Source organism: Vigna umbellata, chromosome 7 (assembly GCF_029865625.1).
Source record: "Vigna umbellata cultivar VRB3 chromosome 7, Vumbellata_1.0, whole genome shotgun sequence".
NCBI lineage: Eukaryota > Viridiplantae > Streptophyta > Magnoliopsida > Fabales > Fabaceae > Vigna > Vigna umbellata.
The window spans coordinates 28,526,842-28,598,930 of NC_142171.1; the positions used below are offsets into that span (position 1 = coordinate 28,526,842).

The 72,089-nt window shown below is 33.5% G+C and overlaps 4 protein-coding genes across 6 annotated transcripts; 2 read left to right on the forward strand and 2 right to left on the reverse strand.

The window, feature by feature from the left end:
* Positions 1-1,625: 1,625 nt before the first annotated feature.
* Positions 1,626-6,148, reverse strand: LOC148195655 (uncharacterized). The gene is made up of 2 exons (XM_088094872.1): positions 3,502-6,148; positions 1,626-2,256 (listed from the first exon to the last, which is right to left on the reverse strand). Exons 1-2 carry the CDS (start codon positions 6,131-6,133, stop codon positions 1,919-1,921), a joined length of 2,970 nt encoding a protein of 989 aa, XP_087950998.1. The 5' UTR covers positions 6,134-6,148; the 3' UTR covers positions 1,626-1,918.
* Positions 6,149-28,723: 22,575 nt separating this feature from the next.
* LOC124831712 (DEAD-box ATP-dependent RNA helicase 53, mitochondrial-like) lies at positions 28,724-37,959 on the forward strand. Of its 3 annotated transcripts, none has more exons than XR_007028292.2 (8): positions 28,724-29,180; positions 30,073-30,200; positions 30,347-30,758; positions 32,399-32,497; positions 32,684-32,908; positions 33,327-33,488; positions 36,947-37,454; positions 37,638-37,959. XR_007028292.2 is itself a non-coding variant. In XM_047305788.2 (7 exons), exons 1-7 carry the CDS (start codon positions 28,827-28,829, stop codon positions 37,355-37,357), a joined length of 1,791 nt encoding a protein of 596 aa, XP_047161744.2. In that variant the 5' UTR covers positions 28,724-28,826; the 3' UTR covers positions 37,358-37,959. The 3 variants fall into 3 exon arrangements, 1 of the variants encoding a protein (XP_047161744.2); XR_007028293.2 differs by having other exon boundaries at positions 37,645-37,959; XM_047305788.2 differs by having other exon boundaries at positions 36,947-37,959.
* Positions 37,960-41,301: 3,342 nt separating this feature from the next.
* Positions 41,302-42,258, forward strand: LOC124831710 (uncharacterized). The gene has a single exon (XM_047305786.2). It carries the CDS (start codon positions 41,427-41,429, stop codon positions 41,958-41,960), a length of 534 nt encoding a protein of 177 aa, XP_047161742.1. The 5' UTR covers positions 41,302-41,426; the 3' UTR covers positions 41,961-42,258.
* A 1,442-nt stretch (positions 42,259-43,700) lies between these two features.
* On the reverse strand, positions 43,701-50,934 carry LOC124831709 (putative polygalacturonase). The gene is made up of 5 exons (XM_047305785.2): positions 50,497-50,934; positions 45,324-45,444; positions 45,033-45,207; positions 44,815-44,885; positions 43,701-44,502 (listed from the first exon to the last, which is right to left on the reverse strand). Exons 1-5 carry the CDS (start codon positions 50,824-50,826, stop codon positions 43,868-43,870), a joined length of 1,332 nt encoding a protein of 443 aa, XP_047161741.1. The 5' UTR covers positions 50,827-50,934; the 3' UTR covers positions 43,701-43,867.
* Between the last annotated feature and the right edge of the window lie 21,155 nt (positions 50,935-72,089).

Below are 72,089 nucleotides of genomic sequence, written 5' to 3' on the forward strand. Positions count from 1 at the left end.
CTCTTATTCACACAACTTAACAGAAAAACATGATTCCAAACAAGTTTCTAAACAGAAAAAGATGTATTTAGTGTCAAAATTAAATCACAGATAACATTATTTTTAACCATTATCATGGTGGAAGACATCCAAAACTGTGGTTCTTGGTAATCTTATATGAAGAAGTGGTAGTTCCGGTGGTTTATTGTTTATTACTTTTTAAGAGGTTAAATATAATGATAATTGTTACTTAATTTAATTTTGTATGTTGATAAATATCACTTAATTCTTAATAAAATATTTATTAATTATATATTATTATTTTTTAGTTAATAAATAGTTACGGTGTTAATCATGGAGGTTTGTATGGTAATTATTTATTACTTATATATGTGATTTTAGTAAATACTTGTGTGATAATTATTTATTAGTTATATATAATACTTATATATTGTTTAATTAGGTTATATTAATTTTAGTTGGATATAATTCATTAAATTTAAATAATGTAGTAATTTATTATATAAAATTTGACAGACGTATTTTATATCATTTAATTTAAATTAATTGAAATATAAAAAACATATAAATCAAATTTTTAAATAAGAGAAAATTGGTAATTATTTATTTTTATCAATTAAAACATTTTTTTATTTATAAGTATGAGAAACTTACCTTTCAAATCTTTTCGTTATCTTTTCAAATCCTTTAATCCTAACAATACTATAATCTTCTTTCCATCACTTTAAGTCCATCTACATCTATTTCCCAATCCAAATACCTTATAATCCAATTTGCTTATGAAACTTCACATCGCTCATGTCTCATATTTTCATTCATTGCCTTGAGAGCAGGTGATTTTGGCTGGAAAACAGAACACAACGTACGTACACTTAAAGTTTAGTAGCTATCTACAAAAATATTTGCATTTTTATATTTAATTAAAAAAACATTATTTATTTATAAAAATTTATGATTTTTAGTTTAATGTAAAATCTTTTTAGTATTTTTGTTAAAAAAAATGGTTAAATATGTTTTTAGTCCCTAAACTATTGGTCGTTTCTAGTTTTCGTCCCTCTTTCGTACAATTTGGTCCTCATTCTTTTCGAAACGTTCGTTTTAGTCCTCGAAAACTAACACCGTTAAAATTTGGTTCTCATTTAGTCAACAAAATGAGGACTAAAACCAAAGTTTCGAGCACTAAAACGAACGTTTTGAAAAGAATGAGGACCAGATTGTATCTTATTTTAAAAGAGGGATGAAAACCAGAAACGGCCAATAGTTTAGGGACTAAAAACATATTTAACCCAAAAAAAATCATTAGCCGATAATTTATTTTAGTGACTCAACGAACATGATACAAAATTGGTAAAACATTCTAAAAGTTTTAAGATTTTTTTCTTTTGTATAAAAGATCTTTTCTTTGAGAAAAATATGTCCCATTGTAAAATAGTGGCATAAAAAAAAATCACCACTAGAATAGTTATAATTAAAAAATATTTCTTTCCAAAGAAACTCTCTGACATGAAAGAGATTCGCACTGTAATCTGTCAGGCATTATTTTTAATTCCTTTATTCATATATATATATATATATATATATATATATATATATATATATCAATATATATCAACAAATAACTGTAATTAAGTAAAAATATAAATGTTTACTCATTCCAAACAAAATCCCTATGTATTATACAAACTTTTAACAAGCTATGGACAGTTTAACATTAATTCTAGCTTTCCCATGCATAACCATATAAACTATAGTGACTCTCTTGCACCCATTGAAGAGATGCCAGTAAAGTAAAAGGGAAAAGAAAAATAACATTAAAATTTCATTTAACAAACTAGTTTGGAAACCAATACAAAGGATATATGTATCAAGGAAGAAGTCATTCTTTTCTTTGGAAGTTGTTCTCTTTTACTGTTCTAGATCACTGCATCTGAAATGTATTTGGTTGTTTTGCTTGTGCAAGCATTTCAACCACTTCTCTCATGGTTGGTCTTTCCACACTGTGTTCATGAACACACAACTTTGCCACAAAAAACACCTGCTTTGCTTCAGTCAAAGGAATGTGATGTAGCCTCTCATCAAGGATCTTCATCACCATCTCTTTGTTCCCATTTGTTTGCATCATGATCCATTGAACAATGTCTAATCCATCTTCCCCAAAGTTTCCCACTGGTCTTCTCCCTGTTATGAGCTCTAGCAGCACCACTCCAAAGCTGTAAACATCACTTTTCTCATCCACTTTCAATGTGTATGCATATTCTGTAACAAATAAAAACCACTAAAAAAATGCAATATTTCAACAGTAAAGTAGCCCTACTAGACTTGATATCACACACATATATGATGATGTTAAATTTTCACACAAACATGTATAAAATAATGTTAGATGGTCATTATCCATGTCACTGGTTTTAGGAATTAAATGTTGCAATAGAATGGTATAAGGTAAAAGGATGAAATTATTAATTTAACATTGAGGAAAAAGTGGGTAAGTTAAAGGAAGACTAGTCCAACATTATTTTACAGATAAAGGGAAAAGCTTCGTTTTGATTTTCCAAAGTAACAAGTGAAATTTCTAAAAGATAACCAACTTGTGTCTTGTGCCTAAATTCTTCAGGTTTCTTTTTCATCTGGGGTTTTGAGAAAGTGAATCATAGATCTCGATCTGAAACTTTGTGGGGGGTAAAATATATGCATTTGGTTAATGTGCATTCAGTGACTGTCACTGATATGAAGATGGTCAAAAAGGGAGGGCTGTGATTTGTTCTGGATTAAGGGTTTGTAGTTTCAAGGCATGCAAAAAAGCAAGCACACACCCAGTTAGCGTGAAAAATAAAAGTGAAAAGAATTTCCTCTGTGTTAGTGGAGCCTTTACTGGTCAGTCTAGGAATCCACGTACATGGTGTTGGACATTGTGGTCCCATAAAAAAGACCAAGTACATGCTACAGTGGCTACGGAGGGGAAAAACCATTTCTGTACCCAAAAAATCAATCACAAGTGTATTTAACACATGAAAATTTTTATTTTATCCTTCAAAAAAAGAGCCTCTATAATCATTCTTCTTGTTGCATGCTAGCATTTTCACTCATTTCATTTGGCCAAACATACTTACTGAACAGCTATGTCCTCCAAATATTTTGGAGGGAAAAGCTCTTACAAGGTCACATATTTATCTGTCAGTATGGTACTGTAATTTGAGGACTAAACAAGTAATTATATATATTTTTTATTAATTAAAATGACATGTTAATGAGAACCAAAAGTAGATTTAAGACTAAAGATTTTCAGTTTAAAAGAAGAGCTCAAACTTTTCACCTTCAGGTAAAAATTGTTCGGACCATGTGTGCTGACACTATAGTATGCAATATTTTTTATTAGGTGTTAGGTAATAATGTCTTCAACTTGAAGTTAGTGATGCTAGAAAATTGAACTGAGCCAGAAGATATAACCTGAAGTTACCAATCATGATTCTCCAATTATATGTAGTTGAATATTTAAAGTACCTGGAGCAATATAGCCATAGGAACCAGCAATGGAAGACATGCACTCTGATGCACCATTATCTTGCATGAACTTGGCAAGCCCAAAATCAGCAACATGAGCCTCAAAATCAGAGTTGAGGAGTATGTTGTTTGACTTGACATCTCTATGGATTATCAAAGGGGAACAATCATGGTGCAGATAACAAAGTCCTTTTGCAGCTTCTATAGCTATTTTGAGCCTAGTGTCCCACTTGAGAAACTCACCTCTTTTCCCATGCAACACTTCCCCCAAGCTTCCATTTGGCATGTAATCATAGACAAGCAAATTGGTCTCTCTGTTTGAGCAAAATGCTAACAACCTCACAATGTACCTATGTCTGATTCTCCCTAATGTTCTTATCTCTGCAGAGAGGCCATTGTCATGAGAAGATCCTTTGTTGATTCCTAAGAGCTTCTTCACTGCCACTTCCTCTCCATTTGGCATGGTTCCTCTGTACACAACCCCAGATCCTCCTCTTCCTATGACATTGCTTTCCTTTATGCAACTTATGATGTCCTCACTCCCATACTCCAGCTTCTGGAATGCTGTTAACTTCCATGAATTGGAGTGCCTCCTAGTCTTTCTACTTTTGATTATGGCCAAGGTTACAAACACCAATGAGCACCCCAACAATGCCAATGCAAAAAGGAACTTGAACTTCCCAGGCACCCCATGTTTTGCACTCTTTTTTTCTTGAGACTCCAGAGCAGATGTTGAAGAAAGGTTGCATGGCTTGGAGTCATAACCACATAGATGAGGATTACCCACAAAGGATGTAGAATTAAAGATTGAGAATTGCCCCCCCTCCGGTATTGAACCTGAGAAGTTGTTGTGAGAGAAATCTGCTGTAGTTAAGCCCTTCATGGTCCTAAGTTCCTTGGGAAGGCTTTGGTTTAGGTGGTTCCATGAGACATTGAGATAGTTTAATATGTGGATTTGAGCAATTTGAACAGGAATGGGACCTGATAGCTGGTTTTGGCTGAAATCTAAATAGGTGAGTAAGACACAATTACCTAGCTCGGGTGGAATAGTACCTGAAAAGTTGTTGACACTTATATCAAACTTGAGGATGCTTTTCAACCTCCCTATAACTGGTGGAATTTCTCCAGAGAGTCTGTTTTCACTAAGCAGAAGAATTTGCAAGTTTGGAAAATTTGAAATTGAGGCTGGAAGAAACCCTGAGAAGCGGTTGTTAGATAGGTTCAACTGTGCTAGTTTGGAGGGTGTGCTGCTTGTTGATTGTGGTAAGCCACCACTAAGATAATTGTTCTGAAGCTCCACAAGTAAAAGTTCAGGCAAATAGAGAAACCCATGTGGCAATGGCCCGGTTAAGTAGTTCTGACCCAAACGGACTCTTTGGAGTGTGTGGCATTGACCAAGATCCTCAGGCAAAGATCCAAACAGAAAGTTCTTGAGCAGGATCAAAATTTTCAGCCTCTTTCCAAGGCACAGAGATTTTGGCACCAAACCAGTGAGCTTATTTGTTGACAAATCAAGCTCAACCAACCTGCCATTCTGGCCAAGATTAGAAGGAATCACTCCAGTGAAGTTGTTCTGCCAAAGCTTGAGAGTCTCCAAGTTTGGTAGCTCAGAAATGAAGTGAGGAATTTCTCCATGCAGCTTGTTTATGAACAAGTTCAAGAGGGTAAGCTCTTGAAGGGCTGAGAACTCATCAGGGATGCCTCCTGTGAGCATGTTGAATGATAGATCAAGAGCTTTTAATCCAGTCAAGTTTCCCAGCTGGGGAGGGATCGAACCACTCAGCTGATTTGTTTGCAAGAAGAGAGTGTCTAACTTCTTCAGGTTTCCCAACTCAACAGGAATCGGACCTGTCAAGCTACAGTTTGCAATGTCTAGATGAACCAAATTGGTGAGCTTACCAAACTCTGGAGGGATTCCACCATCAAACTGATTATAGTATCCCAAGAAAAGATGAGTCAAGTTGGTGAGATTCCCAAGCTCACTTGGTATGAATCCTCTCAAATCATTCCCTGCAAGGGACAGATACTTGAGCTGCCACATGTTTCCATAGCTTGGAGGGATTTCCCCAGAGAAGTAGTTCCCTCCAAAGTTCAAGTGCTTGATCTTTGGGAGATCAGTGACACCCAGAGGAAGTGACCCATTGAAAGCATTGTCATAAGCATCCACCACTTGGAGCTCCTTTAGCTGGGAGAATTTCCAACTCAAATTCCCACTGAACACGTTTGCAGACATGTTGAGGAACCTCAGCCTTGGTAGCTTGTGAATGTCATTTGGAAACTCCCCAGAGAAGCCATTTCCCTGGAGTGACACACTCACAAGGCTCAAGAGTCCTGTGATGACAGGTGAAACTGACCCTGAAACATTCAAATCTGATATGTCAATTGACACCACAGACCTGTTGTCATGGTCACACTGAATGCCATACCAACTGCAAAGGGACAAGTAGTTTGACATGTCCCAGCTTCTGAGAGAAGAGTTAGCAGCTCCAAAATCTTGCTTCATGGAAACAAGGATTGAAGCTTGCCTTCTCAAGGAAAGTTGAAGTGAAGAAACACAAGCAGGACTAGTGAGACACACAAGGAACAAGAGCATGCAAAAGGGTACAAAACTGAACGAAGAAAGGGTAGCCATTTTGTGAGAGAGAAGTGGCTTAGAGGAGTAGAATATGAATGAAAGAAACCAAGTACACTATGAGAGGGAAACAGAAATTACAACATTTCATAGACCTTAAAAGGTTTATCTGGTTATACACTAACAGAATGATAAGATTAATTGTCTAATGAAGAGCATAGAAAGCTAAAACAAACAACACTAGCAGCATCCAATGTTGTTCTCTTTCTTTCCCTTAACACTTTTTCTTCTTCACATTCACAGCACACACTTACACACACTGCTTTGGTGTCATCTTTAGCTTTTAAAAAGCAAAAGCAAAAGCAAGTGTTGTTGGAGTGGAAAAAAAAATTGTATATGGATAACCATTAACCACAGACAGATTCATCACCCAATTAATGTTTAGTGTTCCACTTTGTGTCGGTTTTTGAAACCAGATTCAGCAGTTTCCTTTGCTTTTTCATTTCACATAATTTTCCTCTCTCTGATTTGTGAATGAGAGGGTCCAACATGGCAGCTGATTCAGATTTGGAATCTTCTTTCATGCAGCTCTAGTGACATGAACCATCCATGGACATCTTTAAGTACCCGTCATGGTCTAGAATACAACTTTTACATCAAATTTAAGCGTTTTTTGTTTCTGCTGAAGGTGTGTGTCTGGAAGCACACTACAACCTTTTCGTCGAAAAGCAAAAGGAAGAACATTGAGAAGAAATTGAAAGGGGTTCAATCATAACAAACCACTGTTGTCTTTGTCCCAAAATCAAATGAGTTAGTTAATGCAAAAGGTCGACACATTATGATATGTTTGTTTTCACTTATCTATAACAAAAAGCACTTATTTTTATTAAAACAAAAGTGCTTATTACCATTTTTTATATATTTATTAAAGTAAGCAGAAATTAAAACTTGCTTATTCTGATAAGTTATTTAAACAGTTTATCTAAATAAGTAGATACATAAACAAAATAAACATAAAACAATTTCTACTTTTATAAAAATCACTTTTTTTGAAAGCACTTGTTTTCTGTCTAAACAAACTACCCCTTATATATATATATATATATATATATATATATATATATATATATATATATATATGCTTTTAACTTGCTCACAGTTGTTTAGTTTTCTATTATGGAAGTCATAATTGCCCTCTATAAATTAAAGTGCATGAGGAATCAAATGGTTGGATCTTGCACATGATTAGCATCATAATTAATAATTAGATGTTAACTATAAAAAGGTAAAAATCGATTATATTGGAGTATAAATGGATAGATTTTGTGGGATTTTGCTTCTGAAATGGGGGATGTGTAAAATAAAATAAAAAGTGACGTGTATTTTATTGTTGAGTAAAGGTAAATTAGATTTCCGACTTACTTTAATAAAATAAACACTACATGTAGTTTTACTTTCTCAATTTTCAAAATTTATTATAAGTTAATTACATTTTTCTTTGAAACGTACGATAAATTTGGTTTTAGCTTCACAAGTTTTAAAATAAAAATTCTAGTTCCTCAAATTAAAAAAAAAAGTACATATTGCAGTCTCTATATATTAAAATTAGAAAACAACAATAATTTTCTAAAATACTTTTTAATCTCTTAAGTTTGGTGTTTAGTTATCAAAATCACTTTTTTTTCAAAACCAGATCCAATGTAATCAAATAGTTTACTGCTACAGACGAATCAAGGCTCATTTAATAATAAGGAAAATGACACTTGAACAACCATTTTTGACAACATTTAGACACGCGTACACGTGTCAAAATCTGAGTGGTCCATTTTCATTTAATTTTTCCAACTGGACCACTCAGATTTTGACACGTGTGCGCGTGTCTAAATGTTGTCAAAAATGGTTGTTCAAGTATCATTTTCCTAATAATAAAGTGTAAAGAAAAAAATCATTAACATGAGTGATCTAAAATCACGTTGAAATATAAACTAACGTAATTTTAAACAAAACATTAACTAAGGCAATCACTTTTTTAAAATTGATGTCTTTTAATGTGATACTATGACTTTTTATTTTGATTCCTATACACTGATCTTTTCCAAATAATTTTCTTAACACTTTTCTCTTTTTCATTCCCTATGTGCTTTTTTACTTTAGTTTAAAAGTTACTACATTACCAACAATTAAAAAATGGCTAGAATGAAAAATTAGTGATGTTATTTACTTACCCCAATGTCCATGTTAAAAGATATAAACTTAGAGATTTCAAAATTTGGAAAAATAAAAAGTACACAAAAATACTTTATATAAATTAAACTAAAATTTGCATGTGTTTATGAAAACTTAAAAAACAATTATTCACACTTCTAGAGCGATCAAAAACAAAGAATATCTTTTATAAAAACACACTAATTTTATAAAATTTATGAACGTATTTATATATAAAGTATTAAACACATAATAAGAAGAATTAAATAATAACATAAAAGTCCAATATATATGGAGGTTTCAAAATTCTAATGTGGAATACAATTTTCACTCACCAAACATTATTTTAACATTTCATAAATCAAATCAACTCCTTTTTGTATTTCATACCATTACGAATTGCAAATTTTGGATTATCTTATTCTATAATAATGTGTTTGATAACATTTAAGAGGATATAAATTAAAATTCATTAGAGAATTTGAAATTTGTGTGACAAAATATTTTGTTTGGATAAAGAATTTTAAAAGAATATAAAATTCTAAAATTTTATTAGTAATTGAATTATTTAAAATTAAAGAATTTTACCTAAAAAAATAAGAATTTTGAAATTTTTCATTCTTAAAGTTATATTTTGATTTTCATAATTTGGATCAACTTGAGTTTAAGTTCATTCAACTAGACTTGGATTCGATAGACTTATTTGACTTAAAAGGAAATTAATTGAACTTAGTTTGAAAACACTCTAACTTTACGTATTGACCCGACATATCAAGTTAAATTCAACTTGGCCAAACTTGACTCAAATTGTCTTAATCTTGTTTGGGCTCAACCTAACTTATTCCTCGTTTCAGCTAAAACTAGACCGAACTTGACAAAGACATGAACATATTCCAACTTGGTTAAAGATGATATTGACTCAACTTGACCTAGGTCAAGACCATCTCAGCTTGCCTTGGTTTTGATCAGATTATGCCTGACGTGGTCTTGATTGGACTAGAACCAACTTGGCCCTATCCCAACTAAACATGGGTCGGCTTGACTTGATTGAATGTTGACCCATCCAAACTTGACTAAATGTGTGCTTGCCCTGACTTGGCTCAACCTAAGTTTGAAAGACTTAGCTCAACTTGGGCTTGAACCAACTTGACTTCACTTAGGTTTGGGATGACTCATTTTGACATGGGCTTAGCCAACTTAACTCAACTAAAGTTTTTGTCAACTTCGCCTAACTTAGTCGAGACTGACATGACTCAACTTGAGCTCGAGTCAACTTGACTTTACTCTCCACTCAAGTGAAAAGTTAACAAAGGTTCTTATATTATACTAATATAATAGTATGTATGATCAACTATACTAAATTGTAAATATCCTATCGTGTTTTATATATTATTCATTCATATTTCAAAATCACAAAATTATAAATATAGTTATAGTTTATTCAATTATAAGAGACTTTTATGTTTAATTAAGAATTGGATTAATAGACATATATTGGTGTGATGTTGTATACAAATTGATAGAGATTTGTAACAAGGTGGAAGTTTATATATATTTGAGTTTAAACTCAATATATTTCTTGTTTTACATTACTATAATTTATTATATGCACGCTATATGCTTTTTAAATGTGAAGATAATAGCTTAACACATTATTAGAAATAAGTTATGGTGAATCAGCAAAGGATTTTATGTTGTGGGTAGGGGTGGGCAAACTGCAATATCTGTACTATATTATAACCAAACTATAATTAACTATATAATAATTCAAAGAAACTGAATTGAACTAAAAAGTAGTTAAGAAAAACTGATCTGAACTTAATTTTAGTTCACTTAGTGCAGTACAATCCAGTAAACTGCTTAAGTTCAAAGCCACACTTTTCATCACACGCAATGCCTTCCTGGATTGTCCTCCTCTGGATCCTCTCCTGTTTCCCTGTGGTCTCCCAGCGCCTCCCCTTCTCCGACCACCTCCTCCTCCCCCGCCTCGCCTGCCTCCCTACGATCCTCGCCACCTCCCTACGCTCCTCGCCGCCAAAACCATCTTCGTCACTGACAACTCCCCTACCAACTTCTCCCTCGACCACACCTCCTTCACCCACCCCGACCTCTTCTCCGCCTCCTCCCTCGCCGGCGTCCAGTCGTTCCTCGACTACTCCCTCTTCGGCAACGGCCTCCCGCCCTCACCCTCTCCCCCCGCCGGCAACTCCATCGACTCCTTCTGGAACTCAGGTGCGTCCTCCTTCGACTCCCGTCTCAACGACATCGTTTTGCTCCCCCTCTTCTCCTTCGTTCTTCCACTGCTACCATGCCAAGGTTTTTCAATCTCTTTTGAAAGGGAAAGGGGAAAACGTGGGTTTGCATATTTGCTTCTCTTTCCAACGAGAAGTGTTCTCAGAACCCGAGTCTTCGACAACAATGGCGGCAGCAGAAAATTGTGATGGAAAACGGAAATAGAAAAACCTACGATTGAGAAAGGAAACAGGAAAACTGAAACCATAGTTAACTGTACTCAAAATGAAACAGTTCAATATGTTAACCAGTATGATTAGTTTTTAGTAAAAGTAGTTTTAAGTTTTTTAAGTTTAAAATAGTACAGATAAATTATAATTTAAGTTTATGAAAATTTATATTCAGAAAATTTATATTCTGAAAATTTTCTGGCTGTAAGAATTGGTCTTTAACAAGCCATATGTATGAGTATTATGTATATTTCTTTCTTATAACCTAAAGATTTTTCTGTATTAATTCTAAAATGAATGAGTGATGAATATCAAATAATTCTTGAGTTAACCTAATGATTAGATGTTATATATATACTAAAAAAATCATTAAATAATAAGTATTTATTTGTTTAGATGCTTATTTTATAGACTAAAAATTATTAATATCTAAATAACTTCTAATATCATTAATAAAATATAAAGATTAATTTGTGAATGAGAGTCTAATAATTGGTCTTTAATATTAGTTATCAAGATTTTAACTACTATTATTATTATATTTAAATAGCTAAAATTTTGATAGTTAATAGATTCACAAACTGGTTATATATTTTTATTAATAATAAAAATTGTTTTAGATATTAATAATTTTTTAATTTATAAAATAAAGGTTAACTTAGTTAATATAATAATTGATATTTTTTTTGTGTTAGATTATTATTTAATGATTTTTATAGTGATACTCGAAATCCTCTATTTTTGACAAAAAAAAAAGAATATATTTATGTTCCAATGTTTTAAATTTGTTAAATAGGCAAGAATTTGAATATTACCATTATCAAAGATCATAACATTATACAATAAAAAAAAAGACATGAAATAATTGTTTTAATATATTAATATTTTAATATTTTAAAGTTGATCTCATATCTTGATCCATAGAGTTGGGAGTAGCAACCAACAAGGACAAAGGCAGGAAGTGTAATAATGTGGATATAAGTATACATGAAATCAACCTAGGTCATCCCATAAACTTCACAGATTTTAATATTTTCTTTTGAGGTTGATTCATATGGCCCCTTTGGACCCTATTTCCTTCTTATTCACCAGCTTGCACATGAATAAAGGACACTGTGTCCTATACAACAACAATAATAATGAACACACTCCATCCATCTCTTAATTACCCTCTCACTTTTCACCAAGTAAAGTCAAACAAATAAAGCAATCACTTTTTTTTTCATCTCAATGTTCATTAAATATATTTTTCCTCTTAGTTGAATAAACTAATTTAGTTTGGTTTAATGTAATAGTTTTAAAATTTGAGAATTAATTCATCAATATATATAGAGAGAGAGAGATTGAGAAAAAAAAAACATATATTCCATAGAAATAAATGTTATTTATTTATTTTGAATATTAGGGTTAAAATTATGGTTTCGAATTTGAAAGGAATGAAAACTATATTAAAATAGTTCATAATATGAATAGACATTTATTTGAAATATTAGAAGAACAAAAAAAAGAAATTTTAGATTCAAATTAAAATTCACTCATTTTAATTACATTTTACAAGTATTAACGGCATGTTTAAGTTTAATTTATTTGTTTAATTGTCAATGTAAAGTATTTATACTTTTGTTCACACATCATTGAACATAATTTAACTCAGACATTATGCATAATTAGATAATAATGTCCAAAATGGACAATAATAATACATTAAAATTACCCTTTTTCTTTATTTTTACCAGAATTGTTTCTCCATCATTATTACCTGCTAAAACTGGTGAATGCCACCATGGCTGTAACCTGAGCTTGGCATGATCTATGCTTGAAGACAAAGCATAATAGTTGGAAGGGTCCCACTCTGTAAATTCTTTGTTTTGTTTTGGATGGTGGATATTATGGCCCATTTCTGCCATCTGCCACTCAACACAAGTACTTTAGGTACAATGTCTCTTTTCTTAAGAAAAATACACTTTCTCTTCACTTCAAGAATAGAAAATAACAACAACAATAATAATAAATTTATTTTTCTTTTGGCAAAAGGCAAAAACTAATGAATAAAGTTGTGTGTGTGCAATAGAACAATGCATTGCATGGATCAAGTTTAGGTAGCACCCTATATAGGTGTGTTTGTACATTGAAAATTGCATAATGGAGCTTCCCTTTACCAACCTCATGTTATTGTGAATGGGAGAAATATCATGGTGGTGGCACAGAGAATAAAATTATTGAAGTGTTTGAAATTCAAATGCATAGAAATCATGTTTGTCCTAACCTACAATAATCCTAGTTTATAGGTCTTTTTTTTTCTTTTATATATATATATATATTCATGGAAATGGGATCACCTTAATTATTAGTTAGACAACTTTCTATGTAAATTAGGGTTTGATTATTAGTTATTTTGTTGTAAAAAAACATCTTTTTAAGTGGGTTGATATGTTTTGTTAGTTAGTTCAAAATCAAATTAGGGAATCATAGGTAACGATAAGAGAAACTATATGTGCATAAAGTTTTAATCATATTTGGTTGGCATGCGCATGTTCTTTCAACATGTTTTTGTTTACAAATGTTTTGGTGCCTTTTTTTCCCATAAAAATATGGTCCATTGAGTGCACAACAAAGGATAACACATAGGAGCAACTTTTTGTTGGTCTTTTTCTAGGGTTTTACACTCTCCGAGTTTGCACACATTATTCTCTTCCCTCCTTTATTTTTCCCTTGCAAACTTAAAAAGTAGAGAGTAAAAACACTTCATCATTTGTTTTAGAAATGAAAAAAAAAATCTACGTTTGGTAAAGGAGTAAGCAAAATGGGGTGATGATTAGGTTTGGATGACTTGTTTTTGTTAGGATTTATAGAAGAAAAATAAAATAATTTTTTAAGTTAAAAATTATATATGTATATATTAAAAAATGAAAATTTAGATAAATTGTATGATGTATTTTTTTTTATGAATTAGTTAATGTATAAGATTAATTTATGAAAAAAACTAATACTAATTTTTTTATTTTGTTTCTTCTATAACTTTTTGTAACATCCCATATTATATAGAAATATAATATAGTAAGTTCACATTTTAATATAAGAGAACAATTAGAAGTAGACTGTAAGTAAAGTATTAAAGTTACAGTCATTCCAAAATAAGTCATAATTTAAAACTTCAAACACATTAGAGTATTTCAAAATAATAAGGACAACCAAGTGTCCTAACTAAACTAAGCAGGCACCTCATCTGCCTCTGCTCACATCCAAGTGGATGATCATTGCAAAAGAAAAACATACCCAAACAAAACACAAACACACAAGCAAGGGTGAGCTAGATATAAAAATCATGTTATAGCAGTCACAGACAACATGCAAGTAAGACAGATACACTACACTACACTACACAAACATGACATGTTACACTTAAACTTGACTCGTCCGGACCTAGAATGATTGCCGAGCTATGACGGGTCGTGCACTCGTTGTGGCTTCTACTGCTTTGCAAAGCCATTGCCAATGGATTTCACCCTACCACACTCACGAGGTTAGTCCGTTATCACTCACCTTGGGCCATACTGGAAGCACCCAAGACTAGGACCTCCTACTACTACTCACGACATGGTTCAATCCTCTCTACTTGAGAATGATCGACCATTGTAGTTCCAAGATAACCCCCAAGACTGAGCTACCATGCAAATCAATCTAAAAACTAAGGGCACTACCATGAATATTTTCCTTGAAGATCATGGAATTACGTCCAATATTACTATAGAGCACCACCATGTAACCTCCTTAGAGATCCATGGAATTACGTCCATCAACCATACTTGATACATTCAACCACCAAACATGTTTCATACCAATACATACTATCAGTTCAATAACATTACTACCATCATGTTATGCATTTCAATCATTCCACACACTTGGTTCACCCAAAGCAAGAGCAAAAGAGAAGACTGGACCCAAAAGGTTCGCACAGTGCACCCTATTCGCAACGCGAGACAAGATGGTCTCGCACAGCACACCCCCTAGTTCGCCATGCGAATTAACTCGCAACATGCATCAGACTTTCAACCTCTTGCATAACGCACCTAGGCCTCTATGCGAGAGCCTAGACAGAGACGAACCCCCTAGAACTCTTGCTATGCACCATTTTCACTATTCTATTTATTTGGCTAATTTCCTAGGCTAGCAACAGTCGCAAAGCGACTACATTCGCTACGCGACTCACCAAACAGAGAGCAACCCTCTGTTATAATTCGCATCGCGTACAGAGTCGCTATGTGAATGCCCTGACAAAGAGCACCTCGCCAGGGCGACTCGCTGAGCGAAAGGCTTCGCTCTACGAGTCTGCAAAATCTGCATAATGAAATTCTGCAGATTTGCACAACTTAACCACTCAAAACTCATTCTAACCTTTTTGATGAACTTCTAACACCCCCAACTCGAAGTATATATTGACTTAAACATGTTTAACTGATTTTAACCCTTCCTAACATCTTTTTAAAGTCTTTATGCATTGATTTATACTTGAAAACTGAAAATCTCTCAACCTAGAAGCCCAAATCTAATTCTACCACCTTGAGTTTGATTTTGACCATTTTAGGGGTCCAATTAGGTCCTAATTTACTTGCCTAAGCCACCTAAACTGACCAGAATAATCTGTAATACCCAATTCTCAATTTGACCACTTTAGTTCCTCTAATAAGACCCTAAACACTCTAATTAACTTAAGTATTGTTCTAATCACCTATTTAACAGACTTCACTTCATTCAACCATTCAATATCAGCCTCAAACCTTATCCATCCCAATTCCACAGTTTCACTATTAGATAAGCATTTGAGCAATCGAGTTCACATACAAAATTTCCAATTCCAATACAAACAACACCCATACATAAAAATCCATACATACGTTATTTCCCCACTTCAAACAACAATTTATCTCGTGCACACCCTAATTTATATAACAGAAAGCAAGATCCAGCTCCCCTTACCTTAGAATGACTTGACTGAACAGCACAGCCTGCTGGAAATCCCTAATATATAGTATCTCACAGCAAGGACCTAAACAGTGCCCTACAACCACCAAAATGGTGATGGAAACAGTTCTTAGAGCTAGGATGAACAGAGGAAATGGAAGGGAATATTTCTAGCTACATGCAACCAGTAAAGATGCATGCCCTAGGTTCCAAAATCACGGAGGAGAAAGGAAAACGACTTACCCGCTGAAGAACGAAAATCTAATTGGATGGTTGCAAATCTCTCTGCGCCGCGGTCACTTGAGCACCACCTAATCAAACATGCAATGGCTGAATGTGAGGGAATGGTAGAGAGAAGGCAGAGAGAAGAAGACTGAGTTCTAGAGAGAGAATGGAGTTGGGTTAAATGCATCAGAATGTGTTTAAAAATGGCTTTTAAAGGAACAATTTCTAGTTTTATTAACTTAATACCTCATTAAGTTTTCTAATTAATTTCCAGGTTATTATAGTTTTTATGGAAAAATAGTTTAAATATACCTAGTATTTTTGTGATTTGTCTGGTGTTTCTTTAAAATTATTTTTAGGAAAGAAAAAATAGCAACAAAAACCTTTTTAATAAGCTAAAATCAATATCTACCTAAGTTTAAAATAAGAATTTAACAACATTATATGAATTTAATCTTATAAAATAATTCATTTTATTTTTTATTTTAATTTTCTAATGTATTTATAGTAAAACTTACCAACTTAGTTTGTCTTGTTTTACGCAACCTACACAGATCAATAAGAAAAGAATCAACATAATTCAATCTGACAACATGCTTTTTTACTAAGATTTATTGGTTAATGGTGTGTATTAATAGTAATTATATGATTCTTTTTATCATGTTTAAATCTTAGCTTTTACATAATGTTTGAGTTTTTACTTTTTTTTTAGTTACCAACTTGCGAATTAGCTAACTCACTGTCGAATTGTTATAAAATGGGATGAATTAAAATTTTCTTTGCTACTTTTATGAGTGAATAACTAAAACTAAAGAATATAATGTATTGTTAACAAGGGTTAAATATGTTTTTAGTCCCTAAACTATTGACCGTTTCTGGTTTTCGTCCCTCTTCCAAAGTAAGGTACAATTTAGTCCTCAATCTTTAAAAAACGTTCGTTTTAGTCGAAAAAACGAACGTTTTGAGGACTAAAACGAGGACTAAAAACAAAATTTTGAGGACTAAAACGAACGTTTTTCTAAAGAATGAGGACCAAATTGTACCTTACTTTGGAAGAGGGACGAAAACCAGAAACGGCCAATAGTTTAGGGACTAAAAACATATTTAACCCTGTTAACAAAGAAAACAAAAACTTATATTTAATTAGGTTATTATTTGGCTCACTCCATATTTCTTTTAATTCATTCCCATCATATGAATAATATCAACAACGTATAACCGTCATGATAAATTTGTATTATATTCTAAAATATATAATTCGTGAACTCCGAGTTTGGAGATTTATGTACGACCGTGTTACCAATAAACACCCAACTAATAATAATATATAATATGTTGACATAATAACCCATAAATACAATATCAAGTCAAATAATATAATATATTCACCAAATCTGCTGCTAACCCCATTAATCAGGGAATTATTCACACACTTATAATGATAATTAAATGGTAAAAATTATATTGTGATAAAAAATATCTCTTTTTTTTATATATATTATAGTAAGGTTTAGAAAAGTCTATAAATATGTCACAATATACTCATCTTTCTATCATAATCTTATAATTTCTATTTAAAACAATTTGAAATGTAATTCTAAATTATACAATTAAAGAAATCTATAATTTAGGTTCCAAATTATGTGATTTAAAATAACATTTTAATTTTTATAATTTGATGTAATTATAAAATATTAAATAAGATTATATAATTTAAAATATAGTTTTAAATTAGGTAATATGAACAATATTTTAAATTATAAAGGAATATTTGTTAAATAAGAAACTTATTCATAAATAAAAGTGAGAATATTCTAGCCTAAGTTATTCAACTTTTATTTAATTTTTAACTAGTTTCCTAAACTAAAAAAAAAATAGAACGAATGTTCTTTCTTTTAATATTTCCAAAACTGTTTCAATTTTTTTAATAGTTTTAACCATTTGTTTTATAGCCTTTTCTTTACGAAAGTTGCTCCCTCCACGTCCACATGTACCACCTCATTCCATAATTGTCCTTCAGTAAAAATTGAACTACAGTTAAAACGTTAAAAAAATGGAAATGGAATATCCGTTCAGACATCGGTCTAACAGATATTCATGTCCGTTGAAGTTACACATTATGCTCAGCAAGCTCTCTATCTGGCTCACGGAGTCTTTGCTCCTCTAATTGGTATTTCTCAAGTTTAAATGACCAGTCATTTGACCTCTTATCCAATTCCTTCTCCAGTACTAATTGCATCTCATTCTTTTCTTTTTCTAGTCTTTGAGTTCGATAATCAAGTTCTGTTTTGACATGGCTAAGTTTTTCTCTCACGAATACTCTGTAAGAAATTTGAGACCTTAAATGGGTTGAAACTTCCAGAGCCAAACTTATTTTCTCCTCTAGTAGATGTCTGATTGTCTAAATCAGTACTGACACATCATAACCACCATCAGGAAAAACGTTTTCTCGTTCCAGTTTCTTTGAAAGAAGAATAACCTTCTCCTCAACCTCCTTTGATCTTTCTTATTAGGTCTGCATCTGCATCCTCTTCAAGTTCATCACAACTTAAACCCTCAAAATTGCCATCGATGTCATGATAGCCATTTGTCATTATGTAGGGCTCCTCCAACAAATTATTTTTAGGCCGAGTATCATCAAAATCAGAGTCATAGTGTCCATTAACAGATCTAGAATATATATCTTCAATTGTGATTGGATTATTAGTGTTAACATTCTGCGGACATGTCTTGGGGATATCACAGGACTGAGAAAATCTCTCCATCACATTTTTTGCAAGACTCCTCGGTGGTGGGTGTGAGGGTAATGGAAATGGAAAAAAGAAGGAGAAGAGGAGGGGGGATGTGTGTGAGGGTGGGTGATGGAAATGGGAAAGAGAAGGAGAAGAGAAGGGGGTGTGTGGTTTGTACTGGAATGAGGGTATAGAATAGGAAAAGGTTTCTTTAACAACTATATTTTGCCAACTTTTTGACAACGCCACGTGGCGTTGTTTCATTGGTTGGTTTTAAAAAGTTTTTTAAAAAAGGTGAAATTTGTTCAGAAGGGCAATTTTGGAATGAATTTGGATAGAAACTCCTTTTGGCAGTTTATTTTTTCAGATTCACTCTTTTTTGCAGTTTGGTTTTCTCAACTCTCTCTCTCCACCATTGAAGCTTCCATCTCTCTCCACCATTGAAGCATTCATCTCTCTCCACCGTTTTGGTTCTCTTCGTTCCTCGCTTTTCTTTACTTTCTGTCCACCATTGAAATGTTGTTTCTCTCTCCCCTTTGAGTTTGAGTTCGACTTTTCTTACTTCGTTTCTTGGGTCATTTGGTCACTGTTGAGGATTTTGTCTCTCTTTTTATCCATTTCCCCATTTTTTGATGGTGTGACTGTGGGCTCGTTTTAAGGTATATATCTGTCGTTTTGGAATTTTGTTGATTTTGGCGTGCATTGTCGTTGGCGACATTTTCGTGGTTGTGTAAGTCTTTGGCTTTTGTCTCCCATTGCGGTTGGCGGTATTTCTCCCAAGGTTTAGGTTTTTTCGCACACACCGTTGAGGTTGGTATCACCAAGGTTTGGGCTTTTTCGCACACATCATTGATTCATTACCAAACTTTACATTAGAAGTTGTAGAAACCATCAACCATGACCAACAGGGTCCTTCATTCATAAAATCTTAAAAACACTCATAACAAACAAAAAAACAATCATGGGGAGCGCGACTGTCACACTTGGGTAGCACAGATCAACTTTCAGTACAAAACTGCAAATTTAACCTGGTAATCGATTACAGCCATTCTGTAAGTGATTACAAGTGCATGTCTCCAGTGTGTATGGTGCAGGACTTAACCTGCGTTGCTAAGACCACTCAGGATGGGTCTTCCCTACACAGAAGACTTACTAAACTTCACACTACAAGTTGTGAAAACCATCAACCATGACCAACAAGGATCCTCCATTAACAATATCTTTAAAAGACACTCACAACAAAAAAAAACAATCATGGGGAGCGCAATTGTCACATTTGGGTAGCGCATATCAACTTTCAGTACAAAACTGCAATTTTAACCTGGTAATCGATTACAACTTCTCTGTAAGTGATTACAAGTACATGTGTCTAGTGTGTATGGTGTCGGAACATGTTAAGTCATTGAATTGTTGAAAAAAAATGTCATTTAGGTGCTTTCATGTAAGTTAGATGAGCTCCATAAGCATTTTTGGCCAATTTCTGCCCTGGTAATCGATTACAGGGGTCTTGTAATCGATTACCATAGGAAAAAAGGTAATTTATACAAAAACTTTAACTGTACTCCCCAGCTAGATGAACACTGCTCCCCAACTCTATTTTTCTGACCTTTGCTACTTGTTTTGTTCTTAACTTTCTCCACCGAACTCCAAATGACTTGATACTTGTTTTGTTGGAATCTAGACTCAAAGAGCTTTCCAACAAAACAAGAATTAACTCATTTGAAGTTCCGTGGAGAAAGTTATGAGCAAAATAACCAGCAAAGGTCAGAGGTGGTAGAAATATATAAAATGTTAACTTTAAGGAATTAACTGCACCTACTCAGATGTCCAAAAATTATAAATTAGTAGTCATTGGTAAGGTCCAGTAGCATCTATAAACCATTGCCTCTTGTCCAGTTTAATGATCCAAGATCCAAGGTAACTTAACTATCTCCTATCTGGCTTATAATCCCCCCTTATTACGTGCAAGACTACTAATCTACCTACTGGTTTTGTCACAAGCTCAGTACACCTATTTCCTTTAGCGATTCTGCAGTAAAACAACAGGGAATTCTCGTTCCCGAACCATAAAACCTCTCTCCCCTTACCATACCTCTCCAAACCAGATTAACCTAGGTTTCCTGTTACCAAATCTGCACTAAGTCAGCCACGGCTCACCCACTCTGACTCGGAAAGAATCAAATGACACCAAGTTACTGTAACCTCCCAATTAATCAGGGGATCCTAATATATTATGCTAGCTGCAAAGTTGCTTACCGGAGGGGTGATAAGGAACCCAAATTACGTTCAGCAAAAGTGGGCAACAGCAGTTGGTGGTGGGTCTCTCCACCTGGAAGTGCTCCAGCCACCACCAGGAAACCTCCATCATCATCTCCTTAAGTGGGCTTGGCACTGAGAAATGGAAGGGGATGAAAATGGGGTTTCTGGTTTCTGGAAAAATCTGATGTGATTCTGCAAAATTCTGCAGAACGCGCGTACGTCCAATTTTGGTTAGTCAAAATTGGACGTTCGTCCAATTTGCTCGACCAATTAGTGGTCGGCCAAAATAGCATGAGCGTTCGGTTTTGTGTTCTAAGGTAACGAGCGTTCGCGTTCGTCCTTAGGTAAAGTTAGTAATATATTAGACATTCGTCCAAACAATATCCAGTGAATTAGTGATTTTAGGCATTCGTCCTTAATTTAGTATTCTCATGAAGCAATCCTAAGCGTTTGGTCTTCACGTGGTATTCTTAGCTTGCAATCATGAGCGTTCGGTATTAATCTGATATTCTTAGGTTTGAATCTTGAACGTTCGGTTTTGATGTATTAGTGTGCGTTCGGTCTTAAATTAATATTCGTAAATTTAGATCTTGAACGTTCGGTTATAAATTGATATTCTTAAGGTTGGATCATGAACGTTTGGTTTTAGTGTATTAGAAATTTTAGCTCTCAGATAAAATTAGTACTACCGAACGGTCAAAATGGATTTAGTACCGTTCGGTCAGATTTTGATTTAATATTGTTTGGTTAAGTCGAGATCATTCGGCCAGGGTTCTAGATGTTCAGTCTGTACTCTATGTGTTCGGTTAAGTGATCTAGGTATTCGACGCAGACTCTAAACGTTCGTCCTAATAGTTTCCGTCATAGGCAGCGTTCGGTCTCGAGGAGGCTTTATCTTTGAGCGTTCGTCCAAACAGTTTCGAGTTAATAGTATTCGGTTTAATAATGTTTGGTGTTTTAGTGTCGAGCCTAAGAGATTGATCTTAACGTTCGTCCAGCCAGTATCCGATTTTAGTGAGGAGTTTAGTTTTAGTGTTCGGCCTATCAATATTCAATCCAGGTGTTCGGTTTTAGCGTTCGGCCGAATAGTGTTGAATCCAATATGATGTTCGTTTTAGCGTTCGTTTTAGCGCTTGAGTCTACTTTCTAATAAAAAAAGAATCACATCATTTGGAGGTCTGTGGAAAAAGTTATGATTAAAATAGTCACCAAAGGTCAAAGTTGACAGCATGAGTTATGCACCTCACCTCAATTGGAGAAAACCACCTAAATGAACATTTTATTTTGAAGAAATCAATTACCTAACCTCATTATTGGTGCAGAGAGCACACCCAATAACATTGAACTCACTCACCCATCTCAAAAAAGGAAAAATTCAACAAAAATAAAGAATGGGGAGCAATGTTCATCTAGCTAGGGAGTACAGTTGAAGTTTCTGTACAAATTACCCTTTTTCCTCTGGTAATCGATTACAATCTTTCTGTAAGCGATTACAAGTGCATGTCTCCAGTGTGTATGGTGCAGGACCTGACCTGTGTTGCTAAGACCACCCAGGATGGATCTTCCCTACACAGAAGACTTACCAACTTCACGCTACAAGTTGTGGAAATCATCAACCATGACCAACAAGGGTCCTCCATTGACAATATCTTTAAAAGACACTCACAACAAACAAAAGACAATCATGGGGAGCGCAGTTGCCACATTTGGATAGCGTAGATCAACTTTCAGTACAAAACTGTAATTTTAACCTGGTAATCGATTGTAGGAGTCTTGTACTCGATTACAAGAGGAAAAATGGTCATTTGTACAAAAACTTCAACTGTACTCCCCACTTGGATGAACAACACTCCCTAACTTTATTTTTCTGACCTTTGCTACTTGTTTTGTTCTTAACTTTCTCCACTAAACTCCAAATGACTTGATTCTTGTTTTGTTGGAATCTATACTCAAAGAGCTTTCGAATGACTGCTAACTCCTAATTTTTAGACCACTGTACTAGGTGAAATTAATTTCCCCAAAATAACGTTTTTCTAAGCTTCATAAATGAGTTTCATTTCAAGGTATTGTTTCATGTTTGTTATTTTAGATGACTGAGTGAGTTTAATGGTCATGAGTTGTTTAGTGCAGCAATGTATGATGAACTGTTATGTACGTTTTCTAATACTGTTGTGTACTTTTTAATTTCAAAACTTATGGTTTGATGAACTGTTGTTACGTTTTCCTATTAATCTATGTGGTTTTTTATTGTTATAATTTTTCATTACTCAATACCCTTTATTTTTCCTTTTTTATTTGTTTAATATTGAAGTATTCCAACTTGAAGTATTCTAATAATGATCCATCCAAAAAACCTTCAAAACACAGTCAAAAGGACTCCAAAATAACCCTGGGAGTGCTTAAGTCAAGCCTGGGTAGTTCTTCTCAACTTTCAGCACAAAAGGGGAGTTTTTTCCTGGTAAGCGATTACACGGTCCCAATAATCGATTACAAGTGCATCTATCCTATGTCAATGGTGCAGGACCTCACTTGTAAACCTATAAACAACCTGTAAACTCCTCCTTCACATTCAAAGTTATTGTAAAAATCATGTTGGTTACAACGTGTATTGTAACCACCTTCATCTTTATTCTTCTCTTCAAGCAGCTTAGCCTGCAATGCAGATAACTCTTCTTCAAATTCTTCAATTACAGCATCTTGGTCCTCTAAAGCATCATTAATAACTTTTATGCGTTTTCTATTGATTGTTGATTTTTCTTGTTTCTTCAAATCATCTAAATTGACAACCAACAAACAATCCATGTAACAAATTTACCTGCAACACATATACACAAACAACTGCAAAAAACAATTGTTTTTTGGTACAAATAACCAACGTAAGTCACAACCCAAAAGCAAAAAACATCAAAAAAATGACGAACAGATGCAAGACCAAAAACCCAACCCCAAAATACGAATACGGAAACATGAAAAAGTTCATACCTTGTTCGAAGAACCATTGTCACCGGACGAACCCATTGCACAAAAAAGGTAACAACTTCGATAAAATCGACACCGAACGAGACAAGCGTAATCTCCAACTCAAAGAGACAAACCCAACGTCCAGAGAGGTTGAAAGGAAAACGATGGTGACAAGGAAGCAGGAGAGATAGATGTTCAAAACAAAATGAAACCCTAAAAATGGAGGAGGGAGAACACTGCTATGAAGAGAGAAGTTGAAATGAAATTCAAATCCCTAAAATGGAGAGAGAAGACAGTGATAAGGAGAGAAGATAGAGTTCAAAAATGAAGAGGGCAATTTCGGAATTCAAACTTCAACCCATTCCAAACTAGATTTTAAATTAAAAAAAATATTCAAATTGGACCAATTAAAACCTGACACGTGGTGTTGTCAAATTTTTGTCAAATTGGCGTTGTTAGAATATCGGGATCCTATAGAATAGGGTTTTAATTAAAAATATAAAAAGTTAACAGTAAAAGTGAAAAAAATTAATCTAAGGATAGTTTTTGAAAAAAAATTAGATTGGGGAGGTGGAGGAAGAAGACGGTGGAGGTGAGGGAGCAACTTTCTTTCTTTATATAAAAGAGAAATTGAGCCTTTTACATGTATAACTTGTAGGTTTCTTTCTACATCTCCAAGTTTTCTTTGTGCACCTCTAAACCTTTTTAAATTCTTAAACTAACTTGTGAATAGGGTAAAATAAAAATTTATTTCTCCTTATATTTACTCCACACACTACTTTTATTCACTCACACTTCCTCTTAACCTTAGCATAGCACCAACCAAGAATTCTTCTTCCTCTCCCTCGCATCCCTTATCACTTCATCTCTCACCACCGTAGCTTTTTTCACATGCTACCTTCAACCCTTAAGCATATCATGTCACAAGATACACATTTTTTACAATATTTAATTTATAAATGTTTAGTTTAGTTAAAATTCATTTGTAAATATTTAGTTTAGTTCAAATGTTTAATTTTTAAACGTAGGTATGAAAGAATTTAGAGATTTAAAAAAATATTGAATTTTAGTTGATTATCAAATTTAGAAATTCAGTAAGTTTTTTAATCAATTTTCAAAATATAATTAAAAAATTTACCAAATTTCAAAATTAGATTCTATCTTAATTGTTATTTTAACTTTTTTTTTCTAATTGGTATTTAAATTTCCGAATCCGGTAACCATTAGTTTTTTCTAATTGTTATTTTAATTTTTTTCTTTGATTTTAATTTAATTTATTTTTAATGACTTTTATTTATTGTTTTTATTTTTTAGGATTTATGGTTTTTAATTTGTTTTATAATTTTTTTATTTAATCTTTATTTTAACTTTTTTGTTTTTGATATATATATATAATTGTTACTTGAATTTCCTTTTAATTTATTTTTAATTTCTTATGGTTTTGTTAATTTTATTTATTTTGTGTGGTATTGTTTAGAGGAGTTTACGAGTTAGAATTTAGGGTATATATAACATTAACAAGGTGTTTGATATAAGATGCGATTTTCTCAACCCCTCCACACCCCAACTCTCCTCTCTCCCATCTTATTTTATTTTTTATTTATTTTTAAATAAAATCTAACTTTCTTTCTTCATGTATCATTTATTTTTAAATGTGATTACACCTCATAGTAGTTAATAGTTGAGGATTTAAGTATTTCTAACGGATTAGATTTGTAAGGAAGTTTCTATTTGTTTTATAACATTTTCTTATAATTTTGTCATTAATATCGGTGGAATTATTTGACAAAATTGGTTCTCTAAACTTGTTTATATCACATACTAAAATTATGTTACGTTTAAATACATTGTTATAGGTCATAATTAAATCACTTAGGTTTTTAAAAAGTTAGCTTTGAGAATAACCATTGCAACTAAAGAAATTTGACTTAATTCCTACTAATCTGATCAAAATAATTATCTGTTGTTGAATATTGATGTTGATTGATGTGTTGTTGAATCTTATTTTTTATAGTAAGCGTAATATTGTATGGGTATTATTATTTTTGAGATATATTAATTGAGGGAATTGATTCTATTTGATGTCATATTTAAACTAAATGTAAACTTTTTGAGATAAGTAATGACTTAAAAACACTAATATCAGAGTTGAGATAATGTCTCTTCCTTTGTTTTGAATACATTCTATAATAGATGAGTTGTCTCCATAATACAAGAAAATTATTTTACATCCAAAACAACATACCCTTTTGTACCAATTTCATATTCCAAGAAAATTCCTTTGCAGGATCGAGTCTCAAATTTGTGATGTCAAGTATGGTGTGTGTAAACAATCAAAGACTTTGAGCATGGAAAAATCAGCTGTTTTGCTGTATAAAAGCTCAAAGGGTGTTTTGTTTAAAATAACGGAAGAGAGAACATGGTTAATTAAAAAAACCAACATGTTTGATACCATATGACAAAAAATTGCTAAGTATTTTTAATTGAAACATAAGAACCCTAACAACATTAAGATATGTTGATGTTTCTGTTCAACTTTCTTATTTTGTTTGAGGATAATAAACCCAACTTGTTTGGTGAATTATTTCTTTGGAAGAAGAAAAAATTCTCCTAATACAAACTCTGGCCATTATGAGATTTGGTGTAGTCGTTTCAAATTGGTTTTCTACTAAAGCTACAAAATTTGTTTAAATAATTTTACTTCAGTTTTGAATTTTAATAGATTAAAATATGTTTATAGTTTTTCAATTTTCATATAAAATTGAAATTCGTTATTTTTTAAATTATAGTCATTAAACTTTAGATTTAATGTTAATTTGTTTGACGGTGTTTTAAAATGAAATTTGAGTTAAGATATACCAAAACGGATAACTCAAACGTCATCCAAAAATGTGTTTTACATGTTAACGTAATTATGAATTAGAAAAATTATATTTATTTATTTTTAAAATTTGAGAATTAAAATATATCTAAATTTAAGAGAAATCAAATTCTAATTTTATATCACAATTTAAAAATTAAAAACATATTTAATTCGATTTTAATCAACTATAATAATTCAGTATTGTTAAAAAATATCAGAAACCATAATGGAATTTTTGAAAGAGGTACCAAATATCCATGTGTATTGTCTCAAAAATTATAGAACTACGGAGTGTACTAAATACTAATTAGACATAAACCGCCAGGAATTATATAATAGAAAATCAGTTCTCTGATCACATAATTAATTTTGCTGTCAATATTTTATTATGTTTTAATTTTTTTATATGATTTTCCTATTATGAGAAGAAAATTAATAATAAAATATTAGTCTCTTTTTTATTTTTAATTATTTTTTATTCGTCAAATTTCATGTTTTTTTTTCTTATTTGATTCCTTCCATCTCTTTATACAAATTCATCGTTTAAAACAAGTAGATCCTAAATGCATTGTACTAAATGTATAAAATAAATTATATTTAGGTGAATAAACTCAAATTACACAAATTCTAACTTATAAAAAAAATTAATTAAGAATAAGTTGATTTATTTTTACTTTACCTATGAAATAACCGGTACCACGTTTATCCACGTGAATGAACCCCCTTATTCTTACCTTTTATTTCCTATGGGTGCAAGTACGATTAATGGATACAAGGAAAAACCTAATCTAAAATGATTTAATATATCATTTACATAAATCTAATCACAGTAATACATTCTTTTCAAAATATATTTTAAAATATGAATTAATTTTCATGTTTGTATTCTTTAGAAATAACACATAAAAAGGACAAACCAATTTATCCTTTAGAATTGTATTAATATCTCCGGGTTATGTTAATATCTAAAATTAAAAAAACTAAAATAAATCTTTCTTTAAGATTTTATTTATGTAATTAATTGTTATTATTTATTTTAGTTTTCACATATGTCATTACTTGATGTTATTTGGGAAAATATTATATATATTTACACTTTCGATTATTCCAAATATTAGTATCATTCTTACCAACTTTTCTCATATCTAAAAACCTAAATAAAGAAAATGGTATAAAACATAATAAATCCATACCGTTGCGGTAATAAAATATAGTACTGTACAGTAAATTTGTTCATAATTTGATGTTTAATCTCTAAATATAAAACAAATTCAAATTCGTTAATACTAGAGTATTCTTAACTTACTGTTTCTTTTATCATCATTCTTAACTTACTGTGAAATAACTTACGTTAAATATTTTTTTATAATGTTTTTAAAAACTATGTTTCAGTTAAATTATATATAATTTATTTTGTCTTTAAAATCAGAACACGAAGATTATATTATAATCTATTACGAATTACGAATTACGAATTATATTATAATCTATTACGAATTACGAAAGTCCCATTCTCATCTAACAAACATGTAAATGTTGTTTGTTCTGCATAACTTTCCCTTATTAGATAAAGAAAATTGTTATATTTTTAAATATTTACTTTAAAATGAAATATTTTTTTTAAATTATATAAAATAAGTATTTAACATTTAAACTTTTTATCAATAAATAATCCTAAAAAGTTTAACAATAAAATATAATGACAAGATTTATTTGTATATTAATATAAACATTTTATTCTTTTAAAAGTTAAATTAACATAAATCAAATTATTCATTTATCCATAGACTAATAATTTTTAACATATGTGAATCTTTCTTCCTTTGTAATCTTTTTCTTACAAAGTAATTATCTGTTATATACTAATATTAAATTTAATATTGAGGTTTTTCTGTAGTGTTCTGGTGAAGCATAAGCTGTGTAGACTCGTCCGCACAGGATTTCCACCCTAAAACCCTGAAACATAAAACCCTTTTTCTCAAAAACTTTCAGGGTTTATCACAGTCGCATTCTCAAAACCTTTCTCAATCGGAAGAACAAAACCCTAAACCTCAATATCTTCACCAGTCAGTGTCATCAACATGGCGACTTTGATCCTCAGAAGATCCTCCTCTGTAATCTCGCGCCGCTTCTTCGCCACTCTCGCCACCGTCGAATCGCTTCCGCGCCACAGCGGGCTCGCAGCTGTCCGGCACGGTGGCTCCAACGACGGAGTTGGAATCAGATCCTTGCATGCGATGTCCGGACCGTTGAACTTCCGCTCGTCGCCGGTTTCTTGCACGGCGCAGCTCGCCGTGGAACGCGACTACTCCAACGAAGAGGTAGGTTCCGGCACGAACTGCGACGAAGGACTCGAGATCGCGAAGCTCGGGATCTCGACGGAGATCGTGGATGCCTTGGCCAAGAAAGGGATCGCAAAGCTGTTTCCTATCCAGGTAAACGTCGATTACTGTTGTTTTCAGTTTTCTTTACAATTTGTTTTTTTTCGGGTTTTAGGTTTTTTGCTTCGTTAATTAATGTTGTGAGGTTCGTATTTGGTTTGTAGTTAGGTGAAGGGAAATGGTAAATAACTTCAAACCGGTTGTCTGAAAATTTTACGAAATCAGTTTACTAGTTTAGTTGTATTGTAGCAACTAGAAGTTTTTCGTATATTGTAAGGACATTTTAAAATTTGAATATTTAAAAAAAATGTAAAACAAAATATCATTTACTAAATAGGGGTGAAATTAAGCACGTAACAGAAGTTATTATTTTTTTATTATTATAAATAGTGAATCTTCTATTAAAACAGAAGACTCATGGTCATGTGTTGATAAAAGGAACAGTCATTCATGGAGTTGTTGGCACTTGCATTTTATGCTACGAAACTATCTAATAATGAGTTATTTATTAGATCTAATAAAATTTAGAGAGATAAAACTTTTGATATCGAGGAGGACATTATGTAATAAATTATTTAGATGAAGACATTTTATTTCTGGATATATGAATTTGATATAGAGACAAATATATTTAATTTGTTATGAACATACACTTGTTGTACAATGAACACTCAAATTTATAATAATTATTATTATTACTTTTGCCATTATACATGGAGAAATAATTTGACTTACATTCAGGTAATTTGTTTGAATTTTACATAGTTTGGTTGAAACAGAAGACAAATGTGTGTGTTCATAGGGGGTGAGCTCATGTATTATTATTAGAAACCTGTGGTGCAAGGAACTGATTTGAGTTCGGATAATATATTTTATATTTAAATACATGTTGACAAAATTTATTATATTTGATCTTGAGGTGCTCAATTATTTATTGTTGTTGTAGAGAGCTGTGCTGGAACCTGCAATGCAGGGACGTGATATGATTGGTCGAGCTAGGACAGGAACTGGGAAAACTCTTGCATTTGGGATACCCATCTTAGACAGGATTATTCAGCTAAATGCTAAGCATGGGTACTTTATATTAGTTACACTTACATTTTACTTCTACTTGAATCTGTAGCCTTGTTTTTCTGCTGGAAGGAGGATTAGGTAATGGTCCTGTGTCTAATCTTATTCGTTTCTTCAAATAAACAAAGTTTTGTCTTTGATCATTGCAGGCGAGGAAAAGATCCTTTGGCTATGGTTTTGGCTCCTACTAGAGAACTTGCACGGCAGGTTGAGAAGGAATTCAATGAGGCTGCACCTAACCTGGACACGATCTGTCTTTATGGGGGTATGCCCATCCAACAACAAATGAGGCAGCTTAATTATGGTGTAGATATTGTAGTAGGCACACCTGGTCGAATTATTGATCTTCTCAATAGGAGGGCACTGAATTTAAAGGATGTGAAATTTGTTGTTCTTGATGAAGCTGATCAGATGCTTCAAGTAGGGTTTCAAGAAGCTGTGGAGAACATCTTGGAGAATTTGTCTCCAAATCGTCAGACTCTTATGTTCTCAGCAACAATGCCATCTTGGATAAAGAGTATTACCCGCAATTACCTAAACAACCCCCTTACCATTGATCTCGTAAGTATACACATCTATTTTAGGCACCAGTAAGAAATGTTAATCAAGTTTTTAAATGTCATTTCTGTTGAAATTATGCAAAGTCAGGCTAACGAATTTTTCAAATTTCATGTCTGTTGGAATTATGCCTAATCTAGTATGACATGGGCCAAAGAGAGTTTTGAGGAGAAATTAGAAGATACCTACAAATTTAATCAATGGAATCTTCTAAAGCTGAGGATTTTATGATCTATGAGGAAATAAATTTCAATACGTAAAAATCTTCTCGCACAAAACTAGGGTTGGAGTGATTTCTGATAGAACAACTGGCTGTAGAAGAGGGAGGGTTGAATAGAGCCTTAGACTCTTTTCACACAGTTCTAGACTAGACTATCTAGTAAACATAAATCAAGTGCACAAAATATTTTATACTAGTTCATCCCAACTCACGGACTATGTTCAGTTCTGTCTTAAATACATTGTTTAAGAGGTTTAACTAATCAATTAAATGTCCAGTTCTGTCTTAAATACATTGTTTAAGAGGTTTCACTAATCAATTAAATGATTACAACGACTACACAAACATCTTTGGTTACACCTTCTTAATCTGCTTAAGAACTTTCAAGCATAAAGAAAAACACTCTTAGAGATTGTACATTTTAAACTCACTTGGGAAAACATCATAGTGTGAAGAATTTACAAGATTTCTTGTAGGTTGTGAGAAATCTTGTAAATTCTTTAGCGGGAACAAAACACGTTAGAAGGTTTATATAATACAATTTCATAACACCTACACTGTTTGTTATTATCAAATGGTCTATATGTATTAGACTATCCGACATAGGATTCAAGGTAAAATTATCGTATGCAGAAAACTCATGAAAAGAGCTACAACTTGTCGTGTCTAATTGTGATAGTGATGAAATACAAAGACATGATATAATCTTTAAGGGCTAGCTGCCATTAATAGCCTTTGAGTTACAGAACTAAGAATCTCTCTATCCTAGGAATTTGCAGAACAGAAAGGCCCTAAAATTATTTTGGAAAATCGAAACAAGTCAATTTTTGAGGGAACTAAGGCTGTTTATATCCCATATGAACAATCATTCTAGCATGGCTATTTATTGTGGATATACCCAACACATTAAACAATAGTTTTTTCAATGCAACTGGGATAAATACATGTACTGGTCTCCACAAGTTGGACTGTAGACTGTTCTGTATCCCTAAAATTGAAGTGCAGAGTCAGGCCTGTAGTAAAAGTTGTAGATTAACTAGGGTAATTTTTGAGCAAGAAATTTTATGCATATAGATGCCATAAATATTATGTGTATAAGCAGGTGCAAGTAGATGTGTTCTCAACCTTCAGAAGAAATTGTAGCTTTCTATATTTGTGCCTGTATAACTATTTTTCTATGACATGTTTATATAAATTAAACAGTGGTTCTATATAAGTTGAAACCTTAAATATGATTGTAGAAGGTATTATATAGAATTTTGGAATTCATACCACAGCATGAGATCTTTGTTCAGTTTTGCACATTTTTTTCATGAATTTTACTTTGTAAGGAGGAAGAAGAAATAAGAACGTTTGAGATTAACTTGCAGAATCCTTATTGCTGATTTGTAATTCTCTACTTGGGAACTTATTGGTGCTGTAGGTTGGAGATTCTGATCAGAAGTTGGCAGATGGAATTTCACTGTACTCTATTGCGTCTGATGTGCGCACTAAAGCAGGGATTCTTGCACCCCTGATAACAGTATGACTTCAGATTCAATCTTTTCTCCCTAAGTTTGTATCAGCTGTAATTAGTGATATCATTGATATTTTATTATAAGAATCTGTTTTACAATTTTATATATTTTACTAAAATGATTGCAACTCAGTATGTTTGGTTCTTAGGCAGGCTTCTGTATGCCTTTCCTAATTGTATATACTTTGGTAGGAACATGCCAATGGAGGAAAGTGTATTGTTTTCACTCAAACCAAACGTGATGCTGATAGATTATCATATGTAATGGCTAAAAGCCTTAAATGTGAGGCTTTGCATGGAGATATTTCACAAACTCAGAGGGAAAGAACTCTTGCTGGTTTCAGAAACAACCATTTCAATGTTTTAGTGGCAACCGATGTTGCATCACGGGGCCTTGACGTTCCAAATGTAGATCTTGTAAGTTTTATTTTACTAAACATTATGTTTGAAATTGTTGTATTATCCTTGGTTTTTGGTAGTTGATTAAGGTTCAAGAAAAGCTCATACATTCTATGTGGTAGTTCTTCCTTTATTGTTGTTGAATAAATTGGGGGAGGGGGGACATGATCATGTTTATCATATTATAATTGTTTGATTCCCTAAATTTTGAGTTTGAGGGGAAATTACTGTGTGATGTTTCCTTTCTAAATGTTTGTCTTCACTATTACCTGTCTGTATTGTATTACTTTTTCTTTTTCACTATTGATTGCTTGTCTGTGTATCTTATTCACTCTTATCTTTTATGCCTTACTGTAATATATGTGTATATGCCAACACATTTACATACACTGTTATTCAATCTATTTATACATTTTGACTTGGTTTTCTCATACAGGTGATACATTATGATCTTCCCAGTTCATCAGAGATATTTGTTCACAGATCTGGACGAACAGGCCGTGCTGGGAAGAAAGGAGCTGCCATTCTTATTTACTCAGAAGATCAATTCAGGACTGTAAGGACTATTGAGCGTGATGTTGGATGCAAATTTACTGAGGTGATTTGCTTCTTCTTTTTTCCATATTGTAGCTTTCTTTGTTTATATTATTCTAGTCCTTGCGGCACCAAGAAGGGTAGCCTATTCTCTTTCCATAGATCCAATCCAGTTCACCATAAAGGTCATTGGAATGTGGTACCTCTCTAAGTTAGGGAGCTTTGTGGTGATATCTTCCTAGTTTGTGACTGAGTTGTGAAAGACTGTCTTTAACGTACCTAGGTTTTCCACTATCACTGGGTCTTAAGTACTAAAGCTCGAGTTGGTGCAAAACTATGTTCAGCAAGCAAACTACTGTCCCTGCACACAGCAAGTGTGGAGTGCTACCCGTTAATCTATGGTAGCTTATACGGGATGTTATCTTGATGCACCCAAAGGATTATAAATTATAATATATATGATAGGTTTCTGAATTGGAAACCTATCTAATTCGCACTATCACACACAACAAACAGAAAAAGAGTATGAACTGTATATTTTTGTATAACTGCACAGCCACACCCACCAAGAGAGCCAAGTTTCTCTCTCCACAGGATAGGAATAATCCTGTCTATACACGAATACAATTCAAAAGGTGTCCAATATCAGAATACAATAGCTCTTTTATAGGAGCTTTATTTCCCGCCCAAAAACTAATACAGTTATAACTACCTAACGCTTCTCCCCCGCTTTATTCCCTTTTCTCTTTCTTTCATAAACTATCCATTTCCTATCATTACCCACAGCCTGATGTGCAACCTTGTCCTCAAGGTTGAAGTCTGGGAATTGTTCCTAGATAGTTAGCACATCCTCTCATGTTGCTCCTCTCATGTTGCTGCCTTACTATCTATTATAGTTGGAACTTTGTGAGCCACAGTTATGACTGTGCATTGTGCAAATTCTTGTCTTATCACTTGTTGTAAAATGGCATCTGTTGCAGAGTCAATAGACGCAGTAATTTCATCTAGGACAAGTATTCTGTTTCTCTTAAGTAGTACTCTACCAAGGTAAAACAGTTGGCACTGTCCCAAACTCCAATTTCCCCCTTCGTCCCTCCCAGAAGAGTCCAAGAGACCTGGTAGCTTGCCAGACTGTGTCCTTTAGCCGACATTTCTCTATAACCTTCTATATTTCATCATCTTCATAGAAGCCCAGTGGGTCCACGTTGGTCCTAATGCTGCCCTTGAAAAGAGTTGGTTCTTGAGGGGTGATGCTTAGTTTCGTTCTCAAATCCCTTAACCCCATCAAGCATATATTATCCCATCTATTAGAATATCACCTCTTGAAGGTTCAACTAAGCAAAACAAAGCACTGATAAGTGTATTTTTGCCACTTCCAGTCCTCCCAACAACTCCCACTCTACTCCCTTCTAGAAACGTACAGTTTATACCCTTGAGAACTAATTGAGCATTTGGACGATATCTAATCTCTAGGGCTCGAAGATCGATCCTACCCTTGGAAGGCCATGAAGATGAAGGTCTGTGATCCTCCACAAGGGCAGGAGGCTCTGATGGAATGTGAATGAATTGCTTGATTCTTTCAGCAGAGATGATATGGTCAGACAACATGCTATACATCCTACTCCAGAATACTTGGGATTCTTTCAATGTCAACGCATAAGAAAGAGACAATCCCACAAGACCCGATGATACAAATTCCCTGGGAAGTAGAATAAGTAATGCAGCTGCTGTGAATACTGCCACGTTTTGAAATATTTCAATCCTTAAAATTGACCATTTCGTGGCCACATTGGCGTGAAAGAACACTGCTGCATCCATGTCCACAAGCTTTAGGTAGTTGTTGAAAAATCTGTTCACCATGTTCAATGCTCTTATAGTAACCACCCCAAGTGATGTCTCGGCAGTAAAATTCATGACAGGAGCTTTTGGGGTTCCATTGATCCTCATCGATTTCCTTGAAGAGGCTTGATTATATCCATCTATTGTGAACATGATTCGGTGGATTATATTTTGGACTGGAGGTAGGTCCCTGGCTCATTAAAAACTTCTCCCAAAACCGACAACAACTGCTGCAACTTCTCTGTTTGGACCCCTGTTAAGTCTGGACTATTTTCTGCGGTCTCTGGGTTTATCTCTGCCTTTCCCAAAGTCCAAACCAAAGTCACCACCTCCACCGGGTTTATCTCTGCCTTTCCCAAAGTCCAAACCAAAGTCGCCACCTTCACCGCTTTCGTTTTCATCAATGCTTTCGGTGCCACTATTTTTCGTGCCAAGGTGGGGTCCCCGTTTATTGTTACCACTTTTTCCCCCTGTTTGTAAACCATCTTTAATTCTCCCCAATTAATGGTCACTGTCCTGAATTGGAAACCTATCTAATTCGCACTATCACACACAAAACAAACAGAAAAAGAGTATGAACTGTATATTTTTGTATAACTGCACAGCCACAACCACCATGAGAGCCAAGTTTCTCTCTCCACAAGATAGGAATAATCCTGTCTATACACGAATACAATTCAAAAGGTGTCCAATATCATAATACAATAGCTCTTTTATAGGAGCTTTATTTCCTGCCCAAAAACTAATACAGTTATAACTACCTAACGCTTCTCCCCCGTTTTATTCCCGTTTCTCTTTCTTTCATAAACTATCCATTTCCTATCAATATATGTAAATGTGAATCCATGTTCAACTATCAAGAGGGTCTATTTGACCTTTGATGAGATCGAGCAGGGAGGGGAGAAAGCTGCAAATTCAGACTAAAATACCTCAAATCATTAAAGGGTGATGGCAAATGGATAAGACATTAAGTTTTGGTATTTGATACTGGAATGCTGACTCACATTTCCTAATCACTAAATTCTATCAAATTTCATTCTCAATTATAGATATACATCCGTGGCTCTAGCTTTGGTTTAATTAGAAACTAATATTGAAATATAAGTTAAAGCTTGTTTTTAACCTGTTAGTTTTATGTTCTTGGTTCATGAAGGGTAAAATGTTAAGCGAAAGTAAATGTGACAACATGAATTCTGATCTAAAACTGAGTTCATGGGAAATATCTGATGAGAAAGCCTACAGTTCTTTGTTTATTGAATAATGAGTAAGAGGAAGGTGAATCTGTTGTGTCAATTTTGGTAGTGGAAATAACTGTCCTCGCTTTATGTACATCTTTAAAAGTTTTTGTCGGCATATTCTTAGTAACTAATAACGGAGTGGCAGGAATTTTTTTTGTTACGGATTTTCATTTTAACTAAATCGGATGAATAGAAAATTGAGTTATTGTGAGACTGATAGTGCTTGGATGTTTTTTTTGTTTTTTTTTTAACTGTCGTGTTACCATGTATTCTACCTGTGCACATATTTGATCTTCAAAACGTGAAAGGCCAAATCCTTCGGCTATAATTATTTATCTTGCCCTTGAAATTCTTTAACCCTTCATACGATTTTATATTATAGGTTACATTTATGTTGTATAATGATTAACTGCTCATATCTTATTCCAATATTCTTGTTTATCAGCTAGCAAAGATTAATGTTCAGAGTGGATCAGCAGACATGTTTGGTGGATGGAGTGGTGGTCGATTTGGTTCTTCAGGAGGTATGAGGGATCGTCAATCTGGAGGTACAGGTTTTGGTCGCAGTCCTGGATTTGGCCGATCTAGCTATGGAAATTCCAGTTCTGGCAGTTATAGTAACTCCGGGTTTGGCCGATCTAGCCATGGAAATTCCAGTGAAACAGGAAGGTTTGGAGGACCAAAGTCTAGCCATTTTGGCAGCCCTGGTTCAAGTCTATCAGGAGGGGGTTTGGGTGGTAGCTTTGATCGATCTGGTGGATTTGGTAGCTCAGATCGATCTGGTGGATTTGGTAGCTCAAATCGATCTGGTGGTTTTGGATGGGCTCAATCTGGTGGTTTTGGTGATAGGAAGTGAAGCCAGAATAGCACATGGCGTGGTTTCGGTGCTTTTGGGGATAGCCTAAATAGTAATAGTTACAATAGAGGAAAGGCTTTTTAACTTCATCAACTTGGTAAGTAGATCCATCTTCATTTCTTGTTTAGTTTTTGCCTCTTGTAAAGTTAGTTTACTGTCTTTATCTAAATGTTATCTTGTCAATTTCCCCGTATCTTAGAGATGGAAAATGTAATATGGAATAAGAATAAATAATACATTCTATTTTGGGAGGCATTTCAGTATTTTCTCTCGTGACTAGTCTTCAGGTAAAACTCAGCTCTATTTAGTCCCTCCCGCCATAGCAAAAACCTTTATCATCTCCATGTTCCAGCTTCTGCCTATCATAGCGAAGGCCTTGGAAGTTTTGTAGCAGCTGCTCCAATTTTGTGTAATGCGTTCTTCAAAATTCATAATGGTCAAAGATAGAAAATTTTCGAAACAGGTAGGTGGTCTCCTGTTTATATCATCTCAATGTTTTGATACAATGAATTTCTCATATTGTAACTCATTATAACTATTGTAATATTAATACATTAATATATTATCAACAATCAGTCTGCTTTTAGTTGCATTGTGGGCTACTTACCGGAATGTATGAAGTATTATTCAACAGCATCATGTTTGATTACAGAGCACCCAAAAAAGTGATTTATTGCATTAGGCACAAAAATTGCTGAACTTCATTGAATTATAAGGAACTCTGTTGCTAAATGGGTGATCCAATTTGATGCTCAACAAATGCCTATAACTTATTGGTAGTTACGTACTATTTCTTGCCGTTTTCCATTTGCGTCTTAAACTTATTATTTTAGAGCTATTTTTATCATTATGTTGTCTGTGGTGGATAAAATTTGAAGTTGAGGAGGTAATGAAGTCGATGGTAGGTTTGAAAGTTACCAAGGTTTTATGTTCTACGAAGACATTGTATTTGCGTCGAGACAGAAAGATAGTATATGCTTGGAGAAGGAGAAGGGCAATACTTTTACTTGTAAAATTGTATAAATTATGAGAAGAGTCTCTTGTTTGAAGAAGTTACATGTTTGAAGAAAAGTCATCTAGATCGAAATAGATATAATACAAATAAGGTTTAATATATCATTTGGTCTCTACTTTTAGGAGTTTGGTTTAAAGTAATCTTATTTTTTTAAAAAGTTCAATAAGACCTCATATTTAGTTAAAAAATATTCAATCTAGTCTTTTTCGTTCACGCTGTTAAAAACATAACAGTGTAAATGCCATGTCATCATCACCATCTCCAAGAAACCTTAGTCGTTGCTTTGGTGGTGGTGTGTGATGTGTTAGAGAGGATGATTGTCGGCAAGGATGGCGGTGACGACGCTAGATGGTGCGGCGGCTAGGGTTTTTTGGAGAGAAATTAAGGTTTGTTTGGAGATGGTGATGATGATGTGACAAAGACTTTTTTTAAACTAAAAAATCATTTAAGTCCACCTATTAATGTGTGCCATGTGCTTATGAGATGCCACAGTGACATTTGCACCGCGACATGAGTGGAAAGGACCGGATTGAATATTTTTGAACGAAATATGTTTTAAAAGGTATGATTACTTTGAACCAAATCCTTAAAAGTAGGGACCAAATGATATATTAAACCTACAAAATGTGGAAAGTTGCAATTGATTACTCTACATGTGATTTTTGTAAATAAAGAAAAGTAGACATTTAATTGACGTATCGTATCTTATTGTAATGTTTTCTCGACACTTCCTTCTCCTTCCTGTACTACCATAAAATACACTAGTCCCAAATTACCTCTCTTCTTGCACTTTCTTTTAACGAATTTTGAATTATGCAATTCGGTATATATTTTCTTATTGAGAAGCACATTTTGAATTATATATTTAAAACATTTTTTGAAATGTTTATTTTGAATTATATTCAGATCCAAAAATACTATCTAAATTATACATTTTGTAATATAAATTAAAACAAAATATTTTGGATTAAATGTTTTGGAAGATATTTTTATTGTATTAGGCCATGAAATTACAAACAAAAAGAAGTTACGTTTCTCTTCATGGAAAACATATGCATGCATGAAACTTATATCCAATTTGCAGCTTTCAACAAATTTAAAATATGTTAAAGATCTTGACAGTTTTAAAATTTGTTAAAAACTTAAACGGATTTTCAAATTCACTAAAAATCTAGACAAATTTCGAAATTTGTTTAGGTCTTCAATGAATTACAAAATCTATTGAAACCTTCAAAAAAAATTTCAACTGTTGAAATTTTTGAAAAATCTTTTAACAAATTTTAAAATTTGTTGAAACATTCAAAAAATCCAACAACAAGTTTTAAAATCCATTAAAGCCTTCGAAAAATCTTTTATCGAATTTCAAATTTTTTTTACAAAAAATAATTTTTGAAATGGTTTAATCATTCTGATCGTCTCTATTTATGTTGGATTTTCTCAAAGTCTTTTTTTTGTCTTAATTGGGTCCTTAAATATGAAAAACTAGTGCAATTGGGTCCTTGTCATTAAATTGGATTAACATGGTTAAAATTAATTGAGGTGACACATTATGTTGAGTTGTCACCACATTCTACCACGTCATTATCTTCAATCTTAATATGTCTAAAAATTGAATTTAGAAATGACGAAATTAGGGTTTTTGAAAACCAAATTGGGAACGAGATTTCTGATTCGTTTTCCTCTGCAAGTATTTTATTTACAGGTTGAAGGTTGCACTAGGGTGTTTGTTGACGGTGATTTTGCGATTCTGGTTGTTGCGATTTGGGGCTTTTTATGTTTATGAACTTTCTCTTTGCAAGTTCGCGAAGAATGTGAAGGTATTTGGGTTTTCATAGAGTTTGTGATTTGAATGTGCGAATTAGAGAACATAATTAGGTTTCATGGTTTCACTTTCGGTGTGCTTTGCTTGCTGATGTGCGTCCGATGAAGTGCGAGTTGCTCACAATGGAGAATGGATGAGGCTCGCGAATGTGCTTGCTCTCACGGTTGCATCACGATAGCCTGAGTTTTGGACTCTAAGATTCGCTATGATTGTTGCGAGTGGTTCGATCTTATGCAATGATGGATAGACTCGCGATTAGAATTTGCGATTGGGTTTTTGGTATGTAAGTTTTTATTTCCTAGGCTGGGATTCGCGATGATGATGATCGTGATTAATAGTTGTTGTTGTTGAGGTTTTTGAGTGTTGAATTTAGTTGCTACAAGTTATTTTAAATTATTTTTTATAAAGGATAAGTTTGAAATTTTAAAAAATTTAAAGGTAAAGGAAAAAAAATGGTTGAAGGTGGAATGAGAAATGTCCAAATTTTATAACAATGATATATAGGTGAGACTACTTTGTATAAAACCCTTGAATAATCTTAATACGATATTTGGGGGTTTTGTGAGAACATGACAATACACATGAAACCCTTAAATAATTCCAACTCAATATTTAGAAGCTCGTACGAATATGATGGTATAATTATCTCAAGATGAAAATGAATTTTTATTTGTTAAAATTATAATATTAGAAATCTCTATTACACTTACAATGTAATTTTTTAACCAACTTTTTTAGTGTAAAAATAATAATTTGTGATCAGTAATTAAATTGAGAAAGTCAATGCTAATTAACTATTACACTCGATGATAACCTTAGTAATTTCAATTGAGTTATTATTCACCTACAATTATTTATCTTTTACTTCGTTTTCAAATATTTCATTGCTTATAAAATCTACTACATATTTTTAGAGGTCAGCAACCCACGCTTCCTAAATTAATACTTTTTTTATTTGTTAAAAATGATTAATTAATAGTAAAAAATATATTAAACTACATAACCTTCTCTCATACGGCTCATTATTTTATGGACCTATCTACATCAACACCCATAAAACCAACTAAAAATATATAAAAATAAAATAAAGTATTACAGTGACGATGAATTTACCTGGAAGAAAGTCAAGTGGTGCTGCAACGTGATTCTTACGACATAAGCAAGAAAATTCTCCTTCCCCAACCCCTTTTATCTCTGCCGTTTCACATTTACAGCCAAACACGTCCTTCACCATGGCAACAATAGCTCCTTCCCTTTCCGTTTTCTTCTCCTTTCTCTTCCTCCTCACCCTCACACTTGCCCGCGATCTCCAAAACCCATTTTCCGAAACCCAACCTCACTCCGAACCTGTCAACCTTCCCCAACCTAAAACCGAGCACGGCACCGTTGCCTTCACCGTTGAGACCATCGATCCCGTTCCCCTTACATTTCTCCGCTTCCGTCCGATCAACCGCCACTTCAACCATTTCCGAGCTTCGGCGCTGCCGATATCACTCCGCTCCGGCCGCCGCCGCTTCCACCACGGCCACCGCCTCCAGATCCCTTACGGCAACGACGCGATCGTCCTTGATAACGCCGCCGCTCGCCGGATCCATCCGCGCTGGGTCACGGTCCACGCCGACTCCGAGCCGCGGGTTCTGGCGACCGAGGAGCGCGTCGATTCCTTTCGCGAACACCATCACCGCGGCGAGAATCAGCACCACCACCAGCACCGCGAGGAGAATTCGTTCGCCAAGAAGATTCGCAAGTTCCTGAACCTATTCTGATTGTCACGACGTAACTGAATCTGTGTGAGTGATTATAATGACGCTATATGGTAGTCATATACAAATATATGTATGTATGTAAATAAGTTTGCATCTGTTATAGAGGTGTGGAAAAGATGTATGATGATGTATCATACTATGATCTACTAAGTTTGATATTGTTATGATATTTATGAGTTTTGATAGAATAATAGGTTGTTTGTAACACTTGTGGTGTGGTGGATGATGAAGAATGAGTAAGAAATGTTACTTGCTAATACTAATAGAACTCATAAGTTTTAATTTTTGGTCTTTAAAAGTTTTTTGGCTAGCTCTGAGTATCTCGAAAATCTCCTAAAAGTTCATGTGTGTTCTAGGAGTTTTAGAAGCTTGTGCAATACACTCCAAATAAGTTCTTACACCAATTTTAAAGACTTAAATAGGCATAGAAATCAACAACGACTCTACACAATAGAAGTTTAACTGTGTTTTTGCAGTACAAACTATTTTTGTAAAACTTTTTTTTAACATTTCAAAAATTAGTTTTCATTTTACAAAACTTTTGACAATTGAAAATTGGATTCATGTCAGTAAGGCACTTTGCATATGTGGTACTCCTGTAAGGAAGTGAATAATATTTGAGATTTTCTAATTCTCAAATACATTGTTAAAGATGTCTTAGACAAATATTCATTATCAGAAATTATTACTGTTGGAAGATCATAGAAGACAAAGACATCAAAATCCATACAAAACCACAATCTATTTATGGATATTAAATAACTTGATCATGGAAGAAAAATATATTTTTATATTCTCTATCTAATATATCTAACTTCATATTCAAGAAAAAGGGAATTTGTTTTGTCTATAAAACGACACATGATCATGCACCTTAATTCAAACATAAAGTAAAGAACAACAATCTTCCTAAAACAAATATCATTGAAGGGAAATATATAATTGTTGTGGTTGTTTTGTAAGTAAATCTTTACTAATGTGAACATAAAACAAATATAATTGAAGGGAAATATTCTATTGTTATGGTTGTTTTGCAAATAAATCTTTACTAAAGTGAACAATGGTGGACTCTAAACCATCAAATGTGTTTTTATCTTATACTCTAATAAAGCTTTAAAATTTCATAAATTCAAAGTAAGTTATTGATGACTTGACCATATAATATGACTGGACAACAAAATATAACTAAATTTGTAAATTGACATATTAAGTATTTTACGAATAATTTATAAATTAATTTAAAAAATAATTATTAACATTTTAATGATTTCAACAAAATTATTAAGTTGATTATATAACATATTTAAAGTTGTTCAATTGTGAGAAAAATTATGTAATAACGAAACCTGAAAGTTTAATTTTCAATTCAAATTAATAGTTGAAGTTAATATTGTAAATATGTATTTAATCTTTTTAATATATTACCAATTATTTTTCTAATATTGAAGTTACTAAAATGAAATTTTGAAATAAATATTAAAAATACCAGATGATAGGTACATAATCCATAAATTCAATTTAACAAGCAGAGTGAATAACAAGTGCAAAATAGATTGATAAATTCATAATTTATTATTAATAATAAAAACATCTATTAATTATTTAATTAATTTAGTTTAATAGTTTATATAAAATTTACCAAACAAATAGTTTTAAGATAATTGAAAAGTTCATTTTTGGAAAATCAATTCAAAATGATAGACCAAAGCATAGTTTAGATACCCAGAAGTCAAATTCTCATCATGGAATTTGGGTAAATATTATTAATATTGAACTAGGTAGGGATTATTCTTTCATGTGATATCATACAGTTAGTTGGAAACATGGTGATACAATAGGATTATAGGTATAAAAATTCAATGAAAGAAACACTCAATTATTACAAAACTATAAGAGATTGAAAATCTCTAAATGGCACATGATCCATGTTCTTGGTTGCTCAACTGAGAACATGGCCAAGGGTTAACCTGATAAGCAGATCCAGAGACATCAGAACACTGCCAATTGGGAGGAGCTCTTGGTCCTTTCATACCATGGAAGTTTATAACAGACAAACAAACATCAGTGAAAGGGGAACTTTTGAGTCCATTTATCAGACCTGCTTGCTTAACTTTCACTCCCCAAACATTCCTTATTGTGATGCCCTTCACAACTGGGAGAGCATTAGGATTATACTTGTCATCTGGATGCCCTCCTACCCCACCTGAAATCTTAATTCCTTGCCTTGCATTCTCCACATACACATGAGCCACTGTGATGTTCTTGATAAACCCACCCCTGCCTTTGGTGGTCTTGATGTGGATACCTACTCCCATGTTGAAGAGGTTGATGTGTTCAGCTAGCACATTCTCCACCCCACCAGAGGTTTCACTGCCAACTGCAATGCCGGCGAATGGCGACGATCCGGTCAGCCGCCGGATGGTGATGCCGGAGCTAGGGCGACCGTAGGCAATGCCATACTCATCCCATCCACTCTTCACTGCCACAAGATCATCTCCTGTGGATATGTATGAGTCCTCTATGCAGACATTTGAACTTGAATCTGCATAAATAAATTATGCAGATTATATAAAACACCTCATGGCAATCACAACATGACACTTGATGCTGCTGAATTGTTATTTCATGCACCATGAAAACGTATAAAATCATATATCTGAACAGGATAAACCACATTAGTAATTTCAATACTTCCCTTCCATCTAATAGTTTAACAAGAGACGAGGTAGAATTCTCTGGTAAAGGAAGAGTTCAATACCAACGAGTAAAATCGGTTGCGTTAGGATTTGACTATTTATTACAAGTTTTTACTTCACTATTTGCATAAGATGTGGGTTATTTAGAGGGAACTTACCTGGATCAATTCCATCAGTGTTAGGAGAGTCAGGAGGAGCCAAGATTGTGACATATCGAACCACAACATTGCTGCAAAGAAGGAACAGAGTTTGAGATTATAGTCCATGAAAACATCTATACCTCTTGATTTCCTTTCTAGTCTCTGTTTCAAGCAACTTGTAATGAACAAAATGAAAATACTATAAAAAGAAATTCCTTCTGTAAGCTCAATCATACTTGCAATAAACTGGATGTATATTCCAGAAGGGAGAATTCTTGAAAATGACATCTGAGATAAGAATATCTTGAGAATTTATAAATTCAACAAGGTGTGGTCTTGTATATTTAAGTGTTTTCTTCCTCCACATGTTCCACCACACATCTCCTTGCCCATCAATTGTCCCATTCTCACCTATGAAAAGATTGGGTAAGGCTCACTTAATGTTAGTTTGTCTATAAAGTGCACAAGAAAGGGAGCATTCCCCCTTAATTTACTTTTGCAGAAAATATTAAAGATTTGATACTCACCTGTGATCACCACATCAGTAAGTCCATCTCCATGGAGAAAACTGATATACCTTGCTCCAGGGAGCTCCCTCCCTCTTCCATAAGATGGTAAGGGTGCAATTAAAGGCCAATGCCCCGTTTCCTAAAAGAGGAAGAGCATTAAAGAGTGTGCTAGGGAAGAAAAAGGAGAGATTTCCTATCTATCATGTTTCCTTTCCTATCAAGAAAACAATAAATCATGTTAGAAAGAATAATAGATGAGTTTTGATTTCCACTCGACTTTAAGTATTCACTCCAATCATTTTCTAGAAGCAAAACAGATGAATTTATTACCTTACTACATACACATGCCAAATGAGCTTGATAGCTACAGTTCAGCTACATAGATTTACACCATGCATTAATAGTGAATGTTGAAACAGTCACAAAGCTTTGGAACTGATACCATCAGTCAGGTACTTTTAGCATGTTTGGAAACCCTTCAAAAACAATTTCTCCTTTTACACGTAGCAAATGCTAAATCTCAAATTATACAAAACAATTTCTCCTTTTACTACTAATTTTCTCTTCTCTCTCTCCTAATTCTCAACGATTACAGTATTAATTACCATTCCACTACTTAATTCAGGACACATTCTTTCCATTCAAGTTTATATTTATTAAGAAATGAAAACTATATATGAGATTAATATCTTCTGTGTTGAATATACACGTAGGATGTTATATTTATAATAGAAAACATATGGGCTAAGCCTAAAATACAAATAAAAATAATAATAAATTAACTAAAAATAAAATATAAAATAAAGATAATATAACTAACAATTCCCCTCAAGCTAGTACATACAGATTGTATGTACCAAGCTTGTTACTAATATAATCAATAAATTAGTGAAAATATTAGTGAAAATACCTGCTTTTGCACTCGGGTGACACAAAATTATTAATGATTTGCGAAGGCCACATATCTGAAAAGTTGCTCTATATAAATCTTTTTTTGCAAATCTCTGTTGATAAGCAAACAGAGGTCGACGAACAATTAACAAACACAATGGTGATAGAAAGGAGGTCAGATGAGACTGCAACGAAAGAAGCCATAGACGAATAGGGGAGAGAAATCCTAAAAATTATGGAGAATAATATTGGACATTGGTGGACAACCATGAAACTTCAACTAAGATGACTTTGACAAAGGAGATTACCACCAATAGTGGACGATGACCGATAATGACAGATAACAAACAACATGGACTAGATTGCCCTTAGTAACTGATGAGAACTACAATAACAGACAACGACGAAGAGCAGGGACTAAATTACCATTATCGGGTGGTGGCCTATAATGGATGACATCAAACTAGATTGGATCACATGAAAACATATCGCCTATCACGACGAATGATAGAAATGATGGTGCACCGATGATAGACAGTGAAGGTGAAAGATTATCTCTTCAAGAGAATGGAGTGCTTTATTCATCAAAGCTCCTAGAAACCGACTCCCCCATAGGGAACATCGGTGGATAAAAGCAACAATACTCAGACACAGGTGTTGAAAGACAAAATTTTTAGGACGAACGACCAAGACGATCAAAACCATGTTGTCACTAATCAAAACTAGAACTCTGACTATGACAACATTAAACGACGTAGCACTGACAACGGCGATAGACGACAGTGTCGCCAGCAGCAATAGACAGTGTCACCACTGACAGTGGCGAATGTAGTGGTAGAGACAACAAAAATCTTTTTCTCCAAAAAAACCTTACACTATGTTAAATATAGTAAAAACTATGTATGAGATTAATTTCCTTTATATTGAATGTACACATATAATAATACTCTATTTATAATAAAAGAAATATAAACTAAATCTAAAATACAAATAAGAAATAATAACAAATTAACTAAAAAAAAAGTAAAAATAGAAATATAACAATAAATATAAAATTTATATTATGCAACATTAAAGTTTCATAATAATCACAAAAACATTCCTAGCTAATAAAGAGGGAGGGGGACTGTATAGCAAACTATGCCTGTCAGCAAAAAAGTATTATTCTCATATATCTGATAACATGGTCCTTTCCATTTAGCCTTGTAATGACCGAAGAACATACATCAATTTACATGATACCTCTTATTTCACATTTTAGTTTTTAAACAAATAAATCATGCTTGAATTGTTCACTAAATAATCCAGAACAGACAACAACAGTAATGACTAATGCGAAAGAACCAGCTGTCCAACAAAACCATTGTCACTTGTAAATGCTTTAAATATCATGCACATGCATCTATGCAGACAAGGGACCCATCAATATTTTTCATCCATTCAGCATTAGGCCCACCATAATTTATATTCATGTGAATTCCTAGTTTTAGGCAACCTATTTTCTATCTAAATACTCTTATATTTTCATACTTACATATTTCAGACAAGAAGATAATCTCAAACCCTTGATCTGATCTTTTTTTTCTCATGAATGGGAAGTGACTTCTATGGTGTATCACATTCTACCATTCAATTTTTGGGGCTTCCGTGAAATATGCTGGCATTTGATGGCTTGCAGAACTATATAGATCTTTATCACTTTGATTGTAGTGATAAGTGGGCTCTAGAGACTCCACGTTTTGATCTACAAGTATCATAATGTACCACAAATTGTTCGCACTATTTATATCTAATAAATAATAGTGTAATCGTTTTCTTCTTTTCAGTAGTGTAAATGTGTTTTTATCTGCTTCCAACATATACACCGACATAGTTAATCTCAATAAGATAATATATCAAGATTTCATAAATATAATAATAACAATAAGATTTTTATTGTAATATAGCGGATCCTAATTTGGAATTTAGGTTTGATTTAAATTTTTTATACAAGACTAAATTTGTCTCTAGGTTAGCGTTATCTGATCTGTTCATAACTGGCATCTCTTTCTGAAATGGGAGACAACCAAGCAAAAAAGACAACTGAAATTTACACACGAATTGCAATATGGAAAACAGCGCACGTTGAAGAAAAGTTTAAAACGATTGAGGGATTCCATCTAATTTATAACCGTATGTAATGGAATATTGTTTTTTATATTTATATTTATATTTATATTTATATTTTATCTTTAATTATATTTTAAAATTTTAATATTTTTAATTTTAAAAATAGTAAATGTTGTCAACTACTTAAAATAATCAAACACATTACTACATAATATAATTACATTCTTTTCCTCTCTTTCATGCAAATCTATGATCTATATTACTAAATTACATATAAAATATAAATAATAATGATAATAATAATAATAACAGTATATTTATTTTTAAAGAAATAAAATAAAATAAATATAAATTTTAACCTTTAAATAATTAAAATAAGATGATATAATTAAAAATGCGAGATTTCTTCTGGTTTAAATAATAAATTAATTCGTAAATGAGTTATATTATCAAATAATTAATTGTTGTTTTATTAGACTGCGTCGTTCTCCTCCACAGACAAACAGTTTTAATACATGGACGAGTTTAGTTGCTTTAGAAATAATTAATACCACATTTATTATTAACTTTTAAACAAATTAAAGCACTAATGATGTTATTTCTTAAAATTAAATTTTAACCAAGCAGACCGTTATTGTGTTTATAGTCAGAATTTCTAAAAGAATTATTTATTAAATCAGTCTTCAGAAAAAAAAAAAATACACATTAATGATTTAATAATTTACAAAAAGAAAACATAGTAGCAAATTAGACATAATTAATCTAAACAAAAAGGAAACATATTACCAAATAATCAATAATTTTAAAATATATATTGTATAATATAACTAAATGATATTATAAAGTTGAGCAATGCTAAGAACAAAGTACCTTTTCCAAATAAATTTGTATAGGTAAAATTCGAAAATTACAAAAGAATCTTTAAAAAAAAACTATGAAACCTACTACATTTTAGAAAAATTTAAATAAAAAAATATGTTCACAAAAGTCTACTAAATTTTAGAATATCTAATAAATTTCAATCAAAGAAAAACAATACATTCGAACGTTTCTAAAAATAATATATCCTCAACAATTCCTTACAAAATTACTTTACATTATCTAATTCTCATAATCCTAATTTAGTAGACAAAACCCAAATTAAAAAAAAAAACTAGTCCACACAATAAATCACATATTCTCTCAAAATTCCTCATGCAAATGTAATAAAATTAAGGAAAGAAGAAACGTAATTAAATAATAAATCTCTAAATTTGAATAATTTTAATTAATTTTAATTAAAATAACTAATTTTTTAATTTTTTTAGTGAAACGGTATGATGTTATTTTGCATAGTCATCATTCATATGATTTTACATAAAAAATAAAAAATAATAATTCAATTAAAGTTTAAGTTACTCATAAATTAAGTAGTTTTAACCAAATTCTTGTTAAAAAATTTCGTTTTATTGAGTATTCAAACTTTTTAAATATTTTTAATCTCTGTTGTCAATTTGGGGTGATGTGATCGTCTGGTTTTGCTATCTCAATTAAAATATTAATTATGAAATTAGATTGTAAAAGTAAAGTTATAAAAATCTAATTATCTTTTATCACAAAAGCATGTCACATTTTGATAAGATTGTATTGATTTCATTTTAGTATTTGATTTATAATAAAATAAAATTATTTATAAAGATAATCAAATTTTCATTTTTTATTAAAAAAATTTATAATATTTTATTAAAGACAGCAAAAGCAAACGGTCACATCACCCTAATTAAGAACAGGCGTTTAATTAAAAATATATAAAATCTACGATACTCAAACTTATGAAAATTTATTAACAAGTGGTTAAAAATACTATGATTTAATTTATGAGAAATTTAAAACTAAGTTAATCTGATTTTCCATGTAAAATTGCGTAAGAAATTTGAAAATGTCATTTTACGCAAAAAAAAAGACAAGAAAATTAAATGTAGTAACTCAATTCAAACGTATAAGGTTTCAATCTGTGTTAGTTTTTTCAAAATACATTTATTTTAATATATTAAAATGATTTTTAAAATATTAAAAATATTAAAATTAGTACATTTTTAAAGATAAAAAAACAAAACTGAAAATAGGGGAGAGAATCCAAATTCAAGAATTAACCTGACCTGGGGAAGACTAAAGAGCAAACAGATAATCCAAATTGAAGAGTTAACCTCACCTGTGTCGCTTTGATAACGGCACCAGCAGCGAGAAAAAGCGTCATGTGGCTAGTGAGGTTGAAGCTCTCCGTCAAGTACACACCTCGAGGCACGTACAGCACCGTGCCGCCGGGCCTTCTCAGGTGCTCAATGCGGTACACAGCCTCTCGGAAGGCTTTCGTGTTCAGAGTGCGGCCGTCGCCAACGCCTCCGAAGTCGGTTATGGAGATTCTGTCGGTGCGATTTCTTAACGGCACTAGGTTGGAACATGTCGGCGTTGAAAAGATCGCAGGGAGAGAAGAAGAGAAGAAAAGAAGGAAAGTGAGAGTGAGGAAGGGTGAGAGAAGCATGTTTGTTTGGGGATGGGGAGAAGAAGAACGATGATGGCAGTTTGCTCATACAAAGAGTGATGTGATGCCATTTATAAGGGTGTGGTGGTTTTTCTTGTGGTGTGTGAAAGAGAAAAGAATCTGTGAGTTGGAATGTTTTATTTTTATTTTTCTTGGATCTCGAATCAATAAAAAGAAAAGTTAAAGCTTAGTATATGAGAGAAAACGGTCGTTTTGCTACATGCCAGTTTGCATTAAATAATAGTTTAATTTCATTAATTGATATTTATTTCGAAAATTAAGTGATACAGTACAAAAATTAAAATTTATTATTTGATCTTCAGTTTAATTTTATTAATTGACATTTATTTGAAAAATTAATTGATACAATACAAAAATTAATAATTTATTCAATAATAACAAAATTGGACCACACTACAAAAAATAGAGGATCACTGTAGTCAAAACTCACCAAAACAGAGAATAAAATAAATATTAAACTTTTATTTTAGGTTAATTTTTTTCTCTCTAATTCATTTGAAAAATTTAATTAATATTTTTTTTAATTTTTTAAAATAATTTAATTACATAATTCTCTTATATTAATGTTAACATAGTAATATGAGGTGTTATTTTGTAATATTTTAATAGAAGTGTGTTATATTTAATTTAATTTTTATATTTAAAATTTTGACTTAATTGAATTCTATTTTTTTAAATGAAGTAACGGGGTTTTTTTCAAAATAGGACAATTAATAATTATAACTTATTATACATGTTAAATTATTTATTTTTCTAAATACATACATCAAATAACTACACCTAAATATATAAATTAATTTTAACTTTACATTTTAATTTAATAAAAAATATTTATTTTAATGTTATATTTTTTAAATATTAAAAATATAAACATAAATTCACACTTGTAATATTTAAGTAAGCTAACAATATTAAAAATATATGAAGTAAAAGTTACAAGTGTCATTTACAAAGAAAAATGTTTAGAAACTATCTAAAAGTCTCTTCCTAAAGTTTGTCTAAAAGTCTTTTAAAACAGAGGAGCAACTATTTTTCTAAAACCTTGCTAAGATGTGGCTTTAGTAGTAAAAGTATAGCTCTATAGAGGTTTCCCAAAATTGCTTGGATTTCCTCTATTTCCTTTATTTTTTCCCTTTGACTATGTGTAATAATCAAAATATGCAAAACAAGTTAAATTGGGGTGATTTTTACAAGTATTTGAGTGAATCAAAATAAGATAAGTGCCAAATTGATCTCAAAATTAACTTATAAAACACCCTAACTTTAGAATTTGTTTGTCTTCAAACAAGAATAAAATCTAAAAAGATTTATAACATATTTGTAATTAAAGGTTGGCTAAAGGAATAAATGCAATTCTTCCTTTCTATTTAGGCATTGCAAGTTAGGATAAACATGAACCCTTCAACACTTTTTTAGAAAACATCAATGCAAGTCTTCACAAATTTTAGATTGTGCAGATTCACTTATATTTTTTAGGTTTAATGTATTCGGAAGTCCCTATTTCTGCGGATTCGTATCAATTGGGTCCTCGTATTCTGAAAGTTCTCAATTGGGTCCCTATTTTGGTAAAATTGAGTCAATAATGCCCTTGTCGTTAATTGCTGTGGAGGGCGTTAACTTTCTTGTGATGTGGCATGCTGAGGTGTCCTTTAATTACGACGTGGCACAGTATAAGGTTATTACGTGGATATTTATATAATTTTAAATTTTAAAATACGCTGGAAGAGCGTAGTCGGTGGTTGACGGTAGAGGCGACGAGAGCCCGGCGAAGGCGCGACGGGACGCGACAAGGGCGTGTTTCTTCTTCATCCCTCCGTTCTGATTCGCGGGGCAAGGAGGAAGCTTCCTTCCCCTCTTCCTTTTCTGATTTTGATTGGGTTTTAGGGGTTATTGGTATCTGATTTTTGCGAACTGGGATGGTTGTTGTGCTTCTTTTCTACAAATGCGTTTTGAAGTTTCATTGTTGCGATATTGGGGTTAGGGTTCAGACTGAGAATGTTAAGGTATTGAGTTTGGGGATTTTTTTTGGGTTCTGTTCGCACCTGCTTGCTCCACGAAGGCGAATTTCCATGGATGTGCTTGCCTGAAAATGATGAGGAAGAAGCGACTCTGAACGACGACCTCGCGCTCAATTGCTGTTGCATTTTCTCTAATTTGGGTCTCTATGTTTTCTATGGAAGGTGTGAGTTAATGGTGCTGAAGCAGTGTCGTGCCACAAATTCTGATTTGCGTTTCAGGTTCGCTAGAGCCGCAATTGAGAAACCATGGTTGTGGCATTGGATTTTCAATTTGGGTTTCTGCTGTGGTTTTGGATTTGCAGGTCTGGCGAACGAAAAAACTCGCGATTGGCACTTTCACAGCGGCGCTTGGTGGCGATTTCTGGTATGCAGGTTCGGTGGCGATTTCGTGGTGGCGGCTTCAATGGAGTTGATGTGTGATTCGCGTGGCTACCATGGAGAAGATGATGGAGTAGATTCTCGCACGAGAAGTAGATGCGTGATTCTGGGTTCTGTGGTTTGATCTTCTGTAGGTTGCTTGTAATTGACGAAGGAGGAGAGTGACAGAGGAATTGCAACGACCATGGAGGTTCACGGCGAAGGTTGAGGGGACAACTGCCGACGAGATGGCAGTGGCGGCGCACAGTAGCTAGGGTTTGGAAATTAAGGTTTCTGTGGAGAAGATATAGATGACGTGGCAGGAGGCGTGAGGTGGTATGTTCTGGTTGGTTAACCTGTGCCACGTCATAATTAAAGGACACCTCAGCATGCCACATCACAAGAAAGTTAACGCCGTCCACAACAATTAACGACAAGGGCATTATTGACTTAAATTTACCAAAATAGGGACCCAATTGAGAACTTTCAGAATACGAGGACCCAATTGATACGAATCCGCAGAAATAGGGACTTCGAATACATTAAACCTAGTTTTTAACATCTATTTGTTTGTGAACCTCCGCGTTTGGTGTTTTTCCCTCATTCACAACACTTACAAGCTCTTTCCAAATTTTGTACCTTGTCTCCAACTACCACCTATACACAATTGGCATGGATCCCTAAGGTCTTTGTGGGCTTTGCTTGCGATTGTGTTATAACCCGAATTATACCAATAAGTGTATTGGGTTGTTGTAGTAAACAAGTGTTTATCTATAGGAATTGACAAAAATATCAATGTTTTAACTAGTTTGATTTGTAATAAACCTGTTATGTGTAAGAGATATAAGTGTGGTGATGGAAGAAGCTCCACACTTCATGCCAGAGCAGTCATGCACAGCAAAATCGAGCAGCGGAATGAAAGGATGAGTGAATTTGATGGTGCACACCAAGTGTTTGATGTAAGGTTCAGTGAAGGTTTGGTGACTGTGTAAGGTTTCTCAAGGTCAAAAGGTCTTCCAAGAGGGAAGGAAGCTAGAGGAGGGAGTGCAGAATAAGCACAAGTGTCAACTCATTGGCAAGTGTACCAAATCGTATCAAGTAATATATAATGATAAGACCAAGTACCGTTTCCCAAGAGACTCGTGTTAATTAACAGTTATGTAATACCTTAATTAATTAAGACTTAAAAGCTATTTTGTTGGTGTTTAAATGCAAATGCAACAAAAGTAAATATGAATGCAAATTGATCAATTGAGGCTTGACACAAGAATGAATGGATGAAGTTTATAATATGAGATAATGATGTTGTTGGGGTTAGATTTCACCTACTTCATTTTCATGCATATTAGAATTCATCTTCTTCATTGGAATGTTAATGTCACTTACGAAATTACTTAGAACCCGATCCCTCGACGTAAAAAGCCTAGTCTTAATTATTAGACCTCATTTCCTTGAATCACTAATAATCAATTCCACATTAAGAAAAGAAGCTTAAGACAACCAAACTTCCTATCCCTATCCCTAGGCAATATTTCCTTTTGGTGAAATCCTCTAGATCATGATTCATAAGATATTTCCCAATACTCAAATAAATCAAACATCAAGTCATGAATGGCAAAAACATAACAAACATTAAGAATAAGAGAAGATCACTAACATTCAATGAAAGAAGCATAAAATGTCTAAATCATATTCAAATACATGAAAGTTTAGAGGTTGCGTCATCCCCAACAACAAATGAGTTTAATTCTCTATTGTCATGGAGAACCTTGGCTTACAATGGAAGAATGAAAGAATGAAATCCCTAGAGAGTGAGAAGGAAAGCTCCCGCATGCCCAATCTCCCCCCAGAGGGTCGAAAATAATGTTTCCTTGCTTCAGCCATCCAAAGATGTGAATCTTAGTGTGTAGAAGCCTTTAAATGGATCAAAATTGAATCATGGGTGATAACGATTGATTTCGTCATTATTTGGGATTAAATTTTGATAATAAATGAAGCCTTTTTGATTTAGAAACTTGCTTATTCTCTTGTTTTTAGCTTATTTTGGAAAATAAGAGAGTTGAGGTTATACTTGAGAATTTTATCACTGAATTCTCTTGATTTTGTAGGAAATTGGGATGAATTGAAATAGGAGTTAAAATGTTAAGAAGTTGGAACCCAGAAAGGACAGAAAGAGCACCAGAAGAGAAGGTTGTTGAAGGTCGCAAGACGCTTGGGCGCCCTTTTCTGGGCCCTTAACGCAGGAGTCTCGCATTCACGCTTGAGCGTCCTTTAAGGGACGCTGAGCGCTAGCCTTAACTGTTTCACGCCTGGGCGCCCTTCTTGGGTGCTGAGCGCCATTCTTTCGTAAGCTCGCCCGAGCGTCCTATGTAGGGGCGCTGAGCGCTGACGATGTTGGCCCATGATCCAATTCAGCTGTATATAAGGACTTGGACGTCCTAGAGAGAGTATCTTTTGATATAAGTGACACAAATTCAGACTTTTCCAACTCTCTAGAGGTAGAAGTGGATGCAAAAGCTCTCCTCTTCGGTTTTTAGTGTTTATCTTTCATTCTCATTCCATTGTTCATCTAGTTTCTCCATGACAAGGGAGAACTAAATTCAATTAGTTGTTGGGGCATGATGTAACCTTGTGAACTCTCATGTATTTGAATTGGTTTAATTGATATATGCTTATTTCATAGATTGTTAGGGATTTTCTCCTTTTCTCTATGCTTGTTATGTTTTGATCATTCATGACATGATTTTATGGTCTTCTTTGTTATTGGAAAATACCTAGAAACCACGATCTGGAGAATTTCTCCCAAAAGCAATATTGCCCGGGGATGGGGATACAAGGTTTGTCGTCTTAAGCTTCTAATCATAATGCATAATTAATTATTAGGGATGCAAGGGATTGTGGTTTAGTAATTAAGAATATACATTCTTCGCTGAGGGGTCGGGTTTTAAGTAGTTTAGAAAGTGACGTTAACAATTGACAGAAGAAGATGAATTCTTATATTGAGAGTAAACTAGGTGAAATCTAAACCCCAACAACATACTCATCTCATAATTACAATATCATTCATTCACCTTTGTGTTTTTCTTCAATTGATCAAAAGTGCATTCATATTTAATTTATTGTTTTTGCATTGAAAACCCTATATTGTTCTTAAAAGTCTTAATTAGTTAAGTAATCACATGACTGTTTAGTGTCGTGAGTCTCTTGGAAAATGATACTTGGTCTTACCAATTATTATTACTTGATACGATTCGGTACACTTGCCAAGGTCTTAACAATGGGCCAACGTCGTTGGCACTCAAAGCCCCAACTAAGGTCAACCAGGCGTGACTGCGAAGAGACTGGCCCTTAGCGCCCTGGCTGAGGGCAACCAGGCATCCTACGTGATAACCAACTGGTGCTCAGCGCCCTTGGAAAGGGCGTCCAAGCGTGCTTACGAGGTGAGTGGATCTCAGTGCCCAAAATAGGGTCAATCAGGCGCCCTTGCGAGACTTTTGACGTTGAGGGCTCCTAAAGAGGGTAACCAAGCATGGCTACGTGACAACCAGTGCCTAGGGCCTCAGAAAAGGGAAACCAGGCTTCCTACGGGCCTTCTTTCAGCCTTTTATTACTTCAACTTCTTTCATCCAAATCTTCTAAATTCCTGCCAAAACAAGGAAAACCAAGCATAAAACCCATCCAACTCTCTTATTTCCACAACTTAAGCAAAAGCATGATTTCAAGCTAGATTCTAAGTCATAAAGGGTATTTTTGATGTCAAAATTAAGTATAAAAATAACAGTTCACTACTACAAAAAAGCGCATAGATAACGCTTTTCTTTATCATAGATAGCGCTTTTTAAGCGCTATCTATGCGTGCGCTATCTATTAATAGATAACGCTTCTAAAAACGCGCTATCTATTGTCCGCCACAATAGATAGCGCTTTTTTAAAAAGACGCTATCTATTGTCAGCCACAATAGATAGCGCTTACTGAAAGAAGCGCTATCTATTTGTGGTGACAATAGATAGCACTTACTTGAAAAAGCGCTATCTATTGGTGGTTGGCAATAGATAACACTTCTTTAAATAAGCGCTATCTATTGGTTCAATTTTTTTTAAAAAATAATAATTTAGAATAAAATATAAAATATAAAATATAAAATATTGGTTCTATTATGTACAAATCCACACTATATATTGATTCTATTATATACAAAAAAATATAAAATATTGAGAAAAATATGACAAATGTCTCAAAAAGAAAATTCATTAATATAAATAAAAATTATTGGTACACTAATATTTCAAAATTTAATCGTTAAGTCGTTTAGTATGTGTCACGACATAACATTGTTTTATAAGATAATATATACAACCATAGCATATATATCATATCAGTACTTATAAGCATGTACATCACCCTAACATAACCTATAAGCATGTACTAATTACATGTAAACACCAGTTTTCTCTAACTTCAATGATTTGACTTTCATGATATTGTTGACATTTGCAACTAGAAAAATACTTCAAGAAAGAAAAATAATATAGAATTTGTTAATTAAATATTGCTACAAATTAATTATGACGATAAAGATAACTTACATCAGTTGGAATTGTTCCTCCTTCACAGTATGTAATAATTTCCTTCATATATTGACACACATAATACCCACAATCATTGCCGTTGGGTTGTCTTGGGCACTAGAATTCCAAAATTAAAAAACATTTTTATAATTTAAACATACAAAGAAACAAAAATCTAGTATACTCCAAACAGATTCAGTGCATGATAACAATAACTATATACCATATACAAGTTTAAACTCTTAATAATAAGTTATGGTTTCATAACATCCATATGCCCCTTCAACCAGTTTCACAATAATACATGTTATTTAACTAACCATTACCATGCAACAAGGAAATAAGTCTTCAACCATTCAAGAATACAAGTTATTCACCTAACTAGTATAATACAAGCAGCCATAACGTGAACTAAAGGTCACATAAGGTTATTCAACAATTTAATTATCACAATCAAGACTATACTACACAAAACATACTAGAGTAATGTACCTTAATTGTTGTCTACTTGATATGTTTGATTTAGACTTTGAAACCATGTTTCCGGTTTGAGCTCGATAGGTTTGTATAACCCTAGTGAATAAATAAAATTAAAGCATGTATAAGTAAAAACAATACAACTAAAAGTATACAAATATGTCAGTTAAAAGTATACAACACGTATATTCTTACATGTCAAACAATTTCTTCAAATCTTGCCTCATATTAATGTCTACCGCCACTGGGTCAAGATAATAAATTACCTCTAATTTAAGATTGATTCCCAGCAACACCCAATGTTGGGTACAATTTGAAATGAATCAACAAAATTAGAATTCGTACATCTAACTTTGAAAATAATACATTGTTGATAAAGTTGTAAAGTAAAGTATTACCCGGTATTAATAGGTGCAAGAACAAACTTATCAATCCCCATTATCAAGAAAAAGAGTAACTATTTTTTGCATTCTGTCTTTCATTGGTAGCTCATGTGTTGTGATTTGGGGTGATAAAAAAAGAATGCCTTATCATTTGGCTTAACAAAATTTTGATATAGGTACCTTATAAAAGAAAAATATAAGAATGTATTAGCAATATGATAAGGTGTCAATCTAATAATGAATTTAATGATAAAATGTATAAAATGCTTTACCCTATATATATAGAAATTGTAGTTGCACCTAGCCATGCATAGTTAGTAACTTCTTCAATAATTTCTGCATTAACGATTTCTTTATGATTTTGTAGTCCAAATATGTTTTTGTCCATTTGTATTGGAGGAAGTGACTCTGATGGCTTTAGTTTCATGTATGAAGAGAGACAATTGCACCATTCAGAAATATTTGGATGAAACAGTTTACGAGGAGAATGTTGAATGGTCATTTTCCCTTGACATTTCTTTTTAGGTGCGACACATTCATTTGTATTATTCATCTTTTCTTTATAGGTTGAGTAGAATCCTAAAACATCATCAATTAAACAAGTTAGGTAATAGATAAAATATGTTCATAAATATGAATGAATACAATTGTATAAACATACCTCATCACTAATCTGTATGAAATTCATTGGCCATGCCACAAATGTACCTATTGCTTGTCCTATTGTCATCATGTCATCATCATCAATTGGTATAGGCAAGGATACATTTGGCTCCAAAGCAATATCTATACTAACTTTGACATGTCCCTTAGGTAGAGGTCTACTATGTAGTGTATCACTTTTAAAATTATGCAATTTTCCATGGGAAACCAAGCAAAGTGATGGTGATAATGTAAACAATTTACAACTTGAGACCCCCTACATTATAAAACATAATTATAAGACAATCTTCAATGTGACTAAATATGAAGACCTATGAAAGTAATGTAGATAAGTTAGTTACATCGGGAAAACTATTGTTGACAATGTGCAACTCCCTTGGCCACTATCAATATTAGCTTCTTCAGTAGTATTTGGTGTGCCAATTTTCGAAGCGAAATCAACTCATTTTCCATTCGTGCCATTCTTTCCGATATGTCTTTCACTTGAGCAATTAATTTATCATGCTCATGGTACGTAAGATGCTTTTTGGATGGAAAATAGTCTCTATGACCGACTCCAAATCCCATTCCCCTAACACGACCTGGATACTCTAGGAGACATAAAGCTTGACTCAGAATGTTAGAGTGATCATTACTCATCTCTTCTGAATTAGTTTGTGAGAGTTGAACCTAAACAAGAACCAAACATATCACATTTAATCTCATTTCACACACAAAAATATAATATGAAAACATATTACTTACACATTTCTCCCAAACTTGCTGAGTTTCTTCGTTTTCAATTACCCCGCTTTTGTTCACACGACCATGCTTCCACAATTCTTGGGGGAATGTTATTAACATTCGATCCCAATTCCTTTATCTAATTATTGTGAAAAAGATCAAATTAGTTAGAAAATTGTAATAACTGAAAACCGGTTATGCATGTACATTTTATTTTGTTGGGTGAAAACTGGCCATGCAGGGACTATAGGGTACACGTGAAATATGAGAGAAAGTGAGAAATTATATGTTCAAATGTGGGTTTTAAATAAAAAGGGAGTGTTAGTGGTAAAGTTAGGTGAACCTGCTGGGAGAGACTGAGTAAGAGTACTTGATGGGTTTATGGGAGAGATGGGTTTATGGGAGAGAGTAGGTTTTGTATTAAATAGATGGATTAAGAAAAAAGGGATTTAATTAGGTTAGATCACATCAAGTATCCTTTTTGTTATGAACCTGTATGGGGTTGTGGGTTTCAGAAACTGTGAGTGAAAGTGAGTAGGGTGAGTGAAAGTGAGTAGGGTGAGTGAGTAGTCCAGTGGTCATGAAAAGCGAAGGAGAGAGATAGAAGTTATTTGGTGAGTTTTGGTGATGTGGTTTCTACAATATATTGACACGTTTTGGGCATACCTTAATAAAAAGGGTATGGTAGAATGAATAACTTTTATCAATTCCATTGCATATTAAATGCTCTTCTAACTCATATGCGTTCACTACCTTAAATGACAACACTGTAAGCAAGGACAAATGATTCTACTAGGGTTTTTTGCATGCTCAACTGCAAATCTACAAAACTCTTTCACCCCATCCTCGTATTCTTTTGATAATCGACTAGCAAACATCCATTTTCGGTCCATATTTTATTAATCTATCAAGAGTAGTCAATATAGTTAGCAATATATAGAAACTAACACTATTTGTAATATCATACAAATAAAATAATATTCATACTACCTCAACTTTGAAACACCATTAATCACTCCATTTATGACAATCTTACCATCTATATTATGCAACACGAAGTGGTTTTATGTTATTTCATTATAATAAATACAAAGGCATAACACTTAAATTAGTTCAGGGTATTTTAGCAATATGATCTTGTATTGTTAAAAAATATCTACTAATATGAAGCAAAACAGATTTCTATATTCTCAAAAGCTTAACTTGTTAATTGGAGGTCCAAGGAATGGTTTTATATCTTTGATAGGATGTTTATGTCTGGGCCCAAAACACAGTTGGATTTTATAAGAAGAAATGTGCAAAATTCATAAAGTCAGAAGACAACTTATTACCTTTCACTTAATGGGGATATTGTAAATAGTGTACATAGTGATTCTAGTATACAGAAAGGAGTTTGTGGCTTAGAAGATGGGGATTCTGACATTGTGAAAGAACTAAAGGAATTGTTGAATAAAGAATTTTTGGAATAAAAGCAAACAAGAAAAAAACATAACCAAAGAAAAAATACTAATCCACATAACCTCACTCTTGTTAACTACTAGTGCACCCAAAAGAAAACAATCTAAAACAGGACTGACTATCACATGAATCAGTTTCAACATGCTTCCTAAATTAATCCACATGCGTATTAAAAAAAACCCTTCAACCTTTATACTTTCAATATACCAGTAACAGAGACAATTGCATACCAACAAATATAATTAAAAGGAACAAGTGATAATAATCATGTAGCAAGAATCCAATCATACACAAAATAGGATTAGCGCCCCATACATAATTTAAACCATAAAGAATGCAGAATACAAATCTATACTACAAGTTATAACTAAAACAATATGGCCAATTTTGAGATATTTTATTGAAAATTACTGTGATTTTAAGGTTATTTAGCATGCATTCATTAAAGATTCTATTCTTTCATTATAAAAAAAGTTATTTTATAACATTATTATAAACCTAAGGTACTTAGCAACAAAAAAAATAACCACTGGACTTTTTTCTTTGCATAAAGTGTCAACTAGAAAAAGTCACGTGAACTCATTAAAACAAAAGTACTTAGCACGCAAAGCGAGGCTTATTAATTCATGAAGAAAAATCTTGACATTAACCTTTTCTACGAAACCTAATATACTAACCATTTTACATGCAATCACTGGTTACTCTAAGCAATGCAACCCCATAAAAAAAAGACTACTACAATTGAAACTTCATAAAGTTATTTAATTAAACTTACCCCACGAGAAGATTAGCCAACAGCTATATGGACTTAGAAATACACAAACCAGAACAAACATACTATCAGAATATCAAGGCTAAGGTCCCAACTCACACCAGTAACACAATTCTCTATCTTGTTTAAAACGAAGCACTACCTTCAGTAGAATAAAAAAGAAAGAGAAATAACAAAATGTAATACTGCCTGGTACAAAAAAATCACTATCAGAAAATACCACAGACATCATAAACTTTATGATACCCAAAATCTAATCTAATTCACTAACTCAAACATCCTCCCTTCGTGTAGTCAAGCTTACTAATGCCACATCAAAGCATCCTAATTTAGCCTCACTACTGTGACTAGCCTTGACACAGTCTGCTACACCACACTCCACCATACATAACTTAAACCATCAAAGAATGCAGACTAAAAATCTATACTGCAAGGTCTAGATATGTGACTATTGATTCAAGGTCTAGATCTAAAAAGTTTATATCTCTAGGGGCTTTTGTATTTTGGAACTTTTGCATTTTAAAACTCTTCTTAGATAGAAATCAGGGATGGAGTGTCTTCTTGAATGCTTCTTAAAAATGTTATTTAAAGGATGACAGCAACTTAAGATCCAGGTGGCTCTGTACTTAAGATACCTTCTGGGGCTATAAGCTTTACAATTGTCAATCTATTGGTTTTGTTTTTAATATGAAGGAACTTTGTGAATTAGATGGTCGTAAAACTCAACCCATCTTGCCAAAATTGATGGGTTATGCTTGCTGACCTGTTGGGTTTGGCATTGTTTTGCTAACCTTGTTACTTGTTCTAGTAACTGGTCTGGTAATAGATAAAGTAATCATTTTATCATTTCATTAGCAGTGACATTTTTGTTATCATAAGTTGCTTTTATTACTGCTTTGCTTGGAGAATTTTAAAGTGAAAAACAAGTGAAATTACTTTGAATTTAGAACTTTGTTAAAGGACATTTTCTAGGTTTTTATGTTCAGAGTGGAAGGCACTCTTAACTATCTATTTACCATGTTTTATGCAGATCCTGATGATCAGACTTGGTTCACTCACAGGTCTAGACTGTCAAATCATTTTTCTTGGATTGAACTCCTTCATAACTATTTTGAAGAGTTTTTGCAGCAACCCTTAACTATAATGCAACCCATATGCCAAAACAACCTTTACCTACCTTTGCTCCAGAATCATTGCAAGTAGAAATTTGAAACACAGACTAAACTCAATTTCAATCAAGGTTAAAATTTCTATTCAATCGGAATATACCAAAGAGCCAAACGACAACATTGGGCTTAATACATTGTTATCATTCTACTGTTTTTTATGTCCATCCCCTTTAAAACGAAAATAGGGCAAAAAAGAACCGAAATAGAGAAGAAAGAGGAAGAGGGAAAATGATACCTAAACCGCAGCCTTGAAACGAAGGAGCCCACAGCTTGAGGCAACGCGCACTTATGAAAACAACAACTGAAACGAAGGAGCAAAGACGCTACACGCACTGATGCCACATGCAGATGAAAAGGGCAGAGGATGTAAGCTGAAACGAATAACCAGAAACGAAACAAAGAAGAGAAGGACGAAGCAGGAACGTGATACCTAAAACGACAACCCTACAGCTTGAGAGACCTTGCACTGATGTAAATTGAAGGAAACACGCACTAATGAAAGCATACGCAGATGAAAACGTCTAAGCAGAGACAAACGCGAATATCGTCTAAGCAGAAACGAATAAGATCGAAGGAGAAGCGCGAACTGAAATTTTTTAATAATCATAAATAGCGCTTAATATAAAACACATTATCTATTGTGTTCCCATACATAGCGCTAATTTAAAGGACGCTATTTATTTGCTCTTTCATAGATAGCGCTTCTTTAAATAAGCGCTATCTATTGATATATTTTAAATTATAGAATTAAAAAACAATATTAAAAACTTATAGATAGCGTTTTTTTAAAAAAGAGCTATCTATTTTCGCAGTTATAGATAGTGCTTTTTTAAACCGGCGCTATCTATTGGTTTCCCAAATTCATAGATAGCGCTTATTTCAAAAAGCGCTATCTATTTGGCGCTATTTATTTGCATTTTTGTAGTAGTGGTTTTTCAACTGTTATCACAACCCCAAACTTAAAACTTTGCTTGTCCTCAAGCAAACAATATGTAACTCAGTCTTCACCAATCGATACAATGGTTCAACACATTCAAAAACTCTTTCTTTCAAGACAAGTAAGTCAACAATAGTATGCAACAATCAACACAATATGTCAACAAATATGACAAACACAATATGTGCATATTTCACAGTAAGAATTAACACATACAACACATAACACAATGCACATACATGTGTTTTTATTATCAATGTGTTGTCATCAAAAAAAATAAACATAAAAGGGATTGGGTTTAGCTAACACTAGGCTCCCCTTTTCAACAATTTTTCCATTAATCACATGAGTGGGTTCGAAAGGTCCATTGAGAGTAGCATCCCAAACACCTTTGTCTACTGACTCAAGAAATATTTGCATTTTGATTTTTCCAAAAAGCATAATTTTTGCCAGCAAATAGAGGTGGTCTATTTGTGGATGCACCTTCACCAAAGGTTTGAGAAACAAAAGTAATTTCAGGATCCAACAATCGATTATACCAAAATGTTAAAATTCTTGAAAACCAGCTCTGATACCAATTGTTAGAATTGATGAGCTTTGTTTCTCAACACCAAGAAGAAGGGGGGGGGGGGTGAATTGGTGTTTTTATAAAAAATAGAACTTTTCAAATGTTTTTCGCAAATGGTATGGTTCTTTAAACCTTTCTTGTGTCTTAAGCAATGGTGTGTTATGAAAACAGTATGCGTGTAAAACAATTATAGAATGTATGCGTAAATGTAAAGAGATAGGGAGAAGAAAATAAAACTCAGTTTTATACTGGTTCGGCCTCAGTGCCTACATCCAGTCACCCTCCCAATCAACCTTAGATCAAAGAGTAATTCATTATAATGATCAGAGTATTACAACCCATGCTTTACAGAGCAACTCTCAAATGTAAACACCTCATAAACTCTCAATCAAATATACAAAAAACTTGCCAACACAAAACTACCCCGCTCTTGCCGCAACAACCCCTTTGAGATATCCACTCTCAAACTCAAGAGTACACCACTCTTCTTTCTGACGCCACACGTATAGGGATCAACAAATCAAAGATTACAAGTCTTCTTCACCTGGTCAAACAAAATGCACCTTCAGTTGTGCATAACCGCTCAACCTTTTAAGTTCAGTCATGTTTGCTTCTCAAGAATGCTTCAAGATTTGTAAACCACTTCTCGTTATTGATTCTTGGACCCTTTGATCAATCTCTAAAGCTTCTCAGATGAAAATCAATTAGATATGAAAGTGTAATTCTCAATTGTTCTGCAAAAAATCAAACAATGCAGAAATACATAATTTATAACAGTTCTAACGCAAATCAAATCGATATACACATTAATGTAATCCGTTACATTAAACACATGTAACAAAATTACAACCAATTCAGCTCCTAATTGAATATACAATTAATGCAATCGATTCTCATTAAATGCTTGGTCAAACATATTTAAAAATATGACCGTTATAGAAGTTATGACAGCATAAGTATGTTTTCAAATCATAACGAACTTAATTGAATACATAAACCATGTAATCGATTAATCTTTAACACTTAGATGATTTTTGAAAACTTTTATTTCTCAAAACACATCACAGGTCATTTCAAAAAGATATGTGCAAACACATGAATTTTAATTGATTCACCAACTAATGTAATTGATTGAAAACTAGTTGTTTTGCCTCAGTTTAAAACTCAAGCTGTTTGATGACCTTAATTGATTATCACACCACTGTAATCGATTTAGTCATTCAAATATGCTTTTGTGCATTTGTTTTTATATCACCAAAACATATTGTGCATACACAGTATAATCATTTCACAAACACAATAGTATGCAACAATCAACATAATATGTCAACAAATATGAAAAACACAATATGTGCATATTTCACAGTAAGCATTAACACATACAACACATAACACAATACACATACATGGGTTTAGCTAACACTATGTTCCCCCTATCAACAAGTTAGATGGATGAGATGATATGAATAGTTGATTATGTGATGAATGAATATGAGGAATTGTTAGTTATGAAATAAGGTATAATTCTTTATTATTGTAACATTAAATACGGGAGTAGTGTATTTGATTTCCCTCACAAGACTTTGAGCATAAGTAGAGTGACTCAAGAGGCTTTTGGAAGCAGGCAGAGAAAAGTCTGACCATAAGGTTTTGGAGAGTAAGCATAATGTACTTGTAAGGCTTATGGAAGGAGGCAAAGAGTAGATAAACTACTATTAATATGGTCATGCATAGAGATGAGAGTCAAACTGGGAAAAAGATTTAGGGGCTTTTGATAAAAATAAATTTGTATATGAAAACTATGTTGTTTAAGATTTGTAAGTTTAAATATGTACTTATGTTAAATCGTGAGGACTATGTTGTTTAAGGTTTGTAAGTTTAAAACCGTAGTTATGTTAAATCAAAATGAAGTTTTAAATATTGATATGAGATGTTAAATTTAATTTTTTTATTAATCGTAATACTCTAAAAATTATTTTGGGTGTTACATTTTTTTGAAAACTTTTTAGGAGTGAACTCATAAATCTTAGTAAAACTCAATGCTTTATTATGTTTATGGTGTGATTTGTACACTGTCGTTGAAGTTATCAACTTCAGTATTGCCAAGTAGTATTCAAGAAAGTAGATAGAGTTAAAGTAACCTTGAGTCGTTCCCAATGAATACGACATTGTTGTTCAATATTTGACTCTTATGAATGCTATGCAATACTCAAGAATAAAAGTGAGAAACTATGCTAATTCCACTGGTTTTTCAAGATAGATTTATCATCGGTTATTCACATATATTTGTTCAATTGATTATTGTTCAAGTTTCAAATTAATTATAGTATATTCTTAATTAATTTGAGGGCGATAATGAAGTTAACCAAAGTATATTCTCAATCAAATGCAAGGCCTTTCTAGATTATTCACAATGAATTCAACGAAAGTACATTCTCAATCAAATCCTATTGTGTTTACTCATGTCTATTTTTAAATTTTCTAACCAAATAAAAAGATAATTAATCAAAGTAAATTATCAATTGATAGCAAAAACTCGTTTAATCATATCAAAGTTCCTAAATTCAATGAAAGTAGATTCTCAATCAAACCTAGAAACCTTTGAACTATATGATTAATATGCATGTAGATTCAAACACCTTATGATTGAAAAATCATTGCTTTGAACATGATTGAGAGATTGATGGCAACCCTTTAGGGACTTTCCATCCAAAGAAGTATCAACTTCACTCTAAGACCAAGAAAGGGAAGTTCAATAAGGACTTAATCTTTTCTTTCTAAGTCTTAGCATGTTCTTCTTTAACTAAATATATTTAACTTGTTTTGTAGGTTACCAATAAAGGTGGGAATCCATGTATATACATCTTAGAAGGTTTGCCAAGCAAAGGAGAAACAAGGAAGCAAGTAGGAATGTATGTTGCAGCCACCGTGAAGCATGTTTTCCACATTTTCCATGTGCAACACATCCAGCGTGTTTCTACTTTACTTTGAAGCACATTCAACATAAGTTTCACGGAACACAAGCCAACATAAAGCTTCTTCTATTTTGAGCACATTTTCAATGATGAATACATGGAACACACGGTCAACAACTTCTGCACATGTGATTTAGCTTACGCACATTGTAAATATGTAGTTTACTTTGCATGGATCATAGCTTCTCTTCTCCTATAAAAGAGAGCTTCATCCTTTGTAGAAAATAACTTGAGTTTGATAATGAAATGTTGCTGAAATCCATCCATTCTCTCAAGTTCATTGCTTAAAGTTGTTTTAGCTTGTCTCCCTCTAGCTCCTTTCCCCTTAGGAAAGCCGTCTGAGTTAGAACTCACCACACCACATCCAACACTGCTAGACATTTCATCGAACACCTTGCAAGCACCACCAACTTCATCCGTGATCTCCATTCCGCTGCCACTTTAGATCAAGGAGCCGCTCCACTCTTGAACGTGGAGGCCACTTCCATCAGAGATGAAAGACATAGATGAAGAATAACTCAAATCAATAATCAAAAGAAACAAATTCCACTAGTGCAGAATTGGCTTTTAACGTCTTCCCATAGACGTCCGTTCACAAAAGGCCCAACGTAAATAATTGACCGGTGGCATATTCGTAAATAAGTGAAACTCTAGACGTCCGTTGTGAAGGGGGACGGACGTCTATAATATTATAGACGTCCGTGGGAGGGGGGCGGACGTTTAAGGGGCTGAACAAAATCACGCTTCAACTCCCCATGTCATCCCTAAAACGTCGTCATGGGAGGGAGCGGACCTCTATAATATTATAGACGTCCGCCCCCCCAAACGGACGTTTAGGGTGCTGACAGGGTTGTTGGAGCATTAATTGTCTTCAGCCCCTTAAACGTCCGTCTGGGAGGGGGAGACGTCTATAATATTATAGACATCCGCCCCTCCCAAACGGACGTTTACGGTGCTGACAGGTGGTTGGAGAATTAATGCTCCAACCACCCTGTCAGCACCCTAAACGTCCGTTGGGGGGGGGGGGGGGCGGACGTCTATAATATTATAGACGTCGCCCCTCCCAGACGGACGTTTTAGGGCTGACATGGGGAGTTGAAGCGTTGATTTTGTTCAGCCCCTTAAACGTCCGCCCCCTCCCACGGACGTCTATAATATTATAGACGTCCGCCCCTCCCATGACGGACGTTTAAGGGGTTGACATGGGGATTGAAACGTTCAGTTGTTCAGCCCCTTAAACGTTCTCCCCCTACCACGGACGTCTATAATATTATAGACGTCGCCCCCTCCCAGGACGGACGTTTAAGGGCTGACATGGGGAGTTGAAACATTCAGTTTTTCAGCCCCTTAAACGTCCGCCCCTCCCACGGACGTCTATAATATTATAGACGTCCGTGCCCCCCACCACGGACGTCTAACCCCCCGCGAATATCAATTTTAAATTACCATAGACGTCATATTAGTGATGGGCCGGATGTCTATACTATTATAGACGTCGGGCCCAGAGCGCCGGACGTCTCACAGTATTAATATGCGAAACGCGAACCTGCGAGCAGTACGCTCACTGTTCATCGTCGTCCCCCGCGAACGCTGTCTGCCATTGATTTTCCAGGTGCGGTTTTCTCTCTTTTGGACCGTTTAAATTGACTTTCAATCCGATTACATTGCTCTGTGATGAAATATCTTTGATTTGAACCGATTAAAATCGTTTTCGGTCCGTTTTTGTGCAGTCTCTTGCGTGTTCTTGGGCGGCTTTTTGACTGTTTTTGGGCGAGGTGTTAGGCCGTTCCCTCCTCGATTTCCCTCCCTTTCATTTCAAATCTACTTTTCAGGTTAGCTTGTTGTTATTGATAAATTTTTGTATGCATGTAATTGGGTTTTGTGTATGCATGTTTTTTACTCTAAGTGTGCATGTGTTATTGGATTTTGAATATGCATGTATTAGTTGTGTTATTATAAGTATGAAATCATTGAGTGACACTTAGTTCCCGTTTGAAATTTAACACAAACGATTAATCTTTTAATCGTTTGTGTTAAATTTTGAATTGTCCGATTGGACAGTTTGAGAAAATTAATTTTCATAATTTGCAATAAGATGTCAATTGGAGTTTACGGATAAGATTGATAAAATTTCGGTTCAGTACTTGTGTTGTTCTCCGGATGCATATTTGATTGTGGTCATCGTTGACTACTCTCATTTCGTGTATTTCGGAGACCAATGCGAAATGCTGCCGAAATCTTATCAATTTTATGATGTAGACTTCAATGCACGTGTCTGAGCAAATTATGAAAATTAATTTTTTTGAATGGGTAGGGCCTAACCTTGTGAGAGTTAAAAACTTGAACTGATGATTTTACGAACATAGTATGGATCGAAGCTGGATGAACGAACGTCGCATCAGTGAAGAATATGATAAGGGTGTTTCGAAGTTCTTGCAATACGTTGAACAAAATGCTAAGTCTGTCAACGGGACATATTTTTGTCCTTGTGTCCGTTGTCTTAATCAAATACGGCAAGACTTAGGCAATGTGCGTGACCATCTATTCATGTACGGCATAATGAGGACTTATACCGTTTGGACTTGGCATGGAGAAGTAGTGGAGCAGCCTACCACGTCACGAGGAACGGATTATGTGGAAGAATGGATGAGTGACCATTTAGAGGACATGATACGTGATGTCGGTGAAGATAATTTTGGAAGGGCTAATTTGTATGATTATCTTATTAATGATTCAGAGCAACCGTTGTTCCCAGGATGCTCGAACTTTACACGTCTGTCTTCAACTTTAAAGTTGTTTAGTTTAAAAGCAAGGAATGGATGGACCGATAAAAGTTTCACCGAGTTGTTGGAGTTGTTGAAGGAGATGCTTCCAGAAAATAATACTCTACCTATTCGTAATTACGAGGCCAAAAAAATTTTGTGTCCAATGGGTCTTGAATATCAAAAGATACATGCTTGTCCTAATGATTGTGTTTTGTACACAAAGGAGTTTGCTTCGTTAAAGTATTGTCCAACATGTGGTTTATCCCGTTTTAAAAAGAAATCTGACAGAGTCACTGGTAATGAAGGTAATGATGGTGCACCTGCTAAGGTGATGTGGTATTTGCCTATAATACCTAGGTTCAAACGTATGTTCTCTGTTAAAGAAGATGCAAAGAACCTTAAATGGCACTCTGACGAAAGAAAGTGCGATAATCTTCTTCGACACCCTACTGATTCTCCACAATGGAAAAAGATTGATGACAAATTCCCTGAATTTGGTGCAGATCCAAGAAACTTAAGGCTTGCACTTGCAACTGATGGTATGAATCCTTATGGAAACTTAAGTAGCAAACACAGTTCGTGGCCAGTTATGTTGATGATTTACAATCTTTCTCCTTCGTTGTGCATGAAGAGAAAATATGTGATGTTGTCCATGATGATATCGGGTCCTAGACAACCTGGAAATGACATTGATGTTTACTTAGCACCTTTAATTGATGATTTGAAATTGTTGTGGGAAGAAGGCATCGACGTGTTTGATTCACATGTTCAGGAACAGTTCCGTTTGCGTGCAATGTTGTTTTGCACTATAAATGATTTCCCAGCGTATGGAAACTTGAGCGGTTATAGTGTTAAAGGTCATTTTGCATGTCCCATATGTGAAGAAAACACTAGTTACCTTCAGTTGAAGCATGGTCAGAAGACGGTATATACAAGACATCGAAAATTTCTTCCTCGTAATCATCCTTATCGTAGATTGAAAAAAGCATTTAATGGAAGTGCTGAGGATGAGGTTGTGTGCAGACCCCGGAATGGTGAAGAGGTGTACAACGAAGTCAAAAACATTGACATTGTGTTTGGAAAACATCATAAAAGTACCTCTGCAAAGAACATTTGGAAGAAACGATCGATATTTTTTAAGCTTCCATATTGGTGTGAACTTGATGTTAGACATTGTATTGATGTGATGCACGTTGAAAAAAATGTTTGTGACAGTGTCATCGGAACTTTATTAAACGTCAAAGGGAAGAGCAAAGACGGAATAAAGCAAGACAAGATTTGGCTGACATGGGAATCCGATCTGAGTTACATCCACAGATAATAGGAAGACGCACCTATCTGCCCCCAGCCTGTCACACACTTTCCAAAAAAGAAAAACAAAGTTTTTGTAACTGTTTAAGAAGTGTGA

Bases quoted from the DNA above. Each gene is read 5' to 3' on its own strand.
- LOC148195655 (XM_088094872.1), bottom strand. From the start codon at position 6,133: ATGGCTACCCTTTCTTCGTTCAGTTTTGTACCCTTTTGCATGCTCTTG. The intron at 2,257-3,501 runs GTACTTTAAATA...TATTTGTTACAG, and splicing joins CTATGGCTATATTGCTCCAG to AATATGCATACACATTGAAA.
- LOC124831712 (XM_047305788.2), top strand. From the start codon at position 28,827: ATGGCGACTTTGATCCTCAGAAGATCCTCCTCTGTAATCTCGCGCCGC. The intron at 32,498-32,683 runs GTATGACTTCAG...ATACTTTGGTAG, and splicing joins TTCTTGCACCCCTGATAACA to GAACATGCCAATGGAGGAAA. The intron at 32,909-33,326 runs GTAAGTTTTATT...TTTCTCATACAG, and splicing joins ACGTTCCAAATGTAGATCTT to GTGATACATTATGATCTTCC.
- LOC124831710 (XM_047305786.2), top strand. From the start codon at position 41,427: ATGGCAACAATAGCTCCTTCCCTTTCCGTTTTCTTCTCCTTTCTCTTC.
- LOC124831709 (XM_047305785.2), bottom strand. From the start codon at position 50,826: ATGCTTCTCTCACCCTTCCTCACTCTCACTTTCCTTCTTTTCTTCTCT. The intron at 44,886-45,032 runs GTATGATTGAGC...CCTTCTTTGCAG, and splicing joins ATACATCCAGTTTATTGCAA to CAATGTTGTGGTTCGATATG. The intron at 44,503-44,814 runs GTAAGTTCCCTC...TTATTTATGCAG, and splicing joins CACTGATGGAATTGATCCAG to ATTCAAGTTCAAATGTCTGC.